Source organism: Pithys albifrons, chromosome 1 (assembly GCF_047495875.1).
Source record: "Pithys albifrons albifrons isolate INPA30051 chromosome 1, PitAlb_v1, whole genome shotgun sequence".
NCBI classification, from domain to species: domain Eukaryota; kingdom Metazoa; phylum Chordata; class Aves; order Passeriformes; family Thamnophilidae; genus Pithys; species Pithys albifrons.
This window is the reverse complement of record NC_092458.1, coordinates 77250265-77322353: the sequence shown is the minus strand read 5'-3', so window position 1 is coordinate 77322353 and position 72089 is coordinate 77250265. Positions and strand designations below refer to the sequence as shown.

At 40.3% G+C, this 72089-nt stretch overlaps 1 protein-coding gene across 1 annotated transcript; it reads left to right on the top strand.

Annotated features, from left to right (window-relative positions):
• The first annotated feature begins 26799 nt into the window (after nucleotides 1-26799).
• On the top strand, nucleotides 26800-50841 carry MTNR1B (melatonin receptor 1B). The gene is made up of 2 exons (XM_071571553.1): nucleotides 26800-27016; nucleotides 49973-50841. The coding sequence occupies exons 1-2, from the start codon at nucleotides 26800-26802 to the stop codon at nucleotides 50839-50841; spliced, it is 1086 nt and encodes a 361-aa protein (XP_071427654.1).
• Nucleotides 50842-72089: the final 21248 nt, after the last annotated feature.

The following is a 72089-nucleotide window of genomic DNA, read 5'->3' as shown; positions in this document are numbered from 1 at the left end:
AAAAGAAAAACAAGAGTGAGAAACATTTCTATTTGTCAAGAATAAACTGCCAGTCAGACACTTCTTCTCTGTGGTATATATCTGTCAGCTTAGTTAATTAGCAAGTCATCAAAGAAAATAACTTTTCACCTTTCAAACAGCTTCAGCTATTACTATAGTTTGACAGGATGTGCTTCAGTTTAGTCACATTTGAGATAAACCAAGTTATGTTGTGCAAGAGATTTTTCTCGTCATCTTTTCAAGGAGTAAATGCTACTGAAGCTCTAGGTACCAAAATTCCATGGACCATGGTGAAAATGCTTACTGATTTGTGTCAGGTATATGCTGACAAACCACTCCTGCTCTGGTGAATCATACTGGAGAAATTGCATTTTTTTTGTCTAGACAGTTGGTCTACTAAAGGATTTTCACAGTGTGGCAGAGGAATATTGTGGACCAAAGAGGTGTTGTGGGATCTTGCATGCTTAATATGGTTTACCTCAATTACAAAGTATGGGATTTTATTTGATTTGATTTGATGACCCCAGTTCTGTGTTTCTATACAAGAGTACAGCCCAGGCATCTGCATTGATCACTGTTTGGCCATAATCTTTTTTAAAACTTCTTTTCTAGTCTACATCAGCATAACCCCAAACAACCTCTGGAGAGACTTGAGAAGAAGAAACGGCCTTTGTGTGAGCAGGGGCTCTTGCCTGAATACAAAAGCACATATTGCTAATCTGCCTAAAATACTCTGAGGTTGAGGCTGTGGCTGTGGTCTGTGAAATAGGAAAGAGGTGAGTGATGCAGAACTGTGTTGCTGCTTTCTTTTACAGAAAAAAACCCCAAACATGTGGAGACAGAAGTTTCTCACATGCTGTATTATGAGAAAAAAGGTGTTGTTTATACTGAAGCAAGATGTCTGATACAGTATGTTTCCAGAAAGAAGCTGCATTAAGAAAGAGGCAAGAAAAAGCCTCCTTGGTGGTGGCTGTTGTGTCCTCAAGTCACAGAGGGCTGCAGGTGTAGCACAGATCTGAGTTTGCAAAGGTAGATGCATCTTTTTCGTACTCGGTGGAGATTTGCTTTCCCCCTCAGCCTGGCCAAATGCTACCTTTCTCACCTTTTCTGCTTCATGATATTAGAAAAAGTTTCTTGCCAGGAGTTGGACTTGATGGCCCTGTTGGGTCCCTTCCAACTCCACTGTCCTAGTTCAGCAGGTGAGACCAGATTATCACTGTGTGGGTGTGACCAAAGCTGTGTATTCTACACCCTCTATTCATTTCCCATGAACTGTTAACAATGGACCATTTGCAGCAGCTGCCCAAGGCACATCTGACCCCTCAGGTTGTAAACTCGGTGTTAAAGGAGCCTGTGAGATAAGAGCTGTGATAACCCCCTCCAGGAAGTCATTAGCACCTTCACACCCAGCCTGAGGGGGTCATGTCTGCTAATGGGCCAGCAACAATTTCAAAATACCCCATGACTCAGAGTCAGATCATCCATTGTGGAACTCTCTGCCCTGGGGGAGGTACTGGGTGTTCCCACTTGGACCTGAGGGGATATAATCTTGGGGTTTGAAGACCTCGGGGACCGTTCGTCGGATCCAGAGGAGGACCAGAACCTTAACAGGTGGAGACAACCACTCTCGATCACACTATGACCATCATCTGCACCCAACAGGTTTTCCTCTTCCTTTTATTTTGCACTCAGAGGAACCACATGGGGCTCAGCACAGGGGCTAATTAACACCATTCTGTTTGTGCCCCAGGGTGCTGGGTTATACTTCTGGATTTTGTGGGTTAAAACCAATTTCTCTTTCTGTCATTGTATTTATTGTAATATCTTTATTAAATTGGACCTCTGACTTATAATCTCTTTTATGTTGGGTTCATTTCTCCTGCTGGTTTACCTTTAAACCAGCACATCCATATATTCTATAATTCTGTATCTGCCTTATCTAACTTGAATTTAATCTTTGCCGTCACTCAAGTCTTCCAAATTAGCAGTAATTTCTCTGAGCCAGACTCATCTTGCCTAACTTTAGACCTAGTGAGACCAAGCTTCCTTTAAAGAGAGGAAACCAATTTTGCAAGTGTCAAACTTAATCTAGGAAAAATGTTCTTCACCCTCTATTCTGCCTTATCAGAGACTGGCTATTCTGGGTTTAATATCTAGCACCCCTATAACACAATTTCAAGGCGGTTAAATGCATAGCATTAAATCTAGGAAATTCTGCTATGTAAATATTATTTAAAGTCAGCCTTTTCCCCAGTTTCCCCCCTTTTCTGCTTCTTTAAGGGTCTGAGTTGTGCCCAGGACAACTATTCTTGCACCCAGTTGGAGCAAGGATTTGGGCATCAAGGAAGCCATCAAGGATCTAATCCGACTCAACTGTAGATGTCTCTTGAGATGTGGTTCACTTGAGTTATATTAAATATCTATTTCAGAAAAAAAGCCACCACAATTTCATCAAAGAAACCATCTCACCTACTTCACTAATTTACAATTAAGGGGATTATGAACAAGTAGTTCAACAATAGTTGAAAATATTACAGTCATATGAATCAGCCCTAAGTTTCCTTGATACCTTGTTTTCAATGCAGGCAACACTCACCTGCTATGCTAAAGAATTAAAAATTGTGATAATTTTTATTTTGGATTTTCATGGTGAGGTTGCCTCTTGCATACCAGTTTCCTCCAGAACTTTAATTTCTAACGGGAAGAACTATGATTCATGCCTTAAACAACCCTAAACATTGTCAGTGCTCAACAAACCCTGTGTAATACCGATGGCCTTTGCAAAACAATGGAATAGCACAGTGATGATACAGCAAACTAGTCTGCTTCTCTCAGCTATTTAGCATCAGCATAATTACAAGGAAGATGAAACCTTCTTCAAATATTCATAAATACTCCACATTACCTTGCAGATATCCTGGAAAAACAGCTACTTGATATACCAATGAATTAGCATGAGAAGGAGCGCTGAATGAACACATATGCCTTCTGGCTTATTCACTTTGTTTATGTATAGCCTGCCACCAGTTACCTCTATTTAGGTTAAAGCAGATGGAAAAGAATGTAATGAAACTGAAGAATCATTCTGCTCCTCAACTTAACTATGAGTTCAGAAGCTAATGCTTCAGAAAAGAGATTACTCATGCTGATCTCAGATTTAGTGGTCATCCATTCTGGGTGCATGGGCATGCAAGCATGTTGACGGTGATAGATAGGCTTTGGGACCTACAGACACACTGGCCTGTTGTAAACTGTCACTCAGATCACAAGGCTTCCTCTTCACAGGATAATAAACCCTCCTTCTTAGCTTTTCTAACCCTATTAGTTAGGAAATAGTCCGTGAACTATTTTCCTCTGAACAAATGTGTTGATACAATTGTTTCAAGAGCAAAATGAGGGAAAAAACCCCACTTTGCTTTAAATACATTATTTCCTTTAGCAGCATAAATTATTTCATGAATTCACTGATAAAATTATTTGGTTGATGGGTGCACAATGTTCTGCAATGCATGAAGATAAATGGCAATGTACTTTTCTTTAAATGAGTAACTTGGACTTCTTTTTTTTTAATGTAAAGAGATGTTAAATTATACTTTCTTGTTTCCTGTTCTTTACAGTAATTCTTAATGCAGTCTACTGATCAAAGAAAATGTATTCATATGCATATGGATACCTGTAGACACATAGAGAAGCTTTAATTCTTTAATTTCCTTTAAACATACCAGAGACAAAATTCCATAAACTTTGCCAATTCTTCAACTAATAACTAAATCCATTCTGCACATGAGATCTGCATGCCTGACTCACAGGGATGTCAGTCTTCCTCAGACAAATTAAAGTTTGATCTGGTTGGTATTTAATAGATTTACTCACACAGATTTCACACGTCTGAAGACTCTTCAGACATGTAGATGCTCCCCACTGAGCGTCAAGGGGTGTTTTTCTAATACCATTATCCATCCTCATAGAGTATTTCACAATACTGAAAACTTCATAACTTAATTATCTTTTCCAACACCTGCTGTCCTGTTATTACCAAACCCAGTTAACTTTGGTAGACAGAGAACCTGTCTCTTTCTCTTCTGCTCCTGGAGCCTTTCTTTCCTCAATAAACACAGACATCTCTTGTAACATAAACTTCTCTGATAGTAACATTTCATCCCCAGTGGCATTCATAGGCAGGTGCAGGAGTGTGCCTGATGCAGACAGCAAATGGAACAAAATGACAATATTATTTCAATGCAAAAAAGAGTACTAATGATGTTAAAATATTTCCATTTTCTGTCATAAGGGAGGTGCCATCTTACACTCTACATTTTCCTTTGGTTTCCATTCATTGTTCAATACACATTCTGCTCAGTATCAGACTACTCTATGTTTCACACAGCCTGTCATTTCTTTCTCAGTCACTCTGTTCAACATCAGCATTGCCAGGCACATGAATAATTAACTGTACTCTTTACAGACTTGTCTGTGAGAAGGCATGAATGAGTTATGACCTTCTTTGTTTTACAGGCAAGAACCTCCTCAAATTCTGCTTTTAAAGTACAAATTCACATTGGTCTAGGACCTAGCTCTGTGGTAGGAAACCTAAAGCCTCCTCTCTGAGCTTGGGTTCCCTTCCTTAATCTAGATTTTTCATTATCTCCACATGGAAATCTGCCTCCAACCCCCAGATAAAAACTTTTCTTAAAATAAGAACCCATTTTCTTTATTGCAATAAATCAGATTATTTCTTTCTGTCTCCCACAATCACAGAGAATGTGGAGAACAACTATCATTGCCTATTTCATCGCAACTCGTTACAACCAGAATGCTGTTTCTATACTTTATACTAAGGCCATATTTTCTTTTTCTTGACTAAACATATCCATGTTATCCAGTTCTTTAATAATTCTTGGAATAAGCTCTGAGAGCAATTTGCCTCCATTTTACTTAAAACATAATGCAGTATTTCAATAAGACTTAGCTTAGCTAAGTGCTTAGTAGACTGAAACAAAAAAACCCCTTCCATCTTAGCCTTTCATCTTCTCTTAATGCAGAACACAGCTTATATTTCTGGAAAAGAAACATTGCACTGTGCCTCAGTTTCTCTGACAAGTTAAGTTTTTGAGCTGGTTTCTGATTTATTGGACCCCTAAATCCTTTTTCTACAGCTCTTCAACTGAGTTACTCCTAATTTTTAAGTTTTTGATTTGATTTCCTCTTCCTAACAGTCCTTCTCCATTATTGCCTATGTTGAGTTTCATCTTGTTGATTTGAGAATTTGCTATCTGCTCTGTAGGAATCTCCTCATTTACAGAAATTCTTGCAGGCAATTTTTAATGGTTAAGTTCTTTAATGAGTTTAGAGTGAACTTCAGTAGGGCTGAACAAATTGAATCATCTAACTAATCTAAATGCCTTTAATGTTTCTTTGCTCTATCTTGTTCTGCACCACTATATTGTCATTAAAATTAATTTAAGTACCTGGTGATGGCTGATACTGCCTTTTTTGCATTAACTCAAATGAAGCACTGCACACCTTAGTCATTTCTGCAGTATCAGTCATATGTACCTTTTCACTGCAACCATGGTGAAAATACACAACACAGGTAGCAAGCAAACAGATTATCCTTCCCTTTGAAAATGAAATCTAGACCTATTATCACAATGAGACATAAGCAAGCTGAAACATATTTCTCATCTCTAGTATGCTTAAAATATAACCAAGGTCAGACAAGAGGATATCTAATAGTGGCACTTTCTTACTTGGCAGAGTTATTCCCCCCATTGAGATGACAGAACACTTTCTGGACAATATACCTTCTTTTCTAACTAAGCTGCGTTAGTTCTGGTGTGCTAAGGAAGAGAGAGAGACATTCAGCTCTCTTAGATTGAAAGCAAAATTCTAATGAAGCAACTTTTTTTTTTTTAACTGATAATGAAACAGTCAAGAAGGCAGCAATCTCACTTTTCTTTTTTGGCAGATTTTGAGTCTGTGACTGGCTATCAGATACCTCTTTTGAAATCTGAAAAACACAGGAGAAAGATGAAACAGCATGCAACTATGTTAAATGTTATAGTCTCTTACGTTTGTTGCTGTCCTGGTTCTTCAATTAACTAATCATGGGTGCATTTTTGCACTTGAAAAAATTACGTTACAGGGAAAGTAACCATGGGCTACAGCAAAAAGTCAAAGTATTATCTCTGAGAGGTTCAAAGGTAAATATATAAGAGCCTTATAGAATCACAGAACTGTTCAGGTTGAAAGGGACCTCAGGAGACCTCTAGCCCAACATCCTGCTCATAGAAGGATCAGACCAAGTTATTCAAACCTTTATCCCACTGACTCTTGAAAACTTCCAACAAATTCCATGCTTGGACTCCACAGCTTCTCTGGACAGCTTGTTCCAGTGCTTATTCACTCTCACAGGAAAGAAGTGTTTCCTGACATTCAAGGGGGAACCTCATGTGTTTCAGTTTGTGTCCATTGACTGGGCACCACTGAAAAGAGCCTGGCTCCATCCTCTTTATACCCTCCCTTCAGGTATTTATAAACATTGATGAGATCCCCACTACACTTCTTCTGGTGAGAAGCTCCAGTCCCTTCATCCATTGTCCGAACTTTCTCCAGTATGTCCATGTCTTTCTTGTATTGAGCAGCCCAGCACTGGACACAGGACTCCAGGTATAACCTCACCAGTGCCAAGGGGAAGAATCACTTTCTGCTCCCTCTGTACATTTCCTAATGCAGCCCAAGATGCAGTTGGCTCTCTGTGCAGCAAGGGCCCGGCCCATTGCTGGCTCACATTCAGCTTGGTGTCCATCAGGATGCCCAGGTCCTTTTCTGAAAGCTGCTTTCCAGCCAGGTGGTTCCCAGCATACACTAGTACCTGGAATTGTTCCTGTCCAAGAACAGGACTTTGGACTTCCCTTTATTGAACTTCATGAGGTTCCTGCCAGTCCATTTCTCCAGACTGTCCAGATTCTTCTGGGAAGCAGCGTAGCCCTCTGGCATATCAGCCAGTCCTCTCAGTTTTGTGTCATCACCAAGATTTTAAGCATACGCTCTGTCCCTTCACCCAGATTATTAATTAAGATGTTGAATAAAACTGGATCAGTGTTGACCTCTGTGATGCAACACTAGTTCCTGGCCTTCAACTAGACTTACTGCCGTGATCACAATCCTCTGAGCTCAGCTATTCATCCAGTTTTCAGCCTACTGTATTGTCTGCTGTTTATCCCTTCTCTATGAGAACATTACAGAAGACAGTGTTGAAAGCTGTTCTTCAGCATGGCCATAGTTTTGCACCTTCTCCAGATGTTTCTCCTCCAGTGACTTCTCCCATCATAAGATACTATCAGGTTAATAGTGACTGTTGCTGAAGTTTTCATGTGGATGGTTGGAAAATCCAGTTGTTCACTGTAAATTTCTGTTCATGAAACAATGTTATTTTTGAACACTTCCATGGCTTTGCTATGTAAGGTGACCTCTTTGGTTTAGGATGAGTCTCTCCTGCAATGAGCCTATGCACATTACATCAGTGGTTTGGATACTATGCAAGAGATCTCTGGCTCTTTGACTCTCATTTTCCAGACTGCACTGGTGTCAAGCCATCCATTCTGTTCTGTAGTTTGAACTTTTGTCAACTGCTGAATTTGGAATTGAAGACTTTCATAACCTCAAGCCTTTCCAACCAGTGGCATAAAAGTCTTGTAAGTGAGGTATAAAAACTGCATGTTGGCAAGGGAATGAGTGACAACAAACACTTGAAGGAAGACAAACTGGAAGGCAATTAGAGTGGATAAATACACTGACATGCACACAATGGAACTGGTATTAGCAGTGTAGGAGATACCAAGGTACAGATGAAGAACCGGGTGGTTCAGTTACTAAAATATGACGAACATTGAATGGTAGAGAACAGAGTTCTGGCTGCCAATCAATTGCTTAGAATCTTGTCTGAAAGCTAAGACATCTACTGGAAGCAACTGAAGGAGATGCAACTATGATTATTCTTCAGGATAAGCATAAGCCACCAAAGGGAAAAGGTTCATCCTGCAGTAAAGCAATCTGGAGTTTCTGACATGGAGGATGAAACATTGCATAAGATATGACTCACCTAGAATCCTGTTCATGTCCAGATAGGAATCTAAATTTGAAAACCTGTAGTGAAAAGCTGAGATGATGGAGGAAATATGAGGACTCTTAAAAGTAGGTGCTGCATGTGACATGAGCTATCAAAATATGACTATAGTCATTAAAAAGGAGATTATTTTTGTCTGACTACAGCATTTTTCTACTTCCATTTTCTGTATTATGACATTCCCAGCATTAACGATTATTAGCATTTTTAATTTTTCCACAATCTCTGGAAAATTCCATGCAAAAAAATAAATCTCTGAAAAGAATTAATCTTAACTACTCTTTTAAAGAGATAAAAGGTAAGACAATAAGGAAAGAGATGCAAATATGCTGGGAGGAAAATGACCAAATCAATTTTTTGCTTATTCAAATATTTTTATTTTGTGGGGTGACAGTTTAGTGTTTTCTCCTTACTCGTGGTTGGTTGACTTTCTGTAAGAATGCAAGTAACTTTTAGGGAAATATTTGAATGAAAAGAGATGTGTGGACTGATAGGTAAGCTCAGAAAAGCATTCCTAGGGCTGGAAAGATAGAACTTTTCAATGGGCTCTGCTATGCAGTTAGAAAAGACAAAACTTGCCAGCTGAAGAGGAAATATACAGAAGTGACATTGTGATGCAAAATCCTAAAGGTGCAAATAAGAAGGGCAAATTTCATGTAATAAAAGAGATGAAAGAAAAAATGGGATTTCTTGGATATCAAGGCAGTGATATTTTAGAAGATAGAATGTTATATGTGTAATTACCAACAACCACAGATCTGGAATTCAAATATCACCTGTGCTCTCTATTCCTCTTCCCTTGTTCAGCACTGAATAATTAACAGTCAAAATCCCATTGTTTCCTCACTGACTGATGAGCACAATGAGACTTTACCTCAGTCCTTCAAAGGACTGAAGAGTCCAGACAGCTTAACTGTTGGGAAAGTTCTTGGCATACTACCAGCTGATAACAAAACTGTCCAAAAAAAGTAACTATAGTGGGTGATAAAAAGAACATTTGAAAAGTCAACTTTTTGTGTCTTGTTGCACTCTTGAATTTTCTTTATGTACTTCCCCGTTGGCTGCATTTTCTGCCACCTCTCATCAATCTTGCTGCCTCATGTAAATTACACCAATTTATTAGACTCCAATTTTCTGGCATGTAAAAAAACTCGCTAGCTTCAACAGCAACTCTGAACCTATCTCTGTCTGACAAGAAAATGTTGTGGGCACATGGTGGAGACAACAAAGATATATACCCACAACAGTATGATATATCACATGGTGATAAAGCAGAGCTAACAGCTGCTTGAACCCTTTGCAATGAAAGCACAAGTATGGCCTATCAATTTTCAGAAGCCCTTGGAAGCAGTGTTACATCCACAATCAGTAAGCCTATAGAGGAGAAATTTTTAACTACTTGGTTTCACAGTTTTTGGAAAACCTTGAAGCTGCATTGTGTAGACTAAGGAAATGTGAAAAACCACCTTAAATAGTACAGGTTTTGGACCTGCTTTCTGCAATGCTAGGAGCAGACCAGAATAACAGAACTCAGAAAAAGGGAGTTATCTGCCTGTCCACAGAAAGAATTCCACTCAAGCCCTATGAGACCCTTGTGATCTTTGTACTGTATGTTCAAAAAATTAAAACTGGAGAGGAATTCAAAAGCAGTAACAAAATCATACTCTGTAGTATCCTTTAAAAACTTTTTTTTAATAATAAAAAATCACTGTCTTTCAGAGACCATCCTCCTAGCCATTTTTTGGAAAGGAAGAGGAGCTTCTGAAGAAACAAGAATTAAATTTTTTTCTTCTGATCCAGCTCTTGTCTGAACTCTGCAGCTAGTATATAGGGGATGTGCCTTATTAAATATACTACATGTAGGTACGACAGTTTGTGAAAATGGGTGTGATTAAGTAGATGAATTGTGTAAACTCTGCCAGTAACAATACTGATCTCTTGCCTAAAGGTTTATTTGAAACAAAAAATCTTTTTAGCTTATTAAAACATATATGAAAGAGCAAGCCAGGATATGTGAGTGGAGGTCATGTCTCTGCTCTGAGGGATTCAGATTACTAGCAAGAGGACCATTTATATGTTGTCAAGGTATTAAGTCACAGTCAAACTAAATCATGTTCAAATGTAAATACTTTCTTTCTGGATTAAAACTGGTGTTGAACCAAATTAAGTATTAAAGAAATCTGCAAGGTGACTGGAGTTCTGCTTTTTCTATTTCAGAGATTGCAATATCAATTTGCTTGGTTCCAGGCTTCAAAAACTATGGGTTTTTTAACTGCAAATCCAGTTTATCCATTATGGCTTTTTAAAATCAAGGTGAGGTTTGCCCCTGCTAATCACAGTCTCAAATAATTTAAAAAATGTTTTCATGAAGGTCAGGAGCTGCTAAAGCAACTTTAGAGGTAATGTAAAGAATAAAGCATGGTGATGTAAATTTTGGAGCCAAGAGCCCAGCTGATTGTGAGAGTTGAAATCTGGTTTGCCAGACTAAAAATTAGATTTTTGTTTGTGAATTCACTAGATCTGCTGCTGAGTCATTGAGGCATAGAAATGTGGCACCGCTTTATGTTTTTCTGATAGTCATTTTCTCAACCTGTGCATTGTAAGCACTGAAGGGATTTGATATAATGGCAATTGGAAAGGGAGTACAGGTCAAAACTTTGTTGTGACCTGTATATATCCCTATCATTATGTTACCAAAGTAAGTTTTGCTTCTAGGGTAGTCAGCAAATAAAGCTTTAGAGTAATTGTACCATGCAATAAGACAGGTGAAACTGTTACGAGCATGGTCAAAATCAAAATTAAAACATACTGAGTGATGGTTCAAGCCCATTAAGGGTAATATGGTCTTATTTAATAATTAATAGCTTAATAACAGTTTCACTAAAATCTGTCTGCAGTAGGCTGTGAAACTGATATAGGAATTAATGTACCTTCAGCCATCCATGAAAACCTATAGATTTTATAGGATAATACTCATTTGTCTACTGATCAGACAAAAAAAAATCAGTTTTTCATATCAGTTGTGCCACTGAAGTCTCACAACATATCTTCAGATTTGTATTGCAAAAAAATACAACTTAATCTGAAATTAACCTTCCTTTGCCATTTGTGGACACACTGCATAAATGTTAGTGTGTAAAAGCATTCCATTTACAACCAATCAGTTGCACTCCCAAAACATGTCACTCTCTTCCCTCACCCACATGCCCTCTGATAGCCCACTGCTGATCACACCAACCAGGAAGAAAGAGATCAGCACCTGCTGAAGACAGAAACTGCATCTGGCTCACATTTAAACCCTTTCTCTGGGACCAAATGTTAGCTCCTTTTTGCACACCTTCTGCCACTTCGCCTGGCTGTTTCTTTGGGATGTAGTTTTCAAGGCAAAAATAAAGTCCAAGTGCTTGAGAAGGAAGAGAGCAGCATTTGCAATTCTGGTTGTGAGGCAATGCTCAGGCAGGGCCAAACACCTGCCTAAAGCTGCTGTAAAACTCAGTACTGCATATGCTTCCTTGCACCTGTGCACTGCTCTCAATGAGCAACTGCGTAATGCTGTTGGACTAGAACTTGATGAGGATGTTGTGCTCAACATTGTGAAGGTGTCATCAGTTCCCAGATGCTTGGTGGCAACTGCTCAGGTGCACTCAAAAGATCCCTGTCATAGGAACTATTTTAGAAAGAAAGGCTTAAATTTGGAAGAATTTGCCAAATTGGGAAGTGCCAGATTTAGCAAATAGGAATGTGGCTGTGAAAAACAGAAGGCTGTTTCTTCACCCTGTAGCACAAATGGGGCAACGTGACAAAGTAAATCTCCTGGAACGTTCAGTGAAAAGAAGCAGAACAAGAGAAAAAGGAAAGACAGTACCAGAGGTGCAGGTTGTAAACATAAACCACAGTAGTCAGTTACTGATGGCTAAAGGAGTGTAACTTTCTGTGTCAGAAAGAAATGGTTTAAGAAAAAAAAAACCAATCAAACAACAAAAAATGCAGATAAATAAGTTTAACATGGATTTGGGAAGCAATGAGGGAAGTGCTAGCAGGCTGAGTGGATGTGTTGCACTTCCTAAGCGTTAAATGGAAGGTCAGAAATTGAATAATTGTATTACCTGGATAAGCATAAGCCAAATAAGAGCACAGGGGTATATGTGAAATTGAAAGACTGTTAGCCTCTGTTTGTGGTGTTTTGAACAATAAGGCAGACAAGCCCCAAGTTAGAACTGAGTCGCATTTGAAATAACTATTTGAGTTGGGTCTGCAGCTTTAGGATCTGTAAGTGTGGAAGACAGTATGGAATAAACTAAAATTTGGATGAGAGACACAGAAGTAGTATGGAAAAAAAGGAAATTACAGTAACTCAAAGACAAAAAAAAATCTAGGGGGAGGAATAATTTAGAACCTGTACAAACTGCTACCTTTGACAGTATCATTCCCTCAATACCCTTTCTCAGGGTTAGTGGTGAAAGTGTAGTGGTATAGTGTAACAGTGTGCCAGAATAGTGTAACCTCTAAGGGTTACACTAGGAAATAACCCCTAGGAAATAACATAGCAGAAGAAGATACTTGGCAAGACTATATAGGTAAAGAATGCTTCAAAAGCTTGGGGACAATTTGAATTGCTGGCACCATGCCCCAACAAGCATCCTGCTGTATCGCTTCTAGGAGATCAGGGCAAGGAAAGTGGACTCTATCCTTTCCCTCCTAGTGATACTCTTGGGAGTCATGTTGCTCACCTTCCCATGGCTTATGGTCAGATTAGAACTGTATCCCTGAAGAAGTCCCACCATTCTGATGGAGCTAAGGAGGTATCAGGAATCAAACTGTCAAGTACTAGAACATGCATCAGTGTAACAAATATCGGAGCAGGCTGTGCCCAATGCAATCAAGAAGCAACCCCGATGGAGAAAACACAGGAACTGAATAAAGTGCTGAACTGTTGTTTGCAGGGGGAGGAGAAGGATGTGTGTGTGTGTGTGGGGGGGGGGGGGGGGGGGGTGTTCAGAAGGAGCACACAAAAGAGAAGCTGACAATTCCACTGGAATCAAACAGGGTGCTGACCCCTGCTATTCTGCCACGGCTGACCTCAAAGGATGAACAAAAGACACAGTGGCCCTCTGAGCAGTTTCAAAGTCAGAACCGGTTTCCTACACCTCTTTGGGACATCTGAAATACCAGGATAGAGAGACACAGAGTGATCCAGACTCATCCAGAATAGGGACAGCTGGAGAGGAAGTTACTCACCACACTATGCATTACTGCAAACTCAGCTCAGCAATACAGACAGCCACGCAGAGGAAAGTAATAGCTGCTTTAAGCATTGAGACTGTAGTAAAAGAGAAGGTCTAAAGATGCAAAAGCAAATTGTTATCACAAGGAACTGAAGTCCCAAGCAGATTAAAACAATAACAAAAGTATCAATGCTCTTAAACACGGATACCAGAACGGGAAGCCAGCTAGAGCAGCAGCAACCACTGAATCAGACTGGGAACAACTTCTTTGGTTGAATTAACACGGAGGTTCCCATAAGCAAGGAAAATTTTGAGAGATGAACAAAAGGCTCAAGGCAATAATAAACACAAGAATGAACCAGGGCTTTAACATTTGCAGCAATTGGACCTAAGAAAGAGGGATAAGATTGTAGCATTGTATGAGTAGGAGAGCCAAATACAGTTGCAACCCCAGAAGAAGAAAACTGGAAGAGAAAAGGCAGTATCAGGTCAGAAGCTCCTGTAACACACATTCTGATTTTTTTGAAAGAAAAAGAAAACCAGGTACAAAAGTATTAACTGATAGAGTAGGTAAAATATTTAAAACTGCAGAACAAGCTGAACAAATGCAATGCAAATAGAATGAAAATGAGCCATTCAAGCTCACAGAAAATATTGTTAAATTCAGTGAGGCACATAAGGATGTGCATGAAAGAAACCTAGAAAGGGGGGTTCCATTGGCTACAAAATCGATGAAAAATAGAAAAGGACAAGTTTTAAACCAAACACCAACAAAGCGCTACTTAGCACATGTAAGTATTTAGCAGTTGAAAGAATGGTGGATTGGGTGTTACCCTACAAATGGACAGAGATAGAGAGGTATCAGGTACTTTGTCAAACTTGGAAAGATCTAACTCTTAAAAACTGAAATTAACACACTAATATTTGATTTTAAGTGGCATATGAAAACCAGTATTTTTTTCAGCGTACAGAGAAGGATATGAAAAAAAAAACAACAAACCAAGTAAAAAAACCAAACAACTAAACTACTAAAAGAAGGAAAGGAAAGATGGTAGAAACTTATGCATAAATAAGAACTGCTAATTTATGATTTAAAAAAAGCTGTTAATTTATGATAAAATAAATTTATCACTTATAAATAATAGATAACAAAGGGATAATAAACATGATTTGAGAACTTATAAACAATAGTAAAACAATATTACCTGATGTACAACCTTAAAAAGCAAAAATGCAGGCCTTTAAGATCACTAGAAAATCCTATCAAGAGAGATACTTAAACGTGAGTAACTCAGATAACTAATAATAGCAGCTCTTAAGCTGGAGTAACTCAGATAACTATTAATAACAATCCTTAAGCTGGAGTAACTTGGATAACTATTAAAAACAATTCTTTTTGTTTTATCTTCCAGAGATAGAGCAGAAAAAGAATCTACTCAAACTCTATGAATATTTTTAATTATAAGTTGCTTGACTATGCTTCACCTTTTTTTAATTTCATTTTATTAACATGTCTGAAATGAGATAGATATAATACCTTTATAGGGCAATTGACTTGTCTGTTTTTCTCACTGATGAAAGATATATTTTATTTTATTAATATGAATATGATTAACAGCTCACCAACTCACAAAAGTGTGTATGTAATATAAAAATGTACAAGGATATGATTTTGCCTGTTTATAGGACTTCATATTCAGAGTGTTGAAAAGCAAAGGTGAATAAGTTAAATACAGAAATATATCAGTTGTGTTTTAAAAGACTGTTTCCTGCTTCAAATGTGGTCAAGAGTGATTACAAAATTATCTATATCCAATCTATCTGTAATTGCCTATGCAGTTGTCTTTGTGTGTGTTTTGTGCCCACACTAGCATAAGATAATTTACAATATGTATGTATGTGAATACTTAAACTCTATGGAAGGATGTTATTTTTTACTTACGTTTAAAGTAACACTTATGAATGAAATTATTGCAAATGTGTGTTACAATAGGCCAGTAAACTTTGGAGGTGAATTTTAATTGATTGCAACAAATGCTAAGGGTGCTTAAAAGGTGGGCTGAGTTGGACTTCATGCATGACGCGTTACAGGATGATTTTGGTGACCGTGCAAATTGTGTGGACTATAGCAATCCAAAGCTTGGCAGGCTTGTGCATAACTGATACTTGAAGATAATGATGGGCTGCCCTTGGCTTTTTGCAAGTTCTCACTTCATAAGACCAATATGAAAAAATGAGAGCCTTGAAGAAGATCCATCTGCCTGTGCTGATCCTGACCTCAAGTACAATGATTTAGAGTCTCAATATTAAAAACTATAAGTAGGTTTTTTGTTCCAGTAAAACCTTTGCTTTATATAAACATGAATTTCAGAAAGGCTTTGCTGACATAAACATAAATTGTAGACACACATACTTTATTTCAGTCTAATACTTGATTTTTTCACAAACAAATAAAATTCTTATCAATTTTTCTTTAAACTTACTATCTGACATGAGATAGCAATACCAGAAGTACGAGTAGGCACAACTCGCAAAGTGCAGATTAAGGTTCATAGGCACTGTTATTCTTCAAGTGGCAAAACCTCATTGCAACAGAGCAGTAACGGTGTATTCCTGAGTGCATTACAAACATCAGTATTTCTGTAGGAGCTACAAAACCAGGAAAGTCCTATGACACAGCAGTGTCAGGCTATTTTGTCTTTATTTTAAAGCCTTTCCAGTCTCATGGAAGACAAGAAAATATTATTTTGATGAATAAGAGTGAATATCTTGGTCTTAGGAGTGCTGACAGATGGGAGGCTGGACATGAGCAGGTAATGTGTGCTCACAAATCAGAAAGCTAACTGTGTCTTGGTCAGTGTCAAAAGCAGCCTGGCCAGCAGGTCAAGAGAGGGAATTCTGCCTCTCTGCTCTGCCCTTGTGAGACCACACCTGGAGTACTGCATCCAGCTCTGGGGTCCCAACACAATAAGGACGTGGACATACTGAAGCAAGTCCCAAGGACAGCCACAAAGAAGACCAGAGGTATGAAGCACCTCTGCTATGAAGACAGGGTGAAAGAGCTGGAGTTCTTCAGCCAAGAGAAGAGAAGGCTCTGGGGAATAGTCTTTAAATACTCCAAGGGGGCCTAAAAGAAAGATGGAGACAGACTTTTTTAGCAGGGCCTGTTGTGATAGGGGAAGAGGTAATGGCTTTAGACTAAGGGAGGTTGATTTAGATTAGATATGAAGAATAAGTTTTTTGCAATTTGGCACTGGCACAGGTTGTCCAGAGATGTGGTGCATGCCCTATTCCTGGAAGTGTTCAGTGTGCAATGTGGTCCAGTTAAAGATGTCCCTGCAGTGGACTAGATGATCTTTAAAGGTCCCATCTGTTGAGGAATACACTCAGAGCAGGTAGGTCAGTGTGCCGCTGCAATGCCAGATGCAGATTGCGCTCTGGGTGGGAGCCTGAGACAAGAACTGAGGCTTGAGCCATGAACTGCTGACCCTTTGCATAACAAAGTGCATGGGGACCTGTGGTGCTGGCCAGGTGACAGTTCACTTAGAGACACAGCAGGAGCCAAAGAATCAGGAGGAAGAACAGACACTTTCACTTGCTTGGACTGAGGGGATAAACGCCCTTTCCTTGGAGGAACCAGCTCTGGTTGTTTCTGTGTTGCTGTGCAGTGAATAAATTGCTTTATGGAACAAAACTTCTAAAACTTTGCTAAGGGAAACATGGGGTCAAACTGGTAAGGAAACCTGGAGTGTGCAGGGACTGAAGTGGGGGCCTGAAAGCTCACAGGAGCTGCCCACTGTGGAGGGGCTTCAGTCCCAACAGCGAAAGTCTCTCGCATGGGGAGTGTGACTGTGGGTCACGTGAATGGTCATACTGGGAAGTTTCCTTAACACCATCCAACCTGAACTGTTCTATGGTCTTCCAGTATGCTCCTTAACCTTTCCAAGTAGATTTTCATTTTGTTGCTTTCTCAGGTTTCAGGGACACAGTTTTAATTAGGATAGAAAAAAGTGGTATAGATGCTGCCATTCTACTAGACCCATTAGACCCTGCTCCTCCAGCTTCAGCTACTTGATCCCATGGTCTCTGAAACAATACAGCCTCCACGATCATAGAGGCAAGACTAAAACAGGAAACTTACATAACCATGTAAGCCATCATGTTTCAGACACAGGAGAAAAGACAGAAAAATGCTCATAATTTCAAAAGTCTCTGAGGAAGTCATTAAAACAGCTTTCTAAAATAGCGCTAGCAGGAAATAAGGAAAATGGGGGGGGGGGGATTATTGGAAATTTTTTAATAAAGGAAAATTATTATGTAAAATTATGAAAGCTTCTTCAAAGGTTGAGACACAAATATTGGAATGAAGAAATTCTACTACAAATAAAGAGACAGAAAGATGATGAAGTCCAGAAAGGGCTAATAAAATCATAGTTAATAAAAAACTGGCTGAAAAAAAGAAGGAAAAAAAAAGACACAGAGTCTTAAGATGACAGCAGAAAGACATGCATGTATGGATCTAGGACTGCAGATCAGAGACACTGTGGATAGGCAGATACTGCTTGTAAGACTGTTTCCTCAGAAAATGCAGGAAGTAAACTCAAAGCTCACCAACCCTTCTGTGAGAGATCCTCAAGAAGACATCTCTTAACTGAACCCTACCAAGACCCCACACTGCTGATGCATCCTATGGAATTGAGCTACTTGGACTGAAATTTTAGGCTAATATCATGTTGTCTCCAAAGTTAAAGGGTAACCCTGTCCACAGTTTCTATTCTCCTTGAATATGCATGAGCTTTTCTCAAGTTCTAATGCTAACTAATATGGGAATACCCCCAAACTGGCAGAGATTATTCTCTCTCCACTCTGTGACTGTTACAAATGCCACCTTAATAGACTGGTTGAATGTAGCTCGTCCTCTCATCCTTACTGCTCACACTGACCCGACTTTTCATGTTCAATAGAAATAGGTTCCAAAGGTCTCCCCTGAAACAGCTAACCTTAAGTGACTGGTCTGGGTTTGCCTGAACTCTGCAGACACCCTTACAACACACAGAGGAATTTTTCTCCACTTAATGTGGGGAGGACAAAAATGCAAGTCAAAAGAAGTGAGAGGAAACAGTAGCTTAGGTCAACCTGGCAGGCAAGGCTGCCAGCCTCAGGCAGACTTTGAGAAATGACAAGTAAACAAAGCAGTAAGACAAGATAACATGAGATACAGGTACCTGGGGAGAGAAAGAGGGATCAGCAGCAAAGGAGAATGAAAACACGAGACTGATTAATATTGAACTGCAGGAATAGGCTAGTGAGACTGGAAAGCCATAGCAGTAGGGAAAATGGTAAAACAAAACTTCTGTGGTGGTGAAAGGAAAACTAGGCTTTGCTAGGCAAGAAGACTGCTTGCATATGATGAAAAGGAGATCCCAAAGGGGATACAAGGACTGTCTGAGAAAGCAAATAATGCAACAAAGGGGTAGAAAAAGAGATTACTGTAAGAACAAAGTGTGATATACTCAAAGGAAGAAGATACGAAGGAACTGGATAAGATGGAGCAGAAGGGAGCAAATATGGGAGAAACAAATTGAAAAGTTAGAGCCCTAAAAACAAAGCCTTTCCATACTTTGGAATGAAATCCAGATTCCTGAGCATCTCCAGGGTTCTGCTGAAAACAAGTGGCCATGGAATTCAATAGCCTTAGACTGATTAAATGCCTATAAAAAAAAAAAGAGAATGACAACTAAATGTCATTAGTCAGATTTCATCAATTTGAAGAGAGCTGTAGAGAAGATTTGAATACATAATGTTCGCTGTCAGTGACGGCACATAGGAAGGTCAGCAAATCCTGAATGACAGAATATTCAATTTTTGCTTTTCTTTCTTAAACAAATATCTAGGACATGACATATAAAGAATTTCAGGAAATTGCAGCTTAAAGTTACAAGTCAAGAAAGTGTCAGAAAAATAGCCAAATCAATGTTGGTGAAATCTGAATTCAATGCTTTTTGTGTCACACTGTGACACAGTTTTGGATGACCACTTTCTGTCCCTAATGGAGAAATGTGTTCCATAAGTGGATCAAGTCTTCCCCACACCAACAGTGGGGGAATAATTATTAGGCTTCTTCTGCCCAAATAAATGCATGTTATTAGTTTGGTTATCTCAGTGGTTTACTGATTTTTGTTTGGGTTTTTTTTTTGTTTGGTTTTTGGTTTTTGGTTTGGTTTGGTTTGGGTTTTTTTTTTGTTTAATGTGACCCATCTAATATCTTCAACTGAAAAAAATCCTTATATATTCTATTGGGGCTTTATCTGCTTCTTTACAGACTTTAAAAATTGGAACTGGTTTTAGTTTTCCTTCCCTTCTGTAAAACCTTAAAAGTCTGATAGTTCTAATTGCCCACCCTTTATGGTACAGTGCATTTTTCCAGTATACTGTTTTCAGTAATATACTAGTTAAAATTAAAAATTAGGAAAAGGACCATTTTTGTCATGTCTTCCTTTCCTAATTTTCATGAATGGCTCTTACCACTTCCTTGTAACCCATGCAGCCCTCATCTACTGCCAGTCAAGCTTCACTTCATAAAGCTAGATAGATACACTTTTATCCTTTGTGTTAGTTTTAAGCATAGTGTCACCACAGCATGTTTCAAATTGCTTCCTGAATTCTTCATTTTTCTGCTTTCAGTCATATCCTCCATGCCAGCAATACCAGGTTGGGCAGTATTTCATTTCTTATTGTTTGAGTTAATAATCAAATGAAGTTAAAAAACAATTCCAAACCACTTCCATAAACATACCTCCAGGCATTTTGTACAGTTAATGAATTCCAGTCAATGCATGAATAATTAACATTTACCATAAATGTAGCTTTGTCCCAAAATACAATTTTGTCCTTTGTACTAGGAGAGTGTCAGAGGACATGCATGATTATTCCTGCACCCCAGATGAAAAAAGTAGTTGGAGATCCTTTTCAACATTTTTTGAAACTGACACAATAAAATCCTAATCTAGATTTATCATTTCAACATTATGTAGAAAAAAACTCTACTGCAGTGAATGATTTAATACCCATAAAATCACCTCAAAGACTTCAACAGATGAAACTTACCTGGAATGAAGACCATCACAAAAGCATTACACCACTTCAGTTGCTACAATAATATTTCTTTCTTAAACATTACTAAAGTAACTGAAGTGGCGTTTAGACTTTATGTTGCTTGCCACTGAAGAGAGACACAGGGCATTACCCCAAAAGAGCAGCTGTACCTCCTGTGGCAGATAATTCAGCGGGTCAGCTTTTGTTATTCTGGTAAGCCAATGAATTCAGGTAAGTTCCAACTTACACCATGACCAATTGCTGTCTCTCACCTCTGAGAAGATTGGATTCATCTTAGATTGCAACTGAATGGCACCACAAAATCAGCCACTGCTGACTCACTGGTAGTCTTGTTAGTTGTTAATGTGAAAGGGCTGCACTGTTGCCTATAGGTAAAAGTAGGAAAATGAATACAGCTCAGGACATAATTTGGTTGGTGTGATGGTGGCTATTAGAAAATGATGTATTCTAATCAAGCAATCACCAAGTCTGTCTTGTTTTTTTATTTCTGTGAGTCCATCATATTCCAGCTCCACTCCCAGTTCTTATTTCATACAAGAACCAAGGGGGTACAGCACTAGATAGTCTAGATTGAAGTGTCCTATTACAGGACCGCTATACTATAAATTTCCTATGAAAATGAGACTTAAGAAAATCAGGCCTTCTATGAACATATCTGTCCTGTTGTTAGATCCGCCCAACAACTTTTAAACTTTTGCTAAATTCTACCAGATTTGAGTCATGACCTCAAGTTTTGAGGTTGTTATACTTCTAGATATTTTGTGAAAATTGAGAGCTGGCTAGAGAAGCCAGGCTTCCACTCCTTTGGGAAAAAGGCAGTTATAACTCTGTGTTTTGTGCATATTGTATCAGCCATGTGACTGATCTCAAATGATACCTCGATACCATGACGGGGCTCAAGACAGCACAGCTCATATTGTCTTGTGGACAACACTGGTGGAAATTGCTGCTCAAGAATGCAACCGGACCTCTACCTTTATAAAAAAAGTTCTACTTAAGTTTTGTACTTATTTGATTCACCAAACCCAATTATTCCTTGGTTCCAAGTTTCAGCTCATGTTGAATGCATGGTCAAAGCAAACCATCTGTTACTGCTGCTACTGACAAAGAGCTACAGGCTGGGTTTTATGCAGCTCCGACCATTCTTGACAGCTTTGCATTAAACAAAAGACAATAAGCTGCATAGCAAAATTAAATATATTTTAAACCATTAATGAATTAACTCTCAATTCCCTTCCAAGAAGTACATAACAGAGTTTCCTTGGCCTCATTTTAATGTGACAAAAGAGAAAAAGAAACAAAGTCAGCCCCAGTCCTGTGATAGATCCACAGGACAGTCACCACCAGGACTTCAGAGCCTCCCACTCCAGCCCATCTTGGCCTCTGGCTGTGACAAAACTAGCAGCTGCTTGCAAAACAAGCTGAAGGACTGAGATAACAGGACCTGAATGCTACATAAACAAGGGATTGTGGTAGCTCTCTCTAATAATATAAACCAATTATGTTCTGGCTCTGGCTTCCATCTTAAAAAGAATTAGTCAAAGGGTTATGTGGGATTAGGGAATTAGCCTTTCACCTCTGAAAAATGTAAGTTCAAATATCAGTTGAGGTCATGAATGAAAATCAGTTTCTTCCATTCCAGCCTTGGGCTTTTGTATTAGAAAAGTATGACACAAATTGGCAGAACAGTCCCAGGAGTGCAACAGCAGCGGCAGCTTGTGCACATGTATACACAGAGAGTGTGTGTGTGTGTGTGTGTGTGTGTGTGTGTGTGTGTGTGTGTGTATATATGGAGAGAGAGAGAGAGAGTATACAAAGTGCACATATATATATCTACTTACAGTACAGAATGGGGAAGGTGGAATAAGAGCATGTTTAGAGATAGGATGGGTTTGAAATGTTTTGAGATTTGATTCTCCTGAATCTGAATCAGGAGATCTGATGTTTAGATGTAGTCCTGCAATGACCCCTTGAAGTAATCTTCACCAAATAAAAGTCCCCTTTAATCACCTAACACTGAAGTATCTGGTCTAAACTAGTCCTCAAAGCTCCTCCCCAGTTTCGTCAGAAAGCCAGGCACAAGATTATCTATTCCACCTACCTTCCACACCTATCCAATGATCACAGTGCAACAAATGTACACAGTCCTTTGGAAGTAGATCTCAATCTCTCTCTCTGAGATGTACACAACCTAAATCCCTTCCAAATCCCCATCTGCCTTTTGTTCAATTTATTGATTAAGGTTTCAAAAACAGATGACTCTTTTTATTAAAAATTCACAGCAACAGGATCCTGTCATGTGCCATGGAAATTTGATGGGACTAAAACACCAATAAATTACTGAGAATGAGATGACGGATCTCATTTTATGGGCAATTTCCAGCAGGAAAAAAAGGCTGGAAAATTATGGCCAACAAATAAACCTTTCTCCCACTAAGGCTTTGATTTCTATATAAAAAGTATTAACATTGCATTGGAAATGATGAAACCAGACCAGAAAATGTTACTAAGTGAATCTTCTGTTCCTACACAAAAGACAGACTCATCTTGATTAGGTACATATTTTTTGTACAGTCTCATGATAGCAGTGGATTAGCAAACAGGGTTTCATTTAAACCTTAGATGGGCTCAAATTGACTCAAAAATATAAAGAGAACTACATAAAACCCCCCAAAATTGTATAGAAATGAAAATGGTATAAAAGTCCAGACTCCAGCTTCTGCCAAAAAGTTCGTTCAAGCTGAGATAGTGGAAAGTAGGAACAATGCTTGGAGACTGCATTCTAGCTCCAAGTGACCTTTGGTCTTGTAGAAACATGTACTGACATAACAACATAGAAGAGATCTAAATCTTTTTTGTTCTACTGGAATACCCAAAATTCAAGACATTTTGACAAAACAATACTCTATCCTGAAATTTCATTCATGTTCATGAAAAGTTTTGACTTCTGTGACCAATTAAAGATAAGTCCCTTCAGAAAATCAAATTAAAGAATCACAAAGAACAAAGTGCTTGAATGTTTCTCTAGGAAGCAGTCATTTGTCCTCACAATGAAAATAAGAAAAAAATAAACAAACAAGAGATTTCAGCCTCTGGGAGCAGAGTGATGCATGGAACACTTGATTGTTCCACCATCCAGGCAATTCCTGGTCTCATCCTGCAACACAAATTGAGCTTGCCTTACAAAACTTAGATTGCTTTCAAAAGGAAACACAGAACACAGTTAATTTTCCTAGACATAGAAGAGAAATTCCCCAAACTTAAAAATATAAAGGTATTAACAATTCAACTGTGAAGAATATGTCCCTTTCTTTGAGATGGAGAGCTTTCTGCAACAACGAGTTATTCCAGATTAGCCACAACAATCAATAGGCTTAAACACACATTTTATTTTCAAAAAGAGAATTTAGTTAATTTGAAATAAGGATACTAAACATCTGAGTAAGAGCATCCATAAATTAATTCAGTTTAATCAATCATTTTACAAAGAAAACAAAATTATCTTTTGTAATACCATTTTATAGATAACTCCAAATAATTCAGATTTATCTTACTGATATAAATTATGAGTGTGGCGATTCAGAGCAGATGAAGAACCTGCTCTCTACAACTTGCTGAGGCAGGAAAGGCACCATTTTTATTCTTACCTACCTGCTTTTCTACTGTCAAATGCCAGTGGAGCCACAAAAGACAGACTGTTGTTACAAAGCCAGCAACACATACCCTGTTTCACATTTTGTAGCAGGCTCATACTTCAGGCCAAGCGCAGGTCATAGCTTTCTAATTTTTCTCTAAATCACTTGGCACACTTTTGGGAGTTATAAAACAAAGTGACTGATGATACCTAACAATTGTGTGTGGCAGGGAAAATACATAGTGTTTCTCTTGTTGGGGACAAACTGCAAACCTGGATAATGCCAGGAGCAGAGCTTACCTTGAAAAGTCACATTTATGCTCAGGGACAGTTTAAGCTTTTGACAAACAGTTAAAGATAAATCCTGTAGTAATAACAGACAACAAGATGGTACATTTCTCCTGAAAGCCCTTATACAGATTCTGGAAAGATGCCCAGAAAGAGCCTCAGGCATGAAAATAAACGATAATATGTGTAAGTTTTCCGTAACAGGTCCATAAGTTTAGAGTAGTACATAGATAATGGGCAGTGAGGATAACAACTTTCTGAAAAGGGGAATTGGGACCGAGATAGATAAAAGGAAAGATTGCAATGCAAAAGCTCTTCTTAAATGTAGATTATTATTCACTAGCAAAAAATCCTCATTTGCAATACAGAATAGAGGCATTTCCTTGGATAAACTTCCTTTTAAACTTTTAGAGAAAGAAAAATCAAGTGAACTTTCACTTCCATCAAGAATAAGCCTGTTCTGTTGAGTTTGCAAGTATTACTTTCCTATGGCAGAACTGCAAAATAACTATTCAGGAGTGATAATTCTCAGAAGGCAGTTCTTCTCGTTGGTTCAAGCCACAAAGCTGTGATAACTCCATCTGTAGTTTGAAAAGGATCATGATGCCTTACATATTGCCTACATTAGACAGAGAGCCTCTGAAGTGTGGTTATTTTTTGTAAATCAGTGCAAATAAGACTGGTGAAAAAACCACTTGCACACTTCTCAGTTTATTCCAACCAAGACTACCTCAGTATATCTAAAATTGATTAGGAATAGATTTAAATTGAAGAACAATAAACTATTTCTAATTTGAAAAGAAGTCCACACAATAATTTGCAGCACTTTTGTGCACACATTTGTGTAGATGCAAGTCTTAAAAAAGCAACGTGCCATAATAAGTTATTTGCTGTTAGAAACGACAGAAACTTGCCCCATTTTGCCAAACTGACACCACAAGGCAGGTTGTCTCAGGAAAACTGTGAAGCATACCTCTCCCTGTGTTGAACAGACACGAAGAGGAAGTATCCAGTCACACAGTAACCTCTTTGGCAGGTGTAGCTCCTGCATCATTCTCTAAAGTGGGGCAAAACCTGGAAGCAGGGCAACATACAGTGTGGCCTAGATGGCCTGAAAACAATGCAAAGTAGGGCACAAAACCTTTCCAAGTTACGTCTGCTGAGAGCAGCGCTAATTGCCAGCACACGCTGTGTGAACCCGATGACACGCTGTCAGGGATGTCGGCGACACACAGGACGTGCTAGCTATGCCAGGCACGCTGGGAGCCGGGCACGGAGACACGCAGGCTCTGCCCTCCTCTGTCGCACGCATCTCGTTTATTTACTTGATGCAAATGAGCACATGGCACCTGTCACTTTAGGGGCCCAAAGGAAACCGCATGTTTCAAGGGCAATTTCAGAGAGAAGCCCAGCGATGCCCCACTGTCTGCTCCTGCAGCTGGAAAGGAAAATCCCCCGAAACGCTCACAGCTTCTCAAGCCGACATTGGTGCGGACACGTCCTGTCCGCGGCGTACCCAGTTATCTCCTCACGGGCGCTGCCCTTCATCTCGACCTGACAGACTGCTGTGTTCAAACACGAGGCACAAGGCCACGGCGATGGAAGTGTAAAAGCTCGTCAGATCCGCAGCCAGGCCGACGCGAGGAATGTACTAAGACACCCGTCTGGGCGCGCCGCCTGCCAGGAGGCAGTGAGGGTGGGGGGAATGGGGGGGCCCTGGCCTTGCGCTGCCGGGAACACCGCGGTCTGAACCGCGGGGGAGGGGAAAAACCAAGCAAACACAACCCCCGAACCAATGCACAACCAACCAGCCCTCAAACAAGAACTCTTCCCGCGGCGGACGGCGGATGTTCGTGGTTTGAGCCCGAAGGCGGGAGCAGCGCTGAGAGAGAGAGAGGGGCTTCTCCGCCGCCCTCGCCTGTCCCCGCGGCTCTCCGGCGCCGCAAGCCGCCACCAGGGATGGCCGAGCGCGGCCGCCCCCGCTGCCCGCGGAACCTGACGCCCCTTCCTGCGCATCCTGCCCCCTCTGCCCGCGCATCCTGCTCCCCCTGCCCGTGAATCCTGCCGCCTCTTCCCGCGCATCCCACCAGCCCTGCCCGCGCTTCCTGCCCCCGCTGCCCGTGCATGTGCCGCCTCTGGCCGCGGACCCTGCCGCCGCTGCCCGCGCATCGTGCCCCCGCCTCGGCAGCCCCACCCTCGGCAGGCGGGACCGTGCCCGCCCCCGGGCTTACCCCGCCGCCCGGGAAAGGCAAGGGGGCGCTGGCCCCGCCCCGGCCCCGCCCTTCCCCGCCCCTCCCGGCGGAGCAGCCCCGGCGCGCCCCTTAAAGCCGTTCCCGCCGCCCGCGCAGGCAGAATCCGCGGGGCTGCCGTCGGTCGCCGCGGGGAGCCGCCGGGACGGGGTGTCCGCGATGCTGGAGAACGGCTCCCTGAGGAACTGCTGCGACCCGGGCGGGCGCGGCCGCCTCGGCTTGGCGGAGAGGGAGGAGGCGGCGGCGGGAGCCCCAAGGCCCGCCTGGGTGGTGCCGGTGCTGTCCAGCGTGCTGATCTTCACTACCGTGGTAGACATCCTGGGCAACCTGCTGGTCATCCTCTCCGTCTTCAAGAACCGCAAGCTCCGAAACTCAGGTAAGGGCTTGACCCCTGCACGCTGTCCCGGTGGCAGCAGGGGTTGGCAACCGCCCGGAGCCGTGCGGGCACCCATGTCCTGCCGCTTCCAGCTGTCCCGAGGAGCCCAGCCTGCTCATGGAGTCCGGGCGGGACGTCCGCTGAAGGCGGAGGGGCAGAGCTCCCTCCATCTGTGCTTGCCCTGTAGAGTATGCAGGAGCCCCCAGGCGCTCAGTTACCCTTGCCAGCGCACCGACTGCGCGCTCGCCTCGGGCCGCGCTCCGTCCTGCCTGGCCCGGGAGGGAGGAATGCTCTTAATGAGCATTGTGCGCTCTGTATGGAGCTCCCGAGGAAGGGGAATCGGTGCCATCCGCTTAAAATCCCGGAGACAAAGAGGGTGCCCAAAGCGGTCGGAGGAAAAAAGGAGCTTTTAAAACTTGCCCGAAAGTCCTGAGGATACGGTGCTGTGCATGCGTGGGAAAGCGGCTCAGCCTGCACTCCGGAGCCTGTATCAGAGTTCAAGTAGTCTTTCATGAAATCGTCTTTCTTTCTTGTCTCCTCACCTCATATCCTTCAACCAGAAAAAAGACAAATAAAATGAGATGTTTTCTTTGAATCGTTTCTATAGTTTTTCCTTGTGTGTGCTAGAATGTGGCTCTGCAGTTTTTATCCACTAAACTTACTGGCTTGCTTTCCTCATCTCTTCTGGGCTGGTTACACGTGTCTCAAACTACAAAACTGTAGTTAAGCATCAACTTCTTGGATTTGCCTCCCGGCCAACTTCCCTGATTCGCTGCGTTCGGGTACTACACCCCCATCCTCCTCCCATCGTCGATGGTGCCAGTTGTTCACTGATGCAGAGGGCAGGGTTGCTGCTTGTACACCTGCACTCGGCTGCCTGGTGGGTGGTGGTGCAGTAGAAAGTGCTAGCTCTGAAAGAGTGGTGTATCTACTACAGTTCTCAAAGGACCAAGCAGTTCCCTGAACTGCTCACTCCTTCAGGTCTCGAGTGCCATTCTTTGCCATGCGCACACAGGCTGGGGTAACCAAACTTTGCTGGGAGCTGAGCGAGTTTCGATGCATAAGGTCCCCTGCACTCAAAGAGCCAGTGGGCTCTGCCGTCGGTCTGGGTCAGCGAGTGCTCCCCCGCCGCGGGGAAGGAGAGGGAGGTGCTGCCTTGTTTCTCCGGAGTGGGGGATTTGTTTGTGGTTTGTTGGTGTTTTTTTTTTGTTTTGTTTGTTTGTGTTGTTGTTGTTTGGCAGTTTGTTTTGGGGTTTTTTTCTTAACCAGTGGCACTTCCCAAGTCCTGGTGTGTCTTGTGTGCAGTGTCCAGAGCTCCTGCTAACTGGGAGGAGGCGCTCAGTCATCTTTGCTTAAAGCTAAATCATACTTAGGAGCAAAAACAGTTTATGGAGGGGTGTCTTGCTCTCTCTCATCGTTGCAAGTCTAACTGCGTGCGAGGTATTCCGGCGAGTCCCGTTTACATGGAGCTGAGCAATCACAGCTCACGGGGCGGCGCCGAACTTGAAAACATCTGGAAGGGTTGTCTGGTCGAGGGAGGGAAAATGTGGGAAGGTAGCTACCTGTCCTTTGGCTTGTGCCCCCACTGCATGTCCAAGGGCACCAAGCCGCCACCGCGGGAAGCAGAGCCCTACCGATGTCGGCGGCGCGGGCACACCCCGGGAGCCGGAGCCCTGCGTGCCTCGACGGAGCCGTGGCTGCCGACCAGCGCCGGGCGCTGCCCCGGGCGAGCGGAGCGGGTCTGGGGGCAGGGAGCTACCCCCGCTCCCTCGGGACCTCCTGTGAGTCACTGGTGCTCTCCCGGCCCCTTCGGCGCCCGGGGAAGGCGCGTTCCCGAGGGATTGGCGCCAGGGCTCCGGTGGGAAGAAGCACTGAGGCAACCGACTCTCGCTGGAGAGGACGGCCGGCCCGAGGCATTAAATCCCGGCCGGGCGGCGGCAAGAGAGGGGCTCTCCTCTGAGCCGTTTCCTTCGCTCGAACTACAGCAAGGAGTAGGTTTGGACTGGAAGAGCATGATGACTGGAAAGAATAAGTTTCAAGATAGTGATCAAAGTGCTCTATGGCATTCTAGGACCGTTGGAAAAAAAAAGTGGTCATCTTATCTAATTCAAATGCCTACTAATTGATCTCCTTCTAGGATCATCCTTAATGTGATGTCACTGACCCTGTCCCAAAGACCTCTTCATCTTCGATAAGTACTGTGAAGAATAGCAGGGAAACCCTTCTGCATAATCTTCATGAGGTTAAATACCTTTTAAATTGCCAGTTCTAAGTTTTACATCAGGGAGAGATGACTCTTGGAGGTGAAGAGGAAAGAGGATAGTTTGGTAAATGTCCACAGAAGTCTTCTCAGGTGAAATTTCGTTAGGAGCGAGCAGAGTGGAAGAAGACAGCAAACTGATGTGGATGGAGTGATAGAGGGGATGGGGAAGTGGTGGAGAGCTAAGGCAGCACATGGCAGCCCTTAGCATCCCACAAGGCAAGAAGGTGGACAGGCAGGACGACTTGCAGTTCTTTCTGAGCAAACAAGAAGCATCATACTTGTACTTTTAAGGGGAGTGAATGCATTAGAAAGTGAAATGGTGATGAAATACCTCATGAAAAGAGTTAGAGTTGTAATAAGGGATATCAGAGATGACAAGATGAGGTTAGGGGAATGGTAGTGACAAGACACAGGGCATCCAGATGATTGAAGAAAAAAGGAAGAGCACCATGAGCACTCCATTCCCTTTGAAGAAGCTAATGAGAGATTTTTCTTGGATGACAATCTGGAACTTCAAATAAGTCACAGGTGTATGGAGAATAAATTAACCACTTGCCCATTTCTGTAGTACAAATAGTAATCTTGCCTTCAGAAAGCAAAACAGGATTTAGCACTTTCATGGGATTTATCAACACTATTTCATCCTTGACTTTACAGAGAAATCTGATAATTGGAAACAATGTAATTATGCATCACTCTCCTTAAAATTAAGGCATGATAAAAAGTAAATCTATTTTAATGCTGGTATATAATGGCAAGCACAAGAATGGAGTGAAATAAAATGACCCATTAGCCTTTAAACTGATATGAATTATGCTCAGCAGGAGATAAATGCAGAATGGGTAGAACTGGTTCTTCTAGACATTGCTCATTCACTCCTCAAACAGTGGGAGCTTTGCCAGCCTTACAACAGAATGATCATTTCAAATCATACAGAAGCCTCTTTCCCACGTTTGTATTTAGTTTTAGGGAAAATTTCTGAAGACTTTTCCAGGTAATGCATAGCATAATTGCTATGAATCAATATGCTTGTCTTATGTAACTGCACTCAGTCTTTCTGTGAAAGGCTGAGCAACTTCTGATCTCTAAAACTGATTTAATTTACAGAAATTAATGCTTTTATCAGTTCTAATTTGGGAGGAGACTAATTTCATCCAACACACCACAAAATGAAATAAAACTTTATATATGGAAATAATGAAATTAAATTAGCCTGTCTTTCTATTTGAAATGTCAAACGTGTTCTGAATTTTCAAAAACAATTACTGATTTTGTGTGTCTTCAATTTAAGCATCCCTAGTTGAAGGCAGCTTTTAAAGTACTAAACTTCTGAAGTGCTAAAGTTTACATATGTTCATTTGCATGTGGATGATCAAGTACCAGGAGGTTGCATCAAGTCAATCCAAAACACTAGAAGCTTTAAGATTGTCAGGATACATTTGTATACCCATAGCTATAAACCTAACATTATGGACTGGAGTAAGAACCTGGTAGGAAGCACTCCAGAAAGTGGGAACTGGTGAGGCATCTCCCACAAGACAGAGATAAAGCAAACCATTTATATTTCATTGGCTTTAAAGCCAGCATGAAATCAGTGAGAAGTGAGAATTAGGCACATTAACTCAATATTATTTCAAATAGTAATGAGGACTTGGGACCCTTTGACTTTTAGCAGATGGTCTAATATTAACCTTGGTGCATTGCCAAAGAATACATTAGTGGAAAGTGATATTTTTAGTGCATTTTGTCAGCCTTCTTCACTCTCTGCACTATTTTCCTTTCTATATATAACAGGAAACACAGCACAATAAGCTTCTGATTTACATTTGAATAGCAAGGTGCTGTTGCAACACAAATTAAATAACAATTCCTGCTTCTTTTACCTATAAGAACATAGGTGTATTTATATGTTTAGTTCTGTCTAATGTGTGTGTGACTATAGAGATGGACAATACTTCTCATATGTACATCTGTACAAAATAAAATGTTCCTGAATGTAGAAGTGTAATTTTGGTACACACCTGTCTACTAAATAAATGTGTTCAGCAGTATAACGAAGTCTTGTAGTCTTTTCCCATGCTTTTTCCATAGGCTTCACATCTCTGTGGTACAGCTGAGGCTAAGTTTTCTTCATTGTTAAATGCTGTTTGCAATTATTCTTCATCTCTTTGGCCACACCATTTCTCTTTCCATCCTTTGTTCTTCCTCTATTCTTATTCCTGTCCACTGGGAGATAGGACAGTTGTCACCTGTGGTGGAATTCATATCTTAAAAGACTACAGTGGAGAAACCTGTCTCTGAACTTCTTCCCTTAAAGTCCCTTTTTAAGCAATGGAGAAAAATAAGCATTATCAGTGATTATTAGTTTCTAATTTATAGTGGATATTTTTATCCATAGAACTATAATTGTCATTAACTTGATCATTTCTCCAGCTGGTGAGAACTTTTCTGAAATATTACTGGAGAATAAACACATATTTACTTTTTAAACTTCTTTTCCTCATAGTAAACAAGCCAAATGCTTTTAGTTTCCCCTGATTAGCTAGGGTCTTAATTTCCCTGTTTGTTTTAGGCCTTTCAAATCACTTATCCAAACTACATTAATAGGTCTTAAACAAGAGAAGACTGAACTGTTCATAATAATGCAAGTTGAAGTACCATCAATACCTCCAAGAAAACATTAACATTTTATTCCATTCTGTCCTTTCCTACATGGACAAAATGGACCTTGCATGCCTTGAAGCCACATTTTCCTTTTATGTGATAGCATCATGTAGGTGGCTGTTCTTGGTGCAGTCACTTGCTGACGCAGCTCTTCTTTTTCTTTTGCTACACAACTATTCCTTTAGTACCTGATCTCATACCTCATGTTATTATACTCGATCTCTTTCTGCTCTTTTAGTCCTCAAGCAAAAAAAGATCTTGGCATTTCCTTGTATCAATGTAGGCTCTCAATTTTGTATTATCACAAAATTTCATTAGTCTTTTTTGTGTTTTGTGACAGAGTACTTCTGAAATAGACAAAATTAGTTCAATGTAGGTTATCTCCCTCCGGTCCACCAGTTTTCTTTCATCACAGACAGTGGTAGCAACTGATTGTGAGTGGTACCCTGGTGATTCCAAGGCTAGATCCATTTAGAGCAACCTCCCAGGTACAGAAAGTCCAAGTCCAGCTTTTATTAAGAAAAGATGATCAGATTAGTTGGTACAGCCACTTTGTATAAGCTCACATTGACTTTTATTCCATTTATCTTTACCTGCATCTTTAGCTTTCCTATTCTCCCAAGGTTGTTTCTCCAGCCTTTCCTACCATTAATATGAGGTTAAGAGCCCAAGCATTTCTCAATTCATTGTTCCTTTGCAGCAAATCCCCTCCTTGAATACAAGTGCCATGTTAGCACATACTCCATGATAGACAAATGAGTCTTCCAGTAGTGGCAACACTGTTTCACTGTTCTCGTTACTTCCTGACTAATTGATTTTCTGACTTACTGCGAGCACCATTCATGCAAACAGAAGCAGCACTTGTGCAGCACCATAGCAAGGGAGGAGGAAATGGGTAGTAAAGTGTGAGAGCACCACAGCTGCAAGTGAGTCATGGCAACACTGTTCTTTGGGATGCATGTGGAAGCCAAGCTCTTTTGCACAGCCTGAGAGAAATCAGCACTTCCCTACTGGCAGTAAGGACCAGAGAACACATTCAGCCCCTTTTTACAGGTCGCGTATGTAGCTTCTTTGTCCTTTCAGAACACATGACACTATTTCTGAGATAAGAGATGTTAAAAAGTTTCTGCCATCAAGTATCCTCAATCTCTCGGACAGTTTTGCTTTATTGTAGACATGCCAATTCCTCACCTGCCAGTCTGCCTTGTTCCCAAGACCACTATTATTGTCCTTATTAAAAGCTCTAGCAAAATCTTTCTTCAGATCAGGAGCCATTTTAACTTGATTTTCAGGTTCCCCCTCACCCAGCAACTTGCCTTTCTTTTTTCCATTTGTTGTTGTGCTGAAAGAGCATTTTAGTAATTTTATATGTCTTTGCAAAGCCAATGAAGTTAGGGGGTTTGTCAGTGCCCATTTTATCCATTTTTGGTCTCTCACAGTTTTCTTTAGTGGACATAACTTTTCCTGTTACTTCTACCCTCAATTCTTGCCCTCAGTATCCTTAGTGAGATAAGTCTTTCCTCCATTTAGATCTGGAACTTTTTCTTATATTTGTTCCCCACTTTTGGATACAAATTACAGAGAATATTTTTGTAACTTTAATATGAAGCAATGCCAACCTTCCTCCACATTCAAGTCCCTAAGCTCCTCAATACACTTGATTTCACTTTCCTAATTAGCTTCTTTTATTTATCAAAATGTGCAAGCCTCCTGCTTCATTATATCTCTTTTCTTTGTTCTTCCATTTAATTTAACCAAAATAATCCCATATGTTTTCAATACAACCTTATTTTCTATGACAGGCTCTTCAGGGATGTCTTTGTTCTTTATGCAAACAAAGGCCAGGGTATGTTGGCAAATAGACTCTGTATTGAAGAATTGGGTGTATGTCCAGAACTCAGCAGCTGTTTGTGTGCTTATTTTCCTCTTTACACATGAGGACCCATAGTGTCCCATTGTTAAATTGGTTCCATTATTATTTTCATACTAAAAGAGAGGTGTTCTCATTCTACTGCAGGTTTCTGCATAATTCCCTGCACATTGGCTTTGCAATTCTTCCTGGCACACTGTCTCCAACTCTTCCCCAGTGTAATTTCGGCTTTTACCAGGGTATATCATCCTCTCTCTCTCACTGCCTCTCTCTTCCCCCCCTTTTATGAAGACAATAGACTTTTCAGTTAATAGTTCTCTTCTCTAATCACTGGTGCAATTCCATTCTAACAAAATTGTTTCCATGAAGTTCTATTTTTATTTCTTACTGGGCTTGGATCCCCTATTTTATTGCATACGTTTCTGGCACTCTTTACTGACTCTACTGCTTTTTATATTACCACTCCAGCTGAACTCCTCAGTGTCTGAGCTCCTGTTTTCTGTATTTTTTGTCACCACCTTCCTGACGCCAAAATTCCCTTGCCCTGGGTGTTAAAAGAAAAAAAACTGTATGATTCCTTTCAAGCTCTCTTTCCATCTCTCAATTTCAAGTTCTTTTTACTCATCCTGCCAGCCTGGATTGCAAGCTGGTATCCCATATGCTTAGGTGTAGTCTGCCCATGAAGACATGAAACCTCCTTTCAGAAAATACCTCCAAAATGATCAATACTCCAAATCTTTCTACATCACTTCTAGAATTATTCACTCATGTGCCCATGACTCATGTCATATTTCTAATTATGCTTCTATTCTCTTCTTGGAAAGGAAACAGCAGAAGTTCAACAATTCCATCCTCTTTTCTCTGAGGCTTGGTTAGAACAGTAACCAGATGAGAAAATAGATCTTCAAAGTTACTTATGAAATAATAGCTCTGAGCTTTGTTAACCTGTTAATAATTCCAAAAGTAGAAGACCAAAATGAAAAGTCAGTATTGTTCATTTGCAAAATAGGAAAACTACTTTAACAAAGGAAGTATCCTTCAGGAAAAGGAGGTAAATCTTCCTAGTAAATTTAGAAAAAGTGAATAGCAGAGACCTAGGATTGTTGTAGATGAGAAGAAATCTAAAGAGTACAGAATTTTAAAATATTTGGGAAGTAGAAAGTTTGTAAAGTAATTATGAGCCTAAAGGGATCAAAAGAAGCATTTAGGAGTATAGAAAAATCATAAAGTAGGAAAATAACTTCTCTATCAATCTGCATCACAGGGAATCCTGATCAGGGTAAAATTACAATCTGAGGCAGGTTATTCTGCAGTCATAAGGTATTTTGTATCCTCTTTAGAAGCACCTGGCAATACCATGTTAGATGATATCTCTAAATTATAATTTTCTTTTATCCTGTAGAGGAAATATTCAGTTTACTGATAAGTGAACAGGAAGTTTATCACCCAGATCAGCTTTTATTTTAGAATATAGTGCTAGGTTCTATTCTACTTAGTAAATTGAGCAATTGGTGTCCTTATCTTGGGAGGAAATAAAATGATAACCATTTAGTGAGCTGCAGAACTACAACGTTTTTCTTTAACTTGTAATAGAAGAATCTAAGGGTATATTTGTGTTGTGTATTTCATTTGGCACAAGTCCACTCTACCCATGTTCTAAGCAAAACAAAAATCAAAGCATCGTGTTAATGTGATGCTTTGCCTGCAGCACCATACCCAGGCTCTTCACAGGACCAAGCCTAACACAATCAAAAAACTTTTTTTTTCAACTCAGAGCATGAATAAATTTCCCTTCATCCCCCTGAAATAACCAATACAAACATACTCTCAGACACAAGAAATTCAAAGGACCTCTTAGCAGCTGTATTATGGCAATTCACACATGTCTTAGCAGCACTCCCTTTCCTGCCAGCTCTCACCTGGACTCTGGACTGCGACTGCAGTTTCTTTTTCCAGACTCACTGACTGCATGAGGAATGACCTCTCTGCAGTAAAGCTCTATTCTTGGATGGACCAGCAGAAGCAATTCAAGGATTCATGGTGCTCTTTGGCATAATCAGCCAAAGAACTATGAGACCAAACCTCCTCACAGAGTTCCAGGGCAGCTCATTTTGAAAGATTAATTTTTTCTTCTATTCTTAGCAGATATATATTCACCAGGTGACTTGAATCATTGTGTTGAGGATGTTATAGGAGACTACACTCATCTCATTAAATCGGTGACAACCTGTTCTCTGCCTCTAGGAGTAAATTCTACTCCTACTCCAATTGAGATCGATTATGAGTACCAGTATCTTCAGATATGTTCCAGGTTTTAGCTTCTTAGAAGTTATCTTTTACAAGTGCATATTGGTACCTTGATGTAGACTGTAAAGTACATTGTCTTGTTCCCAAGAATATGAAAACAGCTATGTTATCCTGAGTTGATAAAACAAATCCACTTTTTTCATTTGCAGAAAGGAATAAATGGTATGGCAATTTTCATCTTCTCATAAATCATTCTGAGGACTTGTTCTATTTTTAAATCTTCCACCTTGATATGGGCATGAAACAGATTTTCTGACAGCAAAAACCAACAGAAACATATCTAAATCACTGTGGCCACAACTCCACTGTCCTCCCTACCAACTGTAGCTGCTTCGGAATCTTCTGGTTTACTTTTGATCTCAATACTGATAAGGACTGAGCTATTTCAGAGAGTCAGCACTTTCCTGACATTTCAGCTGCATGTGGAACAGTTATTTCTTGACACAACAGCAGATAACAACAGCCTAAACATATTCATCAAATTACTAAGATCTTGTTTATTGTGATTATTTTTTAATTATTTACTAATTATAGAGATATTTGAATTCACGGTTTAATAAATGCTGCTTAGGTTACATTTGGAGAATAAAAAACATAACCCTTCTGACAAAATTACTATTTTTTTTCAGCTGCTTTTATGGACTTGGATCAGTTTCAATGTTTACATACCTGTATGAAGACTACAATAACTTACATGACACTTCCACAAACATTGTCATCTTTCTGTGGAACAACATCTGCTCACCTGTTGGTTTAGATTGCCGTATTTGCACAGTGTAGGCAACAGTTGTTGTCAGCTGACATGACATTCAGCTACTGGAGCTTAGAGTCTGACTAACCGGAAAAGTATCCGCTTAATACATCAGCCTTGTAAATATAATTATGTTAATTAGTTGTAAGTTCAGAACTAGCATATAATTGTAAAACATATCACTGCAAAGAAGACAGAAACCTAGAAATTACATTCTCATAGCTCTCTGATTTTCTTCAATCCAGCCTGAAGTTCTTAGTGTCCAAATACATCAAGTACACACAGCATTTCATTTGAGTTCAAATAGGGAAAAGGACCTTTTGTCAGATAGGTGTCACCTACGAATATGTATAATAATAATCAATCCAGGTATTTTTATTTCCTACTTTTCATTCAAGTAAAAATAATCAACTTATTGAATATTATTGGCATAGTTTAAAGAAAAAAGTGTCTATTCAAGATGCTCATTCTGTGCAGATCCTGCCCATGGTGAAATTCATTGTAGTTGTATCTTTAGGACTTTAAAATTACATTCTTAGAAGTAGTCAACCTTATTCAGGTTTTCTACTGACCAGTAAAAGGCTGTTATATTAAAACATGCTGTTTTAATTCAATACAAGTAAAGACATCCAAGTGGCATAGTTATAGCAAATGCCAGCTGAGAGCTATCCCATCCATCCTTTCTGACCTGCAACGTACAGTTCTTAAGACTCTTGTGAATCTATATGCAAGAGGCTAAACATTCCAGCCAGCTTGTTTGAAATCAGTTGTCCCTCACAGAAATGCACAGGATGTTTTTGGATTGTTACGGAGGAAAAAATATTTGATTAATAGGGGACTGGTGTATTTGTATGCCTTTATCTCGTTACATTAGAGATCATGATTGAAAGAAAATTTAAAATTCAAACACCCCTGCCACAAGTCAAATAGCACATTGGTATGTTCCACGTGTTTTACTAGCATAAAATATAGTGTCAGAAAATGATTGTTGTGCTATGGAATATTAGAGCACTTCTACTCAAGGATACAAAACTTCCCTGTGATTTCTAAAGTGACTGCAAAAGTACTTACTATTAGATTCACAGACAGAGTTAGAGCCCATAGATAACAGATTGTTTTCTGAGTAAATTTTCATGTTAAGCAAGATTTTCCTTTCTTTTTTTATGCTTTCTTTTGCAGTCATTAGAAGCAAAATGTATAAATGTTAATCAGATGTTGAAGCAGGCCTTGTAAAAAGAAAGTTTAACCACAGTGATTTGCCTAGAATAGTTTATCTACTGGTAAGTGGGTCAAAGAAGTTTAAAAGATTTTACCTAGGTTTATGATCCTAGGTATGAAACATTGACTACACAATCCAGAGTCCAATTTCAGTGCTGGACATCTGTTGTTTCAAAGTAAAGGAAAACTTAACTAATTTGAGATCCTGTCATTATGCCTTTAGATAATCTGAAAACAATCTAGTCCTCTTCAGTCCCTCTTACAAAACACCTGGTAGGCTAGGACCATAAAGACTGTAAAACTTTCTGTACAGTCAGCTTCCTGGTTAAATATGAAGCAAGAATATCTGCTCTGCTAATGGAGACCAAATGAAATATTGAAGTGTACATGACCTTCAAACACAACACTCTCATGTAGCATATAAAAAAGTGATTTCCACTTGAGCCTGATTTGGTAAAAACTGTATTGGTTTGATCCAGGTTGCAGGTGTATTTACACAGTGAAAGAGGTGTGACTCAGTACATTACACAGACAGAAGTTACCCACTGATCTTTCTGGATCACAGCCCACCAGGTCAGTCATTGGGGTGTCAGCTAGGACTCCTAGGACAAGGGATTAGTCTGAATGGCTAGCTGCAGTTCCCAGTGCTCAAAGATCATCAAAGCAGTGTGGGCAACAGGATCCTGCAACCTTGGTAAGCTGAACCTAGCATGTGAGTAGATAAGGAGGAAAATCCTAGGCTTGCTAAAGCCAGTGGGAATTGCTTTCCAAAACTGTTTTTGCTAGGAGCTGGTGCCTCCTGCCTCTTTCTGTGCAGCCCTTACCACACTCCACTCCCATCTGCTGCAATCTGCATTGAGACCTCTCCTGACCAAGCAACCACAGCTCACTGTTAATGGCTATGTCTTGTCTCTACATACATAGTAACAGGTATGATCTTCGATAACCTCTGCTATTTAGTAGATCAAGTAGAGCCCTCATCTGTTGTCAAATTGACAGCATCTTCCCTCTATTTCCTAGTGAAAACAGTAAATATCCTGTATATTTTTTCCTTACTAGAACAGCTCACCATGAGAAGTTGTTGAGTCTCAAGGTAGATAGTCAAAACCTGCACATGGCCATGAACAAGTCACTCTAGTTGACCCCTTTAAGAATGGGAGGATTGAACTAGATGATCTCCAGAGATCAATTCCAGCTTCCATGACCTTATGGCTATATTGCTGGAATGCCTATGCCTATCACCCCTCATTTACCTATCTCACCAATATCATGACTTGCAGGCCCAGCCAGAGCAAAGCTTTTATCCTGACATTTTGCAAGGTTCCCACTGGCTCTCAGAAAAGACCTTGATTCAACAAAGGATCATTACACGCTTTGTCTGTATTGAGTTGAAACACAAACCAGCTAATACTTCAGAAGAGAATATACAATCATTTTCTCCAAAAGCATTTTATTTACTCATCTGTTCACATGCTGTTTACAAACCTATGAGGATCATTATAAGATGAATCATGTCCGTGTACTTTGCTTTAAAACCTTGTCTCCAAAAGAAGCAGATGGCAGAGACTGACAACACCTTCTCCAGATTTTCATCTCCCTATGCATGTACAGTGATAAGGTCTTCTAAAAGCTCAGAACAAAAGGGGTAAGACTTTGCCTTACTGCAAGGTTATAAAGGCCATTTTCATGAAGTATCATCTATTTTCTTCCTTGGTGAAACAGGAAACAAGAGAAAGGAAAAGATCTTAATGAAAGGGCTCCAGAGGGTATTAGAAGCATTGGCTACTTGTCAACATAAGTGTTTTACATATTAGTGTTTTCCATATTAGATTTTCCCATATACTCTCTTTACTGCAGTGTATCAGATCCCATTTTATAAAAATCCAGGATATTCCCACTGTGTCTGGGAGTTGAACACAGGAACCTCTAAAAGTACATAGCAGTGATAATGAGCTTGGATTTGATTTCTTTTTGCAGATGTGACTAGCTGACATTCACATACATTTCATGTATTTGTTTCTGACCCTGTAGCTGGCACATGCTGCAAGTCCTTCATCTGAAGCCACACAGAATAGCTGAGCAAATAACTGTGGAAATTACCACTTGTATGTCTTCATTTCTGTAAGAGGATATCCCAACATTTATACCAGTCAAAAAGTTTTGTTCTGTTTAAATGGGTCTACAGGGCAAAGCTACAAGATGCACCTTAGCATAGATAACCAAATCTCTTGGCTAACTGATGCTGAGTATGTCCCATAGTTTGCAATAGTCCCAATTTTATTCACTTTATATAGCTGCCCAGCAGCCTGGGTAACTTCAGTAATATCTTAAGTCTTTTATTTTAAATTAGAAATATTTAATATCTGAGATCAGTTGTTTGGTTTTTTAAATTCAACTAATCTGCTAGTAAAGATTAAAATAAAACAAAAAACAAATGAAATAGTTTAACAAAACAAAACCTAGTTTTAGTTTGAACAAAATTATTTCTATTTTTCAATATCCTGCCCTCCTTTCTAAAAGAAGGTGGAAGATAAGTTATTCTAAAGACTTGAGCACTGTTTTGTGTCTTTAACAAAGGGAAAAAACAACATAACTTCCTTTGACACAAATTCAGGCTAAAGATGGCAGCAAAGATGAAGGTAATAGAAGGTGATAGTAAAGGTAAGAGAAGATAAATTAATATCTGACAGGGCATAATAAAGTTTTCTACAGAGTTTTTAGGAGTGAAATATCCTTACTTTGTTTGTTTCCAGACTTCAGTCTTTTATAGTTGATCTGAAACAAGTTTTAGAGTGTTTTTTTGTCTCCTTTTCTACAAAACGACATCCTACAAAATGTTACATATTTCACTTCTTTTTTTCTATGACATGCTGAAAGACTGAAAAAAAAGTTATTAAAAATTATAGGTTGTCTAGTTCTTTATAGGATTTAACTAGATTGCACCAGTTGTATTTTACAGTTTTTCATATTATCCCCTTTGTCAGCAGTAAATGAGTTTTCATACTTGCAGTTGTGCATGTAGGTTTCCTATTCTTTCTTGGTTGAAGCAATCAACAGCTGTGATTACTTCAAGAGAAGAAAATTAAGCTTATACGTAGTGCCAGATACTGGAAACATGATTTCTTTCATAAGCCAGTGAAAAAAGAGTCTGGTTTCGTTGTTATTTAGTGATTGTGCTCAACAACTGGAGGTTTTGAAGCTGGGCTGCCACTGGTGCCCCTAGTGCTAAACACTTATAGTAAAAGTCTTAACTTCAATCCTTGCATGAAAAGCAATAGTACCCTAGATAGAGACATTTAAATTGAAAGAGGGTCAATTTTAAACTAAAAAGAGTAGATTTAGACTAGATATTAGTAAGGAATTACTTACTGCGAAGGTGAAAAGGCACTGGAACAACCTGCCTCAAGAAATTTGTGGATGCCCCATGCCTGAAAGTGTTCAAGGCAAAGTTGAATGGGGCTTTGAGAAATATGGTCTATTGGAAGGTGCCCCTGTCCATGGCAGGGGGTTGTAACTGGATGACCTTTAAGGTCCTTTCCAACCCAAACCATGCTAACATTCTGTGATTCGCTCAACAATGGCATGGGCCTTTTACCATCCTAGACTACCCTGAAGGTAAGAGCCTGACATCAGTGTTAGGGCATGGGTATAAGGAACCTTCATCCCTAACCTGCTGCAAAATGCAGCTCAGTTGCAAGTGGCTGGACAGACAGAATAAGGTTATTGCTCCTTCAAACATTCAGTCAACAAAACCAGGCTTGTTGTGTAGAGTGGCTGGCAAGATTCTCAATGAGAATGTTGTATCATAGCACTCAAACCCCCACAGCAGAGGAGTCCAAGAAGGAGCTGTGCATCTGCATGATGTCACTACACCTGCTCTCCCCATCACAGAAGCAGCTGTATAGGTATAGACCAAGGGCATAGCTAGCCTTATGGTCTGTCTTTAACTGTAGATGTAAGCAGGCACTCAGGAGAAAGAGAGAACAGAGCAACCCTGTGTGATACTTCTGTATTACCCCTTCTGATTCCTTCCAGCTTGGAGGGTTCCCTGAAGCAGGCATGTTATGTCTGTTTAGTAACCCTCAACTGATGTCTAAGTACTTTTCCAGCCTACCCTTGAACACAGTTAAAATTTTCACAACTGCAAAATCTGTTAAGGATTTACTAGAATTACTACCCATTGCTGCAACCACCCCCTTTTGTTTGTTTTGAGATCAACTACTTTTGCTTAATAGCTTTTCCTCTTCTGTTGGCTCCATCCCTTAATACCAGTATGCCACTATGTTCATATTTTGGAGCAGCATACTGGACTGGTGCTGTCATTTTTTCCAGAATGTGCCTAACAGAGGTGGTATTATCTAATGTGTCTTGGGAGAGTCCCTGCACATGTCTGTCTCGGTTTCCCACCTGTTAAATCATGAGAAGGAATTTCAATTTTTAGCATATTGCTGAAGAGCACTCTACAGTGCAAGTGGTGTAGTCTGATTCTAGGCTGAAATTCTAGAACATAATCTAGAAAGAGACAAGCCTGCTAACCCCAGATGAGCAGCAGAGCTGGTGAGTAGGGAGGGCACTCTCTGTGGGAGAGTGGACTATGTGAGACAAGCTCAAGCCCTTTTTCAAAGAAAGGCTCTTCTACTGTGGAAGTGTCTTAACTACTAGGCAACTCAATTCTCTGGTAGAATCTGTCTTGCCTCTTCTGCTTCCCCTTGTCTCTCTGAAAATACTCAGTACTAGGAAAACTCCTGCAATCTCAGAAAGCATTAGAAGCCCAGAAAAGTATTTATCATCCTGTCAATGGTACTATCTGATTAACGATCAGCGTTTTGCTTTCGAAGAACCAACCACTTGCTTTTGCCTCCTGTCCTGCTAGACGATGCGATGCATAGTCTCTGCTGTGGCTCATGCACCAGGTGGCAACAGAGAGTCACCACTGTCCCCACTCACACCAGAGGGAGCCACAGGTGGGCAAAATTACACACCTAGGGTTTACAAACCTCAAGCTTTTTTTAAAGTTTTTAACAGTACAGCACTTTTGCACCTGTAGTCTATTAGGAAACTCAAGACAGCAAACTTGCAGCAAGGACTGGTGTTCCCATATTTAACCAGAGCCAGAAGAGTGAGCATGCAGGAAAAGCAGAGGCTTTGTTTTGGGCTATGTTCATACTTGGATGCTGAGCATGCCAAAATCACTGTCTCAAAAACATATCAAACAACAGTGCAACCTAGATACCTCTCTTCAAAAAGACTGTGTCAACACCTGAGAGCTCTGACTTACAAGCTAAAATTCAGCTTCTGCAAATATACCTTTCATCACTGATAGTTGCATATGTAGGGCCAAGAACACAGGTCTATCTCAGTCCAGTCTACAAGTCACTAAGCCAAAATCTCAAGGTCCTTTTTGCATGCTACACTTCTGTTCTTGTGAGTCCTACTTTCTTCTTGGGGCCAGTCCAGTTTAATATATTTATCAATAATCTCGAAAAGGAGATCGAGTGCACTCTCAGTCAGTTTGCAGACAACACTAGGCTGGGCAAGAATGTTGATGTGATGGAGGGTAGGAAGGCCCTGCGGAGGGATCTGGACAGGCTGGATCGATGGGCTAAGGCCAGTTGTATGACGTTCAACAAGGCCAAGTGCCAGGTCCTGCACTTGCGTCACAACAACCCCAGGCAGCGCTACAAGCTTGTAACAGAGTGGCTGGAAAACTGCCCAGTGGAAAAGCATCTGTGGAATTTGGTCAACAGCAGATGAACATGAGCCAGCAGTGTGTCCAGGTGGCCAAGAAGGCCAATGGCATCCTGTCCTGGATCAGCAACAGTGAGGCCAGCAGGATCATCCCCTTGTACTGGGCACTGGTCAATCCTGTGTTCAGTTTTGGGCCCCTCACTCCAAGAAAGATATTTAGGTGCTGGAATATGTCCAGCAAAGGGTAACGGGGCTGGGGAAGGATCTGGAACACAAGTCTGATAAGGAGCAGCTGAAGGAGCTGGGGGTGTTTAGCCTGCAGTAAAGGAGGCTTACAGGATATCTTATTGCTCTCTACAACTACCTGAAAGGAGGTTGTAGCCAGGTGGAGATTGACCTCTTCTCCCAGGTAACAAGTGAACAGACAAGAAGAAATGGTCTCAAGTTGCACCAAGTGAGGTTTAGACTGGATATTGGGAAAAATTGCCTTGTTGTAAGGGCTGTCAAGCACTGGAACAGGTGGCCCAGGGAAGTGGTGGAACCACCAACCTGAACATAATTCAAACAGGTGTAGATGTGGTACTGAGGGACATGGTTTAGTGGTGGACTTGGCAGTGCTAGGTTAACAGTTGGACTTGGTGATCTTAAAAGGTACTTTTCAACCTGAATGATTTTATGATTCTACTTCAAGTGATGACTTTTTCTTTTTACATATCATAGGAAAATTATACTCACCAGTTATTCTAAACACTTTCATAGAACACACATTTCCTAAGAAAGAAATAACCTGAATGCTGCATAATTTGAAGACAAGCTTTGACTCATTGTTTATGTTATGTTTTTGCTAGAATCTCTGAAATATACTCTTCTAGAGCAAATATATTGCCTCTCCCTTTCCCTTACATCAAAGTCTGCAGTATATCCCACTAATATCTGAAGTCATGAAACATAACTACAAAAGAGCATATCACTGCTTTTAAACCATTGTGTTCAAAGAAAACAAAAGCCCATCTGGCACTTGTTTGGAGCATTACGTTAAACCGTCTGTTAGTAACACACTGTTGAACATTATATCAGATTAACATGTCTCAGTAAATCAAAGATTACCCTGGGTCTTGGCTTGTATTGTCACAGGGAATTCAAATGTCAATGTGTGAAAGACTTAATTCTGTGCTTCACCTGCTGCCAGTGTCCATTTCTAGTTGTTTCATTCCTGCTGACATGAATGGAGTTTAATCTGAATTAGGCTGGCAGCTTTTAGTTTTTCTGATGGAGTGCAAGGAGACAAAAAGAGTTGACACAGGTGATTTTAAACAGATTTAAAAGTTACCTATGTACAAGTATCAAGATCTGCAAAAGCTTAAATACTGTAAAAGAATGCCAACCAAAGAAGACAAAAATTAGTAGGAAGTAAGAAGCTTCAGCTTTTCTACAGGAGCAGTTTATGTCTCCCTGCCTGCCATTTAAGCCGTATTAGCTGAGCTACTTTTAAAAGAGCTATAAAAACCTACCCAGTCCTCAGTTTTGCCTGCCCACCTGGTAGCAATTATTTAGTCCCTCTAGAGTCATGTTTTTCTTTCAATATTAAAGAGCAAACCCTAAGAACAAGTCCCACAAACAAGACTGAAGTGGGTTTCAAGAATCTTATGAATTGATGGCCAGTGGAAAACATGATAGGTCAGAAAACACAGATATCACTGGCAGCATCAAGAATCAGCAATAAGATGTCCAGGACTCCCATTTAAAAGACACATCTGAAAGGTTAGTGGGAGTCCTGGCTCTGAAAGCATAGTCTTCCAACTTGTTATGCAATTCTTTCATAAAATATGCCTAAACCAACTCAAATTTTGGGAACAATACTCAGCTGAATAAGTATGGGCATGGATATATATAGTGAAGCTCCAGCAGTGGGATCTACTACACAGTTCCATCACAGTAATCATCTGTTTCGCCAAAATCCTGAATTCTGAATTCATATCTTACTCAGGTTTGCACTCAGTCTGGCACTTAGAAATATGTGCTGCTTAAATGGAGATTGGACCCCAGTTTCAGTCTCAAGGCTATTATACAACAGAGTGTGGAGACATGGACACCTAAAGTCAATTTTATACCAATTTGCTCTTAGTTGAGTATATTCCTGTTTTATCTGGTCCAGACCTTGAGATTTACATTAATGAGGATTCAGGAGAATCTGGAGCCTGGAAATTAAATTAAAGCTTTGTTCTCAAAAGGTGACTTTGTACAAGAAATTTCAAGACAATATAAATATCAGGACTGCATATTTTCAATTACTAATTAGTAACTATAGACAAGGGGAGATTAAAGAGGGGTAGTCTTATTGACTGAAGGACTGATTGCGTTCTTCAAATTGTTAGATATGCCTTTTCACTCTCTATGTTGATCTGGACTCAAACAGTAGATCAAACAAGCCACTTGCTGTAGTGAATCCTGGCTAACAAGCCTTGAGATTAATGTACTGCTATTTTTTTTTCTAAAAGTAAAAGTTGTAGGAACTATGAAAGGGGTCTAGACTTTGATTTCTGCTCTTTAACATCCAAATATAATTCAAGTGCTTCATTTTATCCAGAGTGAGGGAGTGAGAGTGAGAGAAGAGTGTGTCAGACTAACTTCCTTTTGAGGATGTCTATTACTATGAGTTCTGGAGAAAAAATTTTGGCTTCATTTTATAGAAAGATAGGACCCTTACTTAGTTCATTAAACTCAAGATTTTACCCTGCTTCCCTTAGTACAGATAAATTCTCACAGGTAGTTGTCAGAGTGATATAAAAGAGAATTATTCTTAGAATTCTCAGCCAACATAAAAGGCTACTTAATTATAATCACTACTGATTGTAAAAACAGGCAGGTTTTTAAGCCTTAAACCCAAAGAGAGAGATTTCCCACTTACATTCCATCTGAAGAGACACACTAAGAAGTCTGTAAAAGCAACTCTGCTTATAATTAGGGGTCTTTCCATTCCAGTGAATAAATGTGTTTCCTATAAATGAAAGTAATTCCCTCTCTTATGAAACTGAAGCTTAGGAACAAAGTCCATTGGGTAAATTCCGGAAGTAATGACAATAATTCCAACTAGATTAACATTCTGTGCTTTCCATTTTGTTACAAGCAGCAAAAAGTTACAGTTACCTTATGAATGTGATTTAGTCCACCCCAAATGTTGTGTCTTAGGTATATCAAGCAGCATTTACTTTCTCCAAGCACCTAAAAGACATCTAAGACCTTTGATTTCTCAATGTTATTTATTTATATTTTAGGAATTAGAAAACTTTCTCTCTACTTTTGTAGATTATTCATTGGAGTAATACAACATTAAACTTAATTCTGCAATCAACCCCAAAGACAGAAAAATACCATTGGACCTTACTTTGCAGTGCACAGTGCGAACACTCAACCCTGTAAACAGCCATAAAAGTGACAAATCACCTGAGGTCTTTATAGATATTGGACCATTTTTCTTCTGGATTGTATGGTTTTGACAAGTTCATTGCCAACTCTATTTATTCACTGCACCTGGAATTTTCCAGAAGTCCTAAATTGCACCAAAATTTTGAAAATATATTGTTAAATGTACTTCACAGTAGATTTTCAAGTATGATTGAAAGAGCTGAATGCACACTCTTTTTCAACTGAACAATTACATTTCAGATATAAGTTGATGCTGGAAGGCCTTGGAGTTTAGATTAATCTTAGCACACACTTTACCTTTTTCCTCCAAAAGGCATTCTAAAACATTTAAAAAAAAATCCTTCCTTCCTTCCTTCCTTCCTTCCTTCCTTCCTTCCTTCCTTCCTTCCTTCCTTCCTTCCTTCCTTCCTTCCTTCCTTCCTTCCTTCCTTCCTTCCTTCCTTCCTTCCTTCCTTCCTTCCTTCCTTCCTTCCTTCCTTCCTTCCTTCCTTCCTTCCTTCCTTCCTTCCTTCCTTCCTTCCTTCCTTCCTTCCTTCCTTCCTTCCTTCCTTCCTTCCTTCCTTCCTTCCTTCCTTCCTTCCTTCCTTCCTTCCTTCCTTCCTTCCTTCCTTCCTTCCTTCCTTCCTTCCTTCCTTCCTTCCTTCCTTCCTTCCTTCCTTCCTTCCTTCCTTCCTTCCTTCCTTCCTTCCTTCCTTCCTTCCTTCCTTCCTTCCTTCCTTCCTCCCTCCCTCCCTCCCTCCCATTCCTGCCTGCCATTCCTGCCTGCCATTCTTGCCTGCCTTGTCTGCCTCCCTCCCTCCCTCCCTCCCTCCCTCCCTTCTTCTCTATCTTCTAATATCAATTACAGTGATGAAAAAATGGAAGAGAAATTCTTGTTGCCACGTTGTAAATATATTCTAATAAAGATGCCCCTGCTCTTCTGTTAGTTTTGTCTTTTATCCTATTTACCATATAGCTAGAAGAGGCCTTCACAGTCATCTCATTCTTCTTATACTCAGAAGTGGGAACAGCTTTATGTAGGCCAGTACTGAAAAAAGCTTATTTAACATTTTCTTACAACCTTCAATGGCAGACTCAAAGCCAGGTGTTCCCGCACTTCCTTCTTCTTGCCATTAAATTCTTTTCCTCAATGTCTACTTTGAAACTTCTTTATTGTGACTGAAGATTGTTTGCCTTCACAACAATCATGGGAATAGGTTACATCATTTCTGTTTTGTTTATTTGAAGTTATGTTCTGCTCAATCGCCTCCCTTGTTTGTTCAATCTTTTCTCACAGATCATAAAACTGTAGCTATGAAAATACTTGTGTAGCTTTCTAAAATATATACACCAGGATACTAAATATATAGCAAGGAACCATTTAAAATATGTTGTACACCACTCTAGAGAGGAGTCATATTTCTGTACGTACAGATGGATAATCCTGCTTGCCGTTAAGTTCAGTAGCTGTGCTGCAAATTCTGATGAGCATGGTTGTCCACTACAGCGTATGGGAGAAAGAGCGCTCCTCATTCCTTCATTCAGGAAGCTACAAATATAAAGCGGATGGAACAAACAGAGAAGAGGTGAAATTGTCACTTTTTTATCAGTTTATTCTTACACGGTTGTTGCTTTTGTGACTTCCAACTAATGACATTCTTGAAATGAAATAGAGAACTGTTTTACTAGATGGGGACTAGAACCCTCAGAATTTGTAGAAATGAGCTTCTAACTGCTCTTTTCAGAAAACAATTACATTCCATGCACAATCTTAAAACTTACTTGGGTTTTCTGAATATCTGTTCATGCAGTGAAGGACTTTCACCAAAATATGAGTATGCAAACCAGAAATACATTTTATGCTACTTAAATGCCAAGAATCTGAAGTTATTACTTCCATCTACAAGAGCAAAATTCTTAAAGAACGATTTTGCATTTAATTTTTCAGTAATATAGCTTTGTATCTCACTATTTTATCAAAATTTTCTTAGATAAAATGCCTAGAAATTTCAAACTGATGAAAAGGACCCTCTTTAAAGAGACTCAATAAGGTTCGATCATATCATTAAAATTTCTTTAGATGTCATCAGCAGGAAAGGTTCTATATAGTCCTTCCATGAATTTGAATACATTCTCTTGCATGCATGCATTTTTCCTTTGTATAATTAAATATACCATTCTACAGAGGGTGGTAAAGGCAATTCACTCTTCCTTAGTCAATCCAGTGGGAAAATAACTGCAGTATGGGTAGGCCATTCATACAGATAATAGTTATACTAAAGACTATTGTGCAGCAATTCAGAGTACACATAAACCAGCACATCTTTCTAATCCCCATAGACCTAGTCTTTGTATGTCCTCCTTGGTACTTGTCAAGCCTGTTAGTATTCCAGTGATAGCTTAGAATGGCATAATATCTTGCCTATGTGGCACAATTTAGACTTTTCTTCCTTTTCAACTTATTCAATCCAGCTGTGGAGTTAGCTACACTGAAACAATTCAACACATGCTTATGTCTCACTGATGGTTATGTTTATTAAAGATAAAAATAGCAAAGAGGCTATAGACTAGTCAGCAACAGATTTGAAACATCATGTTGCTGAAGTTATTTCTGTGGTGTTCTAAGTTGAATTGTGAAATTACTTCCCTATTGGTCCTACATACCCTCTGCTTGCTAACCTCATCAATAATTTAGCTTTGCAGATATCCAAAATAATGTAACATATTTTCTTCTTTTCCCCAACTATGCTTGCTTTCATACTTATGCCTTTGTATTTTTTTTTCCCTCAGGTAATGCATTTGTGGTGAGCCTAGCTTTGGCTGATCTGGTGGTGGCCTTGTATCCATACCCACTGGTGCTCTTAGCTATTTTCCACAATGGATGGACGCTGGGTGAAATGCACTGTAAAGCGAGTGGCTTTGTGATGGGACTAAGTGTAATAGGCTCTATTTTCAACATCACTGCAATTGCAATAAACCGATATTGCTATATATGTCATAGTTTTGCCTATGACAAAGTGTACAGCTGTTGGAACACGATGCTGTATGTCTCCTTAGTGTGGATATTAACAGTAATTGCAACTGTGCCAAATTTTTTTGTTGGCTCTTTAAAGTACGATCCACGTATCTATTCATGCACGTTTGTCCAGACTGCAAGCTCCTACTATACAATAGCTGTTGTGGTAATTCACTTCATTGTCCCTATCACCATTGTGAGCTTCTGCTACCTTCGAATTTGGGTTTTAGTGCTTCAAGTCAGGAGACGAGTCAAGTCAGAAACAAAGCCAAGACTGAAGCCAAGTGACTTCAGAAACTTTCTTACTATGTTTGTGGTTTTTGTGATTTTTGCCTTTTGCTGGGCACCCCTGAACTTCATTGGACTGGCTGTAGCCATTGATCCTACGGAAATGGCACCAAAAGTTCCCGAATGGTTATTCATTATAAGCTACTTAATGGCCTATTTCAACAGCTGCCTTAATGCAATTATATACGGACTTCTTAACCAGAATTTTCGGAATGAATACAAACGAATTTTAATGTCACTGTGGATGCCAAGGCTTTTCTTCCAGGACACATCCAAAGGAGGGACAGATGGCCAGAAGAGCAAGCCTTCTCCTGCTTTAAACAACAATAACCAAATGAAAACTGATACCGTGTAGCTGTGTCATAGTCAAGGCAAGAGTTTGTCATGGAGAAAACAAAGAAAATAGTTGCAATGTTGTGGTCATTCCTGCTACTTTTGGGGGGTTTCCATTTGGATCACACTTTGTGACTGGAATTCTGTCTTCTTGGTAAAGCACATCACTCTTGATTTGTGATTTATACGAGATATCAATTGAAAATGCATTTTAGAGCTAAAGCAGCAGGTGAGTGCAAGCTGGTTTAGTTCTGAGAACTGAATCCTGCTTCCAGACATTTGAATGAGGTATTTTTTTTACTTCAGTGAGAGTTTTCCGTTCTTTATACAGTATCAGGATTCATTTCTTAGAAGATGTAGTGAAGGTACTTGGCTATGGGTACAGCAGTTCATCAAGGCTGCGGAGTGGTATTTTTCCTCCCTTCTGTCTCTACATTTCTGTGCATGCACTGATAACACTAGTGGTATCTTTGAAACAAACTTGTAAATTGGAGAGAAAAATATTTGTCTAAAAGCAAATATTAACATAAGAGACTTCCTTCCTCGGTTTTTCACGTTTACATACACCAAGATGGAGAATGCAGTGCATTTACTCTGCTCATCTTTATGGTCAATTTTATGGTAAATAATACAATACATCCAAGCTTGAGATGAATTGTTCCATGAAGGTGCTGGTGTCCTTTCAATGACTTTAGAAAAAGCTTTGATTAATAGTTTAAACATCTCATTTTGGATAGCTAGACAGAAATTTATCTTGCCTAATTTGGGGTGACTCCAGTGCAGATGTGTGCACAGGATTCATTATCTAAATTCCTGCTGTAGTCAGTAGAGTTCTATAAAATTATTCATTTTAGCTTGAAGCAGACATCTATATTGGTTAAGGGGAGCTGATCAACAAAAGTCATTGACTGCACCTTCATTGACTGTAACAGAGATCAGGCAGCTCGCAGAGATACATTTCAGGCAAAGACAGTTGATCTTAATCCCAAAAAGTGTACCTACAGTTCATATTTGCACAGTTCTTCAAATAAAATGTTGAGTTTTCATTTTATTTTCAAACTCAGCTCAAATTCAAACTGGACTTTTTCTTTTCCAGGTAGCACATTGTAACAGTGATTGTGCAGATCAGATTGCAGTCTGGGTTATACTCCACAGCATCACAGTAATTTACACAATGTGGCTGTATTCTCTCTAAATCAGATTAGGGATCTGTGTGCAAACACACAGTCATTGTGAAGCCATTTTATCATTAGACCTGAAATGCACAATATTCTTAGCAGTGCTGGTCACGGGAGAGAAGCTAAGTCTCTGGTAAATCCATGTCAGGTACTGAAATGGTAAAATGAGGAATTCAGGTTTCTGTTACATTCCAGTTTGGGTTTCCTGACCTGGATATCATAAAAAGTATTTTTTTAGTAATATTACTTTGTGCAGAAAACATACTGCCTCTGAAGCCATAAAGATGTGTTAAACATCACACTTATGTTGCTATATTGATAGGAAAATATCAAATAACCACAGTATTTTAAATATTTTATTTGCTTTCAAAAACCTATGTAAAGCATAGCAAAGTAACAAATGTGATTATTCTTTTAGCTGCTTTCATGTTCTTCAGATAATTTCTGATAATAATCAAAAGTCCAGTATGCTATGACTCAGACAGTACTAGCCTGGTAAGAAGATGGGACAAATATGACCTGGTGGTACATAATAAAAATATTGTGGCTAAAAGGAGCAATCATTAATATGTAGGTTCTACCTGAAACATAAGTTTGTAAGTCTGAAACAGTTTTGATAAGTATTGTCTTTCTTCATGACTTTCACACCAAGATACCAGACAAAAAATTAATATACATGCATGTCTATATGGGAAATTTTCTTCAGGGTAAGTAAGGAGTTTCAAGAATCTGGGAAACTTGTAGGAAAGAACATTAAGTTTGATTCACTGACAATCCCACTTATTCTGACTTCTCTGAGTACTCAAAATTGTGACTTGAAAGTCATTGTTGACTGACTTAAAGATAAGTATTAGAAGTAAATTGATTGACTTCAGTTTATCACTTGCTGGCATGAGTCAGAATAGAGCCCAGAATGGAGTTCAAAAATTATTGCTTTAGCTCCATAAAATAAATATAAATGTGGGAACCACTTTTTTGGCTGTAAAAGTAAGCTGCTATCAATTGCCATACTCATGAGGAAAAAGTTTGAAATTTTTATAAAGTCATTTTACAAATTATCTCTGCTCTTTAAAAATTAAAGACCACTTTCAGAATCCTTGTACTGGTATCTCCTCAACTACCCTAAATGAAGTTCACTCAAGTAATACAACAGAATCCCAGAATCATAGAATGTTTTGGGGTAGAAAGGACCTTCAGATCATCTATTTCCAACCCTCCTGCCATGGGCAGGGGCACCTTCCACTAGACCAGGTTGCTCAGAGCCCCATCTAACCTAGCCTTGAACATTTCCAGGGGTGAGGCATCCACAGCATCTCTGGTCAACCTGTGCCAGTGCCTCACCTCACTCACAGTAAAGAATTTCTTCCTAATATCTAATCTAAACCCACCCTCATTCAGTCTAAAGCCATTACCCCTTGTACTGTCACTACATGCCCCTGTGAAGTCTGTCCTCATCTTTTTTATAAGCCCCTTTAAGTTAATGGTAGGTGCCCAAAGGTCTCCCTGGAGCTTTCTTTCCTCCAGGCTGAACAACTCCAGCTCTCTCAGCCTGTCCTTGTAGCAAAGGTGCTCCAGCCTCTGATCATTTTTGTGGCCTCCTCTGGACTTGCTGCAACAATTTGCTCCAAGTCTTTCTTTCATTTGGAACCCCAGACCTGAATACAGTACAGGAACACAGTAATGCATTGTTCAAAGACAGAAGTGTTCCAAAATTTGATCCTTCCTCATAAACAATGGAAATTTTTTGAATGTGCTAAATTAATAGATGAGGAATCCTCTAGCACAGCATTTCCTGAATGGGACCCTGCACTGCATGGTGTCTGCAAAGCCAATGGAGCTATTAATTTCCCAGGTACTGCTACTTGCTGAATCCTGATGTACAGACAAAAACTCATGCCAGTTAAAATAAGTTTTATACCATGTATTGCTACAAAGCATTGCCTCTGAGTTGACCTGGAAATCAATCAAATCCACAAAATTTAAATTTTCATCAAAGTCAATCAAATGCATAAAAATTATATTAATTTAGATTACTAAATGCAACTCTTGCATGGTGAAAACTCGTTAGGTAGTAACATACACTTCTACCCATATTAGAAACCTTAAATTATTTCCCTTTTTTATTATAACTCAAACCCATTTTTCCTCAGTTTACATGTGAAGCTAAAAGTTATAAATGCACCATCAAGAGAGGTGATATGGTTATAGTGTGATTTGAAAGTATTGTCAGGAAGAACATATCAGCTCTGAACAGATTTGTGCATCTTTGAGAAAATTATTATTTTTCTTATATAAAAGTATTTACACCAGCATATCAGACATAGACACTTTAAGAAAAAGGAGGGAAAAAAGTCAGGTAGACTCTGTGTTCTGCACAGGGTAACTAGTGAAGGGAAAACTAGAGCCTCAGGGACAAAGTCTGTTTCCAGAAACTTTGGAGTGTTTTCAAGCATTTAATGTTATCTTGATTGAAAAGTGCTACATTTTCTTTTCATTAAAAGAATAAACATATTCTAGAATTGTTCTTACAATAGAATTCTGATTAGAAAGAAGCTTCCCCTTGCATAGATGGGTGAAGAACCCTTGTAAATTCTGTTTCAGTAAAGAAGGAAGTGGAAGTGTTCTAAAGTCTAAATGAGATCAAAACAATGCACGAGCCTCATCCTGTCGCTCTGTGCAAGTGAAAATTTCACTCTCAAGGAAGAATTAAAACTAAAGATACAGTCTTGTTACTGTTGACTTTCATGAGATCAGATTTTCTGACTAAATTATTAACTGAAAAGAATAATTCTGCCTGGCTTATTCTCAGGGGCAGAAATGCACTTCTGTCTCTCCACTTCTTCCTTTAAGAACATATTTAGATAAATATTATTGCTGTTATTTCCCAATTGTATTTTCATGAACAGCACAAGTCTGGGAATGTGCCAATGAATAAATATATATGGAAGATTGTATATATTTCTTAATATGTGTATAAAACAATTTTGGTCATCTAAACAATTTGTTGCACTTAAAGATGTTTACAGATTTAATGGAAAATGTGGAAGATAATTTATTTTCAGTCATCTGAATATGTTGCTATATTTTAACTGGATCTTGCACACCTGGTGTATGATAATAAATCAATATTTTACCTCAAGTTATAATGAGTGTGAAATGAGACCACTATGAATGTCAGCTACAGAACACACAATTGATTCCTGTTCATTGTCTTGTTAGTAAGCTCTCCAGCTTACTAATACGATCATTTCTTTCAGTCTATATTTATGAATATTTTTGTGTCATAAAATTACTCTGGTTTAAGAACACTAAATACATTGTCAAAAAAATGGATACTCCTAATTTAGCAACTGGAGTTGGAAGTTGAACTGTCAAAGAACTCAATGCAGTGTGTGACACACTGGACCCAGTCACAGAAGTGGGACTAACTGTAGAGATTCCGGTGTTCACTCGGGGGGTTTTAGTCCTTGTAGGTAGCTGGGAAGGTCTTTTGGAGTATCTACCATTGGGGTTCTCTCACAGAACAAGTAAATCTCATGGCATTATGCAGGCAAACTTCCAAATAGTTCAGCAGTTACAGAATGAAGCCTTGAAATCTCTGTATAAATGGCAAGAAGAAAAAAGAAGAGCTGGTCACAATAACAGCATTTAAAAAATTACATTTTATGTCTGAATTACATCCTAACTAATTTTATTCTTCTGTAAACCTACTGACGTTCCCTTTACCTACAGTCACATGATAAAGTCAACTAAATGCATGCTAACTGTTGGTGTAGGGCATCATAAGTAAGGTCTGTTGATGCCAGCTGTGTTTTATTTACAAACTAATGAACAGTGAGGTTTTGTTCAAAGAAGAAAAAAAGAAAAAAGAAAAAAAAGTCCTGCGAAAGCAGTTCATGTGACCATCCTTTTAAATCGCATGTGGCAAACAACCAGTTGACATGTATTTAGTGTCAATGTAACCATTTCATCCCTGGAACAAAAATCAAAAAAGCTTTACAAAATTTAAATTATACAGTCCTGTTCCAAGGCAAAAGATACTCTACTCTAGAAATGCACACTTCCCAATTCCTAATTTTCAGAAGTCCCCCGTAAGTCACTGATAACACACAGGACAGCATGAGGGCAAAATGTGGAAGATTGCACAATGCTGAATTTAAATGTTTCTTATTTTGCCTACACAATAGAGCTTGCCTGATTACAGTGAACACAGAACAAGCACAGGAATATGTCAGGCCAAGGAAGCACTCTGGAATCCTGGTGCTGTCTGGGATGGTTTATGGAAGGATAAGACCACAACTATCACTAACAGAAATGTGGCTTCTCTAGTAGATACTATTGCTGTTCCCTCCTAATCCACTGCTGACAGCACACTTCCACAAATCTATTTTTTGACTCTTCACTGCATTAGTACCTCTTTCTCATGTTGCCTTTTTTCCCTTTTCCATGTCAGAAGCAGCTTGGTCCAGACGCGTTTCGCCAGCCTTAAGGAGAATGATCTATTTACATGACTGAGGAGTTTTATGCAGTCTCTACAACCGACAAAGTTTTTCCAGAAAGAGCTGACTCTTTCACAGCCTCTTGCTTTCAATGTCAGTAGTTTTTCTAGTTTTGAGTAGTTAATACTGAAAAGGAAAAAAACAAAAAAAACACCTCATAATCATTTTTAAGAGACTTTAAAATAAAGACTACCTCTGGCTTGAAATGTTCATATATCTGTGTCACAATGAGCATATGAGTAGACGTGAATTTTCCTTCACAATCTCAAAAATATTGCCAGAATTCTGGAATCGTGTCTGGGTGTTGGGAGGGATCTCCAGAAGTCAAATTGTCCAATTTCCTGCTCAAAATAGATCTGAACAGATCAAGTTGTTCAGTTCTATGACCAGTAAATTTTGAACACCTCCAAGGAAGAGACCACACAACGTTCCTGGACATGTTGCATCAGTATTTGTACATTCATGTGCTATACTTTTTCCTGTAACATCTATTTAGAATCTTCCATATTGCAACTTGCTCCCATTGCCTCCGTGCTCCCATTGCCTCCCATCCTATCACTGTCTGCCCTCAAGACGACTAGCTCTGTTATTGTCTGATCAACTAGTAGTGGACAGCAGTACCCTCTGCCCTTCAGCTTCTCTTCTTCAAGCTGAATAAATCCCTCTTTCTCAGCCCTTCCTCATGTGGCCTGTACTCCATATCTTTTACCAGCTTGGTGGCCTCTGCTGGACTCACTCCAGTATATCAATACCTATCTTGCACCTGAGAGTCTAAAACAGGACATGGTATTTCAGATGTGGTCCTAAAATCTCTGAATAAAGTGGAAGGATCACTTTTTGCCCTGCTGGTGACTCTTTTTCTAGTGTATCCCTTTGCTGCAAGCACATGCTTGCTAGCTCGTGGTCAGCTTCTTGTCCCCCCATGTCTTTTTCTCCAGAGCTGTTTCCAAGATGGCTGAGCCCCAGCCTGTAGTTTTACATTATGTTATTTCATCCTACATGCAATACCATGCTCCCACCGAACTTCATGGTGTTCCTTGCAACCCATTCCTTCAGCTTGTCCAGGTCCTTCTGAGTAGCTGTCCTGCTCTTCAGGTTATTGACTGCTTTCTCCAACTTGGTGTTGTTCAAAAATTTGCTAAGGATGCCATCTGTCCCATCATCTGGGTTGTTACTGAAGACTTTAAGAAAGATTGGTCCCATTACTGAAGGACACCATTCTGAAGGACAATTACTGACCATTAGCTGGATTTTGCATCACTAATCACAGCTGCTGAACCAATTCCCCACCTACCATTTTGCTCTCTTATATGGCCCTTATCTTCCAAATTCAATAAGGAGACTATGGAAGACTGGTTCAAAGACATCATTAAAATCAAGGTATACAACATTCCACTTGCTCTCCCTTGGCCACAGCACTCATTACCTCATCACAGAAAACAGTAAGGAAGGTCAGGTATGATTTCCACTTGGTAAATCTGGAAAAAGAGGTAAAGGTGATCTAACTGCCTTCTAGTACCTAAAGGGAACTTACAGAAAAGATGGGTCAAGACTATGTACAAGGGCATGTAGTGACAGGACAAGAGGAAATACATTCAAATTGAAAGAGATTAGATTTAGATTCCATATTAGGAAAAAAATTCTTTACTCTGGGAGTGGTGAGGCACTGGAACAGGTTGCCCAGGGAAGTTGTGAATGTCCCACTCTTGGAGGTGTTCAAGGCCAGATGGAGCTCTGAGCAACCTGGTCTAGTTGAAGGTCTTTAATCAGTCTTTAATAAACTGCAGCCTTTTTGTCACACTTCGATTGCTAGTCACTGTAAATTAATGCAAATTTTGTGTTCATAGGACTAGATTCCTGCAAAGGTTAATTAGTCTTTGTCTAAGCACTTGAGACAAACACACAGCAGGACTTAGGAATTTCAAACAACATATAAAACACAGTGCATGAAAATCATTTCTCCCTTTGCCCTAAACTGGCACTAATCTTAAATTGAGTATCACTGCAACACCACAAAAGCTTGTTCTGCTGCTGTATTTCAAGCAGATGTTTAGTATTTTATTTTGCTCAATTTGCAGATATGAACTGTCAAAAAGTTACTCCAGTGATTGATCTGGATACTCTTGGACTGGACATAGCAAAAATGAACACAATGGCCCTAAGAGCCCTTTCTGGTGTAGATCCTAAATTGATAGGGCATTCTAGTCATCCATATTAAAGCATATATGGCATTTGTGTGGAGAACATTTAAAAAAAAAACAACAAAAACACACCAAAAAACTCCAGACCAACATGATAATACCCAGTATATAGGGACCATCTTTCAAATGCATTACACACATGAAACTAAGTGAGCTCAAGTACCACTTATTTGGGGGAAAAAGTTTACAGATTCTGGAGTTTTATGCTCTGCCTCATTCTCCATGTATTTTTCCAAAATATATACTTGGCTTGTTGAACAACTTATCATCATAGCTCCTTCTATAAAAAAAAAGCAGGAATTGAACTGAGTCCTATGAATGAAAAATGGTGTTATTTGAAATTATTTAATGTGGTACTGTTGCATTTGTTCTGTGTCCCCTCCCCTATGCCACCTCAGAGGGCCAGTGCTTTGTTCCCAGGCATTCAGCTCATGACCTTTCCATCCTGATACGCTCTCCCTCAGTGCTCATCAAAAGTACATGGAAAGAATCTTTTTTCCCCCACTGGAAGCACAAAGACACCAAAGTACATTTGGAGTCATGAAAGTAAGAAAGAAGTTTATTTTATTCTTCCCCCATCACTGTCTATTTATATTTTAAAAATCAGCATATGCATTAACACTATGACCCTTTAATTTTACAGTACTTTTTTGTATTTAGAAATTCATCATTCCTTTAGGATTTCTGTATTATAAAAAGTCTGTGTGCTTTTAGAAAATAAGCAGTAAGCATAATCTTCTCTCACTAGGTCACAAGTAGTTAACACATGCCTAGTGTTCAAGTGGCTGACAGCTCAGTTGTCTGTTGCATTTAAGCAGTGTCCTCACAGTGTTAATTGGCTCAATTGCAACACAAAGTATTTGCAAATCAAGAAAATTTGTTTTTGAGTATTTCTTAAAAGCAAACACTTGACAGACAGGTTTTTTATCATCTCATACTTAATGACTGGTTTCTTTTGCCTTTAGACATGCTGATATATGTCTTCATCTACAGTGTTGAAGCACCAGGAAAAGAAGAAGAGGGCACTCAAGTGATCTTTAGGAAAACATGATAAAATATTGTTCGTAATGTTCTTATTTCTTCTCTGCTATATGAGATGTGACAGCAATAAGTGCTGAATTGTTTCGTATAGTTCTTCAGAGACATTAGCCGCTGGAAGGATGATGACTGTCTCTTCATGCAGAGACAAGTGCTTCAGATTTGACTGAGGATTCCCTGGTCACCCAAGTGTTAAATTAGCTTATTTTGAAAAAATGAGTAAACTAAGCCCTAGAGACCTTTTTTTCCACTCTCATTCCAGGCAATTATTGCATAGCTTGTTATGGAGCCCCTGTAATTCTACTCATAGCGTTTTTCATTTATGTTTACTGGATTGGCACAGGCTGCAAGATTCAACTTAGGGGTTTCAAAAGCCCATGATTCTTTCTTTGAAGATGCAGAGTGCCCTTTGTAAAAAATTCACATCCTCAGCTTTGAACTTCAGCAGCAGCCTATTATTTTAACACTTCATTTAAATGTTAATGTGCTATTTTCTGAACTTCAAACTTCTAAACTGCTGCATGATTTCCAGACTCCACAATGAAGGCTTTCATGTTGGAATGGCATTTCCTCTAGATTATACACAAAGAAGTCTCCATAATTACAGAGAGGAAAGAGCAAGGCATGGGTTTCAGCAGAAGAAAACATACCTGAGTTGTTAACTGATTAGGTGCACTGAAATAGAGGCCAGTCATTCTCAGTGTTTAAAGTGTTTGAAGGCAGTTTGAAAAGACCATTTAAATGCCCCATGCAGGTACAGAACAAGACAGAAGCCTCATCCCATGCTGTAGCAGCAGTCTATCTGTACAACTGATGTATTTATGCAAGACATACTGGTACAGTCCCAGTTAGATTTAAACTGCCAGTGATAATACAGATGCTGCTTTTTGGTGTAGGAGGGAGTCTCCATGCTACAGACTTCATTTTTCATCATTTGTGGCCACTATATGGCATCTGTTCTGCCACAAGTTTATGTTCTAAGTAAATAAAAGGGTAGTAAAATCATCCTGGGATTTCCTGTCATGGTAAAATGGGAAGGAAGTCTCTTGACCAGAGCAGAATCAAGCAAAAATCTTCAGGAGATCAAAGGAATATAAAAAAAAGTATCAGCTGCCAATGATGTCCATTATTTATCATTTTCTTGAATTAGTGCATCCACAAAATTTAAACTCTTTTTTTCCAGGATGTCTCGGTTTGAGGGGAAAAAACCCCACCAAAATGTTTACCCACAAGCGGGGGAGGGGGCCTTTTCCACGATAATCATGCCACTCTTTATCAAATTTAAGGAAAAAAAAGGAATTTTAATAGAAGAAGGATAACTGTTCTTAACTGCTATATATAAACAGACTAGTGCAAACCGCTTCCCCAACACCACAAGAGAAAGAAAAAAAAAACAAACAACAACAAAACCCAGCAGGTTTTCCTCCAGGAGGAAAGTTATACTTAAGCAGTGTCAAATGTCATAGCCCGGCAGGCTGCGGAGTGAGTTCCCAGTAGTTCCCAGTCCCTCTCCAGCGAGACAGACGAGTGGTTAGCTCTCAGATGAACTCTGTGTCTCGTCCCGGATGAAGGAAAAAGAAAGCTGAAAGTGGGGAACCACCACGTGTCCTGCAAAAGCAGCTGCAAACCTCTCTCTCTCTCCTGGGTCACTGCCCCAGCCGGGGCGGGCAGGCTGTGACGGTGCAGGCGGTGGTCAGTGCAGGCGGTGGTCAGGCTGGAACAGAGGCCGGGATCCCAGATGCAGGAACCGGGAGAAACAGCCACGGCGAGAAGAAAAGCAGCAGCTCCGCCAGAAGCCCCAGCAGTGCCAGCAGAGCCACTTCTCTCCTCGGCAGCCCACCGCTCCTCCCCTCCACCGAGCTAAGAAAAAAAGATGTCCCCAAAAAACAAAAGAGACAAAACCTGCCCCCATCCAAGCGATCAGTAGTTAACTACTTCTTTTGTTAACTGCTGGCATGGGCAGTTAGTGGCAGGGGAGAGAATTTACATAATAATCCCAAACTACAACACAGGAGTAGAAAGAAACAGCAAAAGAAGTATAGAAATCTAGTTGTACTCTGCTTTTCTTCCTCTATTCAGGGATCAGATACAAGGGCACCATGGTTATACTACTACACATTCTTAATCCAAAAATCTGAATTCTGGAACATCCAAAAGGACAATGTGAGTTTAGATTTGCCTGATCACTATGCATAAGGCTGTTTCATCAATGTCTTTTTGTTAGTCTTTTAATCTATATATCAGGCATATTAAGACACCAATCACACACACATGGGTACACAGGATCCTACAGGTTTCCTGGTGGCACATCCTAGTTGCTACAGAGCCACATTCCTAAGCTGCATGATGAGCTTTTAGACTCAAGTCCTCAAGATGAAGAGAGTAGGTTTGCTAATTTTAGCTTGACCTCTCTTCACTTTCATTTTAACAGGCTCTCAGTGTACTGTGTATGGAATATCAGACTCAGTTTTCCTCCACAGATGAGTACAAACCCCAGGAAAATAGATAAATCTAGAATCAGGTTCATATAAATCCACAGTATAGAAACAGTAGTGGGATCATACCTATTCTTTTCTTTCATCTTAATTTTTAGGTTTAAAACTGTCCTTGTCCAGCCAGGCCAGGGTTAATTTTAGCAGTAGCCACCATGGGGCATGGCTAGGACCTGGAGGTTATTCTATACCACCTCAAGTCATTGACAGTGGTGGGGGAAAGGGACTCTCTTCTAGGACAAGGGGTTCCTTCTGGTTGGGAGAATGTGCTGGGCAGAGATGATCAGTATTTATTGTCATGGGCTTTTCTGTGGAAATTGGTCCTTTTGTTGCCCGTTCACAGAAACACAAACCGACAGAGTATCAGTTTATGCGGTGCTTTATTTGCTGGGCCCGGGAAACCTGAGGACTATTGTCCTAAGCCAGGATTCCAACGAGCCATTCTTGAAGACTGCTTTTATACCTTTTCTACAGAGTTGTACGTGCACAAAGACACACGGTCTCGTTCATAAATCAGTTACATAGGTTATATGTATACAACTGATGTCCGTCTCCAAGGGTTAAAAATCTACCACGCTCATCTAACACAGGATACTGGTTAATTAAGCGCCCACCACCAAACCTCTTACATATGTTGATTCTAATCTTATCTTTAAGCAACAGTTTGTTTTCTTCCTCAGGTTCTATTTACTTCACTAATCCCTTTAATTATTGTCCTGCTGTTCCTAGCAAGTTCCCAATAGTTTTTGGGCCTCCATTACTGTTTCAAGTTACCCCACCACAGGCCCAGTTAAACCCCGTAAACCTTAGCATAACTACTTCCACAATTTAGATTTACAAATATATTTGTAACACTTTGTCCTATACCTTTTGTTAGTATTGTTGATAGACTGTGTGTTTTCTTCTCTTTACTGTTTGCAGTAAATTGTTCTTACCTCAACCCATGATTTTTGCATTTTATGCCTTCAGCTGGAGGGCAAGGGGGGGACAAGCAGCAGTGTGATTTTAGTGGGACCATTAAATTGCAGAATACAATTTCTAAACCATGACATCACAGAATCACAGAATACACTGGGTTGGAAGGGACCCACAAGAATCACTGAGTCCAACTCTTGGGCCTGCACAGGACCATACCTAAAAGTCACACCATGTGCCTGAGAGTATCATCTAAATGCTTCTTGAACTCTGTCAGGCTTGGTGCTATGACCACTTCCCTGGGGAACCTGTTTCAGTGCCCAACCACTCTCTGGGGGAAGAACTTTTTTCTAATATCCAGCCTAAACCTCTTCTGACACAACTCCAGGCCATTGTCTCAGGTCCTGTCACTGGTCACCACAGCGAAGAGATCAGTGCCTGTCCCTCCTCTTCCCCTCACAAGTAAGTTGTAGACTGCAATGACATCTCCCTTCAGTCTCCTCCAGGATGAACACACCAAGTGAACTCAGCTGCTCTTCATAAAGCTTCCCCTCCAGGCTCTTCACCACACTTGTGGCCATCTGTTAAATGCTCTCTAATAGATGAATATCTTTCTATATTGTAGTGCCCAAAACTGCACACAATATTGAAGGTATTGAAGATGCAGCTGCCCCAGTGCAGAGCAGAGTGAGACAATCAACCAGCTGGCAATGCTGTGCTTGATGCCCCCCAGGACACGGTTGGCCCTCCTGGCTTCCAGGGCACTGCTGATTTATACAACTTGCCATCAACCAGGACCCCCAGGTCCCTTTCCATGGCACTGCTTCTCAGCATCTCATTCCCCAGTCTGTACTAATACCCAGGGTTACCCCATCCCAGGTGCAGAATCCAGCACTTTCCCTTGTTGAACTTCTGTGGTTGGTGAGGTCTCTCTACAGGGCCTCTCCACCTTCCAGGGAGTCAACAGCTTCTCCCAGTTTTGTGTCATCTGCAAACTTGCTCAGTATCCCTTCAAGTTCTGCATCCAACTCATTTATGAAGATGTTGCAGAGCACAGGGCCTAAGAGGAAGGCCTGTGGAACCCCACTAGTGACCAGTCTGATGTCACCCCATTCACTATTACCCTCTGTGCTCGACCCCTGAGCCAATTGCTCATGCACAACATGGTGTGTTTATCCAGCTGTGTGCTAGACATTTTACCCAGAAGGATCCTGTGACAGACAGTATCAAAAGCTTTACTGAAATAAAAAAAGTTACATCCACTGGCTTCCCTTGATATGAGGTCAGTTACCTTGTAATAAAAAAACCCCAGGTTTGATAAGCAGGACTTTCCTCTCATGAAGCCATGCTGGCTGTGACCAATGACAGTATTGTCTTTCAGGTATTTTTCAATACTCCTCAGAATAATCTTCTGCATAAGTTTACCAGACACTGAAGTGAGAATGACTAGCCTGTATTTTCCAAGGTCCTCCTTCTTGCCCTTCCTGAAAACTGGGACAATGTTCACAAGCTTTCAGTCAGCTGGGACCTCTCTAGATTCCCAAGACTGCTCAAAAATAACTGAGAGTGGTTTTGAGGATTACATCAATCAGGTCTTTGAGGATTCTGGAATGAATCCCATCAGACTCCATAGATTTGTAGGGATACAGGTGGAGGAGCAGGTCCCACACAATTTCAGGGTGGATTGGGAGTTGATTATTCTCATAGTCATGGTCCTCCAGCTCAGAGCACTGAGACCCCCTTGGTCCATCATGCATGTTGAAGACAGAGGCAAAAAAAAAAGCATTAAACACTTCTGCCTTGTTACTGTTCCTCTTTGTGAGGTGACCATACTCATTCTGTAAGGGGCCAATGATATTTCTATACTGCCTATTGGCACTAAAGTATTTGAAAAAACTCTTTTAATTGTACCCCATGTTTCTGTCCAGCTTCAACTCCAGTTGAGCTTTGGCTGCACAAATTTTATCCCTACAGTGGCAAGCAGCATCTCTGAATTCTTCCCATGCCATTTGACCTTGCTTATACTGGGCATGCATCTTGCCTTTTTCCAAGAGAACATCCCTGCTCAGTCAAGCCAACCTTTTGCCTCACCTGTGTGACTTCCAACATTTGGGAATTGCCTGCTCCTGTGCCCTTAGGAGGTGATGTTTGAAAAGTGACCAGCACTGATGGATACCAGCATTTGTAAAGATGTTTTCCAGGGGGACGTTACTTACTTATTCCCTGAGCAGCCTGAAGTCTGCTCTCCTTACATCCAGAGCTGACGTTTTGCTGGCACTTTTCCTCCAGTTAGCAGAGATTTTAAACTCAATGGCTTCGTGGTCGCTGTGGCCAAGATTTCACTCACAAGATCCACTCTGTTGATAAGCAGTAGGTGAAGTGGACAGCTTTCTGAGTTTGCTCCTTTAGGACCTGTTCCATAAAGTTGTCATCCAGGTTTTTGAGGAATCTACTGGCCCAGGCTGTACCAGCTGTGTGATGCTCCCAGTTAATTTCTGACAAGTTGAAGTCCCCCATAAGGACAGGAGTCGTTGACTTGGAATTGCCTCTTAGCTCCTCAATGAATAATTTGCCAGTGTCATCATCCTCGCCAGGAGGTCTACAGCAGGCTCTCACAATGACCTCCATATTATTTGTTTGCCCCTTGATTCTTACCCAGGGGCTCTCAGTTGTGCCATTGCCAACTGTGAGCTCCATACATTCTAACCCTTCTATTACATGCAGTATCACCTTTCTGCCTCTTCTGCCCTGCCTTTGTCTCCCAAAGAGCCTGTAACCATCCAACAGAGCACTTCGGTCACAGGTCTCATCCTACCATGTTTCACTTATGGCAATGATGTCAAATCTCTGGGACTGGGCCAAAGCTTTGAGCTCCTCTTGTTTGCTCCTGATGCTGTGGGCATTGGTGTAGAAGCATTTCAGGTGTGGTACATTGTAGCAAATACCTAGTGAAGCAGATCAAGGGATCCCATTAGTGCTCATTTCTTCAAGTTATGGCACACGATCTCATCACTGGTGAGCCTGGTTTTTTCCCTTTCCCCCTTCCAAGCTAGTCATGAACTCATGGACACATGTATTCACCTTTAATCTTAAAGTCAGGATATTTCATAAAATATTGTGGGTTGGAAGGGACCTTAAAGATAATCTCATTGCAGTCCCAACCTATTCCACAAGCAGGCATGCTCAGGTTGCTCAAGGGCCCCATCCAACCTGGCCTTGAACCCTCCAGGAATGGGGCATCCACAACTTCTTTGGGAAACTTCTTTCAGTGCCTCACCATCAGTTTTAAGCCATCTTAGTTTAGGGGGGTTTAAGTAGATGTCTGAATGCAATCTGTGTCCAAGGTCTTACTACACAAAGGGACCTTGTTACGACCCGCTCCTGGGAAAGGGGATAGGGGTAACCCAGGTTGTTATTAATAATTCCCTTTGGGGTGGATTAAAGTGAAACGACACTAGATAATCAGTGTTTATTTTAACAATTCCATATAACGTGACATAGAAAATAACTTTAGTGGGAGGAAAAAAGATGCATAGGGGGGAAGAAAGACAAGAGAAGAGTTCAGGACAGCAAGGAAAAAAGAAGAGATGAGAAAAGATGAGAATGAAAGGTTTACACAGTCACCGCCCAGGGATCCAGCGTTGCATCTCAGCAGTCCTGCAGGCAGTGGGGGCGAGGAACAGAACTCAAATTCCCAAAATCAACAGTCCATTTTTATACCCTCAGCATGCCTTTTGCATCTCCCCCGAGGCAGGAGGTTGTTTTCCATGAAGTAGTGTCACCAGCCGGGCTGTGAACCCCCAATATTCTTCCCACCTTTCATAATGGGCGCCGGGTTTTCATGTGAAGGGCAAGGTAATGGTCTCTTCTTGCCTCTTCAGGGCTTGACACTTTTAGCACTGGAGGAAGGGATGGGCCCCAACTGCCCATCAGGAGTATAATGCAAAAGTCAAAAGCCTGCTAAGTCTCTTAGAATGCATAAATCATTAACCGTTTCAGTCTCTGACACACCTGTACACCAGTTCAGCTCACCCCACAGTAGATAAACAAGATATCACCCAGTTGCTTAAAAATAGGTGTTTAATGATCACAGAATCACAGAATCAATTATGTTGGAAAAGACCTCTGAGACTGAGTCCAACCTACATCTGAACACCACCATGCATTAAGTGCCATGCCCAGTCTTTCCTTAAACACCTCCAGGGACAGTGACTCCACCACCTCACTGGGCAGCCCGTTCCATATCTAACCCCCTATTCTGGGAAGAAATTCTTCCAATGTCCAACCTAGACCTCCCTTGGTGCAAGTTAAGACTGTGTCCTCTCATCTTGTTGCTAGTTGCTTAGGAGAAGAGAATGACCGCCATCTGGCTACAACCTCCTTTCATGTAGTTGTGGATGTTTCATACTCAAGATATGTCAGGCTGTATTTTAAGGCATGTGTGACAAAGGATCTGTGGGCAATGTGTAGATTTCTGGAGAAAGCCTAGGGCATTTCAGATCACTTGAAATGCCTTTGCATACACTATTCAGTTGGACCCCCTCTGGTCAGCCAATTTCCTTTCAGTGCCCCATGGGTTCTATGAGTGGATTTGTCATATGTGAGAGCTTAGACACTTGGCTTATAATTGTTAATTTTCATTTTGACATCTTAATTTATAACTGAAACCTATTGCTAGTGACTGCTGATGTCAGATCTGATCCCACTGAAGTGTCAGCACTGTACCTAGCCCTGAAAACAAGGAGTTAAGCAATGGCATATTTTTGATCAGCAAAAAGGGCTGGTGGACCTGTGGCAAGACAACTCCTAGAGTTATTAGTTTCTTTTTATCAAAACCAGCAACAAAACCAAGACAAAAATTCATCAAAAGGGTAGTTTTTGCATGGGGGTAATAGGGAGGTGTAGTCAATATAAGCAGAATTACAGAGTCCTCTGCAAGGTAATTAAATGTTTTCTGACATATTGTGCAGTTGTAATTTGAGGTCTGCTGAGGCAAAAGAGCTTTGAGCAATTACTATTTACTCACTAATTGAGAAAGGTCCTCTTTATTTACAGCCATTTGAGTTCATTAAGTAACTACATAGAATATTTATAGTATCTGCAGTCTGTTCGTTATACGTTTGGAAACAAACATGGTACATCCACAGCTGGTAAGTTAAACCCCTGTATTATGTCATCTTGATGGAGGCAAGAGCCTTTTTACACAGCATTTAGAGATACCCACACACATATCTGAATCATACTGTGTGTGGAGACGTGGGCAGCTCTCCCTGTTGCCTCTACCTGACTGACTCAGAGGGGCTGCTCACCCCCAGAATGAGGAGGATTTTCTGTGGGGAATCAAGCAAGAAATCAGGCTAAATCAGGTAGACAGTTGATATGTGAAAATCAGTGAAATTAGTTAGGATTGTAAAGCTTCGCAATGTTAATAAGGAAAGACTGACTTTCGTTAATTAACAATGTTAATGCATCTTTGCAACATCAATAATGAAAAACTGACACCAAAGAGTGACACCTCAAAGAGTGACACTGCCGCATGGTAGTTCATGGAGATTTGGAAAGCAAAGGGTAATTCCACAGGCCATGTGACAGTTTTGAGTGTGGTCTCTACATCTCTCAAAACTAAGAATCTGTTTGACATGCTGCTTTCAACTTTCTCCATATTCTCAAAACATGCTTTCATTGTAGAGAACGTCTCAGATAATGAGTGCTTTGTCATCTTCACTTCACACAAACATCTTTAATACAAACACCTAACAGTACAGCAACTACATTTAATAAGTGAGTGGTTTGAAATTGACTAAATTATTTAATTAAATTAATATACAATAATAATTGTGTCTAATGCGATTGAAAGCATCTCAGTGCATTTTCTGTCTTTTTCTTACTACGGAATCTCTGACCTCTAAAATGTTGTCCAACAAAATCATGGACTTGACTCAGCTAACTGAGAACTGATGTGTGTTTTTGGACCATTTAGAAGTCTGTAGTCTCTGCATCTAGAGATGCAGAGACCTCAGGTTGAAAACTCACATCCAAAAGACAAACAATTCCAAAGGCTGAGAAACACAACATAGCCTAAAAGCTTAATAAATTCAACTTGATTGTCAGTGATGGGGAGAGCTGATCTGTGGGGGACTTGAAATCTAATTTAATAAAATGGCAGCTCTTTAGACAAGAAAAAGAATGGTTCCCAAAACAATCAAGATAATCAAGAAGGGAACTGTCTTAAAGTTGGGCATGAGGTTTCTATTGCTCATTTTCTCCCTTTCAACTACCTGTTCAGATAGATTATATCCCAATAACCCCTCAATCCAGACTATTCAGTAATTTATAGCTCCAAGTTAATTTGAAACTTTGCTGTGCATTCAGCAATAGGTTCTTTTCCTCAAAGGTCTAGATGTATTACCTGTATTCAAAACACCATAAGATTAGTGTCACATATCCTGTCTTTGGTTTTGTCTGACTCTGATAAAAATTCTTCTGTCCCTGGCCTGTGCCCAAAGGCTGGTCATTTCTCTTCACATCCAGTGGCATAACTGTCCATGTAATTTGCTGCTTAGCAGAATTAATTCAATGCAGTAAAGAATAAAAAAGCTCTACTACTAAGAGAAGGTAGATCATGCCTAATTAATTGAATTAGACAGCAGTTCCACAATCACACATGCTGGCAAATAAAGATTCAGAGTCAGCACCAGTAGCTCAATGAAGAATGATGCAACTGAAGCTCTACAAAGCTCTGGTCACGTACAGATAACTGATATGGTATGAAATCACACAGAACAATCTGCTTTTATTCTCCTTCTTCAGCAGAAAAACTTGAAAAGGGAGAATTGGAGTTTGGAATCACAGCAAGAAGAGTGAACATCCTTCCAGGTGTCTTCCAGGCAGACTGGAATGCTTGGGTTTTGTGGCAACTTGTCCTCCAACCAGGCACCTCTTCCTAATGAAAGGAAGTGTAAAAGCAGGTGAACATAAAGTATTATTATATTCTGTTGAAACATCTTCACAGTTTTTAAATGACTCAGACTTAGGTAATGGTATGAATTCAGTTTCCATTTTATTTAAAGGATTTGAGGAAAAAACAAGAAAAAAAGTTGTAAGAAAAACACAGGTTAGGGTACAGTCCATGGCATGGGGGTTGAAGTAGGTGATCTTTAAAGGTGTTTCCCCCTTTTCTTTTGGTTTTCAGTCAAAAACCTTCTGGTATTGCAATAAAACATGTCTAATTTCAATATACCACTGAAAGCTATTGAAATATTCTCTAATGCTGCAGCTAATGGACTTTATTAATGACAAGTTAACTCTATGATGAACCTGATACAACAAAATTCTTGTTTGGTGGAGCTCTGCTTGGGTACTTCCATTCTGCTTTGTTTAGCTGCTAGATTACTAAATATCAACCAGACTTTCAAACTGTCTTCCAGAATAAAAGGTTTCATTTTCCCATAGCCATGTTGAGGTGTTCCTAGTAAGGAACTAACAGTTCACCACTGTAGTGAGTTCATCCTGGCTGGATGCCAGGTACCCACTAAAGCTGCTCTCTCACTCCTCTCTGCAACTGGACAGAGGAGAGAAAAAACCCAATATATTCATGAGTTAAGAGTTGGGAGAGGTCAATTCCCAATCACCATCATGGGCAAAACAGACTCAAAGTGGAAATATTAACTAAATTTGCTACTAACAAAATATTAAGAAGTAAAATAATCTTAGAAACACCTTCCCCCCACCCCTCCTTCCTTCCAAATTATACCTCCTCCCCCACAGTGTTGCAGGGAGATGGGGAGTGGTGGTTACAGTCAGTTATTGTTCCTGCCACTGTCAGGAAGAGGTGTCCTTTCCTTGCTCTCTATGGGGGTCCCTCCCATGGGAGACAGTCCTTCATGAACCTCTCTGGCATAAGTTCATCCCATAGGCAACAGCTCTTCACAAACTGCTGTTCTGTGGGTCACTTCTCCATGGAGTGCAGTCCTTCACAAACAAGCTGCTCCAGCGTGAGTCTGCCACAGAGCAAGTCCTACCAGGGAAAACCTGCTCCAGCGTGGGCTTCTCTCTCCATGGGATGCAGGTCTCTGCCAGGACCCTGCTCCATCATGGGCTTCCCACGGGGTCACACACTCCTTCAGGAATCCACCCACTCCCCATGGGCTCCTCCACAGGTTGCAGATGGATCTCTGCACCTCGATGGTCCTCCATGGGCTGCAGGGGCACAGCTGCTCCACCGTGGGCTGCACCGTGGGCTGCATGGGAATCCCAGCTCCAGTGCCAGGAGTACCTCCTTCTCCTCCTTCTGCACTGATCTTGGTGTCTATGCTGTTGTCCACATGTTCTCACTCTGCTCTTCCCTTGCTGCAATGTTCAACTGCACAATAACTTTCTTTCCATTCGTAAATATGTTATCATGGAGGCATTACTATAATTCCTAGCTGGCTTGGTCTTGGCCAGCAGCAGGAAGAGCAGGAAGCCTGTCCTGGAGCTGGCTGGCATTTGCTCCACCAGACACAGGGGAAGCTTCTAGCAGCTGTACTCCTCCCATCAAAAACTGGCCACAGAAACCCAATACAACCATCATTGAAGCAAATTATGTCAAATCAGCTTCTCAGTTGTTGCTATTCATGGGTGAGAAGGGTGTGGGCTGAAATCTTCTAGCTAAATTGAATACTTCTCTTTTTCATTCTCCACCTTTTTATGGGAGGGATTGGGCTACAAATCATCATTATTATAATTTGTTTCAGACCAGAGAGTACACAAAGCATTCAGAACATTGTAAGACAAGTCTTTGCTCACAAATGAGCACACTGGGATCACAAAGGAGGTTTATAGGCAAAAGGACGTAATCAAGTGATGTAGTTTCGCACTGAACTGTTAGTGGTATTAATTCAAGAGAGTCACAGCTCTTGTTTGCCTCTTTGACACCAAGCTAAACACAGAGCTCAGGCCTTGAACC

Coding starts and splice junctions, on each gene's coding strand:
- MTNR1B (XM_071571553.1), top strand. CDS start 26,800: ATGCTGGAGAACGGCTCCCTGAGGAACTGCTGCGACCCGGGCGGGCGC. Junction 27,017..49,972: donor CCGCAAGCTCCGAAACTCAG/GTAAGGGCTTGA, acceptor TTTTTCCCTCAG/GTAATGCATTTGTGGTGAGC.